This window comes from Anomaloglossus baeobatrachus, chromosome 9 (genome assembly GCF_048569485.1).
Source record: "Anomaloglossus baeobatrachus isolate aAnoBae1 chromosome 9, aAnoBae1.hap1, whole genome shotgun sequence".
NCBI classification, from domain to species: Eukaryota; Metazoa; Chordata; class Amphibia; order Anura; family Aromobatidae; genus Anomaloglossus; species Anomaloglossus baeobatrachus.
The window spans coordinates 156248849-156320937 of record NC_134361.1 but is presented as its reverse complement, the minus strand read 5'-3'; the positions used below and the strand labels follow the sequence as shown (position 1 = coordinate 156320937).

At 47.2% G+C, this 72089-nt stretch overlaps 3 long non-coding RNA genes across 3 annotated transcripts; 2 read left to right on the top strand and 1 right to left on the bottom strand.

The window, feature by feature from the left end:
* Positions 1-14609: 14609 nt before the first annotated feature.
* LOC142250587 (uncharacterized) lies at positions 14610-60446 on the bottom strand. The gene is made up of 3 exons (XR_012725229.1): positions 60363-60446; positions 50122-50227; positions 14610-14772 (listed from the first exon to the last, which is right to left on the bottom strand). It is a non-coding gene; the product is annotated as an uncharacterized LOC142250587 (long non-coding RNA).
* LOC142250586 (uncharacterized) lies at positions 19380-20534 on the top strand. The gene is made up of 7 exons (XR_012725228.1): positions 19380-19466; positions 19617-19687; positions 19772-19851; positions 19939-20007; positions 20080-20151; positions 20269-20394; positions 20500-20534. It is a non-coding gene; the product is annotated as an uncharacterized LOC142250586 (long non-coding RNA).
* Positions 35964-37527, top strand: LOC142250585 (uncharacterized). The gene is made up of 6 exons (XR_012725227.1): positions 35964-36035; positions 36120-36199; positions 36287-36355; positions 36428-36499; positions 36617-36742; positions 36848-37527. It is a non-coding gene; the product is annotated as an uncharacterized LOC142250585 (long non-coding RNA).
* Positions 60447-72089: the final 11643 nt, after the last annotated feature.

Sequence of the window (72089 nt, the reverse complement as noted above, 5' to 3'; positions counted from 1 at the left end):
ATGCTCACACACACACACATGCTCACACACATGCTCACTACACACACATGCTCACACACACACATGCTCACACACACACATGCTCACACACACACACTCGCTCACACACACACAACATGCTCACACACACACATGCTCACACACCACACAGCTCAACACACACTTTCTTCCCCTGGTTGTGCAGAGCTGGGAGCTGCTGCTGTCTGTGTGATTTCTCTCAGTGCATCCACACAGGGAAGAGGCAGGGAGGAAGGCTTTGGGTGGAGAGCTGAGGGGGGTGTTACACACAGTGGGTGTGTTAGATAAGCTAGACACCGCCCTAGAGCCACAAAGAATTCTGGGACATGTAGGAACTGAACACAGGAAGTCAGAGGAGAGATTAACCCCATCAGAGCTGGAGCCAGCAATGAGCATGTGCTGCTAGTGCACAATAAAAGGTAATTTTGCTGAAAAAACATAATAGGTCTCTGTGTAGGGCGGTGTTTTGTGGTTCCCAGTGTGTGTGTGGTGTGTTCTGCGGTGTGTGTGTTTTGGGGGGAGGTGTGGACCCCCCATTGTGCTCCTTCCCACATGCTGCGCATCCCCCATCGTGCTCCATCCCCCATGCTGCGCAACTCCCATCGTGCTCCATCCCCCCATTCTGGGCACCCCCCATCGTGGTCCACCCCCCATTCTGGGCACCCCCCATCGTGCTCCATCCCCCATGCTGCACCCCCCCATCGTGCTCCATCCCCCATGCTGCACCCCCCATCGTGCTCCATCCCCCATGCTGCGCACCCCCCATCGTGCTCCATCCCCCATGCTGCGCACCACCCCATCATGTTTCATCCCCCCATTCTGCGCACCCCCAATCGTGTTTCATCCCCCCATTCTGGGCACCCCCCATCATGGTCCACCCCCATGCTGCACCCCCATCGTGCTCCATCCCCCATGCTGCAACCCCCCATCGTGCTCCATCCCCCATGCTGCACCCCCCATCGTCGTGCTCCATCCCCCATCGTGCTCCATCCCCCATGCTGCACCCCCCGTCGTGCTCCATCCCCCATGCTGCACCCCCCCATCGTGCTCCATCCCCCATCGTGCTCCATTCCCCCATGCTGCACACCCCCCATCGTGCTCCATCCCCCATCGTGCTCCATCCCCATGCTGCACCCCCCATACGTGCTCCATCCCCCATGCTGCACCCACCCATCGTGCTCCATCCCCCCATGCTGCACCCCCTCATCGTGCTCCATCCCCCCATTCTGGGCACCCCCCATCGTGCTCCATCCCCCCATTCTGGGCACCCCCCATCGTGCTCCATCCCCCATGCTGCACACCCCCCAACGTGCTCCATCCCCCATGCTGCGCACCCCACATCGTGTTTCATCCCCCCATTCTGGGCACCACCCCATCGTGCTCCATCCCCCATGCTGCACTCCCCATCGTGCTCCATCCCCCAATGCTGCACTCACCCATCGTGCTCTATCAGTGTGAGGGGGGCGTGGCCTAGCAGGCATAGCGTGCGGGGGGCGGGGCCTAGCCAAACGGTTAATCCATGCGGGGGGCGGGGCCAGGCCGAGCGGTCAATATCATGTGGAGGGGCAGGGCCAGGCCAAGCCCAGCAGCCAATCCAACGGTTTGTCACTGTAAGGACACTGTCACGGTGACACAATGTCACGGTGACAATTTTGGAGCAAGACAGACAGACAGAATAAGGCAATTATAGATTATATTATATATATATATATATATATATATATATATATATATATATATATATATATATATATATATATATATATATACACACACACACAACACACACATATACACACACACACACTAGAAGGTGGCCCGATTATAATGCATCGGGTATTCTAGAATTTATTGTGTAGTTGCCAAGTGTTTTTGTAGGGCGCTGTAAATGTTTTGGGTGTTTCCTGGTGTGAGGGGTGTGTGAGAGCGGTGTTTGTGTGTTGCGTTGTTTGTGGAGCGCTGTGTGTCTGCAGCGTTGTGTGTGTGTGAGGTGCTGTGTGTATGTTGCGCGGTTTGTGTGGGTGTGTGTGTGTGTTTTGGGGGAGGTATGTTTTGTGCAGTGTATGTTGGAGGAGTAGTCCTGGGGCGAGAGGAGGATAATAGGAGGAGTAGTCCTGGGGGAGAGGAGGATAATAGGAGGAGTAGGCCTGGGGGGAGAGAGGAGGATAATAGGAGGAGAGTAGTCCTGGGAGGAGAGGAGTATAATAGGAGTAGTAGTCCTGGAGGTAAGAAGTATAAAATAGGAGGAGTCCTGGTATGGGGAGAGAGGAGGATAATAGGAGGAGTAGTCCTAGGGAGAGAGGAGGATAATAGGAGGAGTAGTCCTGGGGGGAGAGGATAATAGGAGGAGTAGTCCTGGGGGGAGAGGAGGATAATAGGAGGAGTAGTCCTGGAGAGAGAGGAGGATAATAGGAGGAGTAGTCCTGGGGAGAGGAGGATAATAGGAGTAGTCCTGGGGAGAGAGGAGGATAATAGGAGTAGTCCTGGGGAGAAGAGGAGGATAATAGGAGGAGTAGTCCTGGGGGAGAGGAGTCTAGTAGGAGTAGTCCTGGAGTAGGAGTCGTCCTGGGGAGGAGTCCAATAGGAGGAGTAGTCCTGGGGGGAAAGGAGTCCAATAGTAGTCCTGGGGGGGAGAAGAGTGCAATAGGAGTAGTAGTCCTGGAGGGAGGTATCTAATAGGTGGGAGTAGTCCTGGCTGGGGGGGGGAGAGGGGGGAAGGTGGGAGTAGTCCAGGGGGGAGATGTGTAATAGGTGGAGTAGCCCTGGGGGGGTGTATAGGTGCCCCAATGTGTGCGGGAGAGCGTGGACGAGCGGGAAGTGTGCGGGGGGGCGTGGCCGTGCGGGCACAGTGTGTGGGGGGCGTGGCCAAGCGGGTACAGTGTGAGGGGGCGTGGCCAAGTGGGTACAGTGTGAGGGGGCGTGGCCAAGCGGGTACAGTGTGAGGGGGGCGTGGCCAAGCGGGTACAGTGTGAGGGGCGTGGCCAAGCGGGTACAGTGTGAGGGGGCGTGGCCAAGCGGGTACAGTGTGAGGGGGCGTGGCCAAGCGGGTACAGTGTGAGGGGGCGTGGCCAGAGCGGGTACAGTGTGTGAGGGGGCGTGGCCGAGACGGGTACAGTGTGTGAGGGGCGTGGCCCGGTTAACTATGCAAAGCGGTTTCCATAGTTACCCAATGTGTACCATGGTTACCAGCGTACGCCGGCTCCAGCACACGTGTGCCGGGAGCCGGGGTAAGCTAGTAACCATGGTACACATCAGGTAACTATTCAAAGCGACAGTGCTGGTTCATTTTTTGTTTGTTGGTCTCCTGCTGTGCAGCACGCATCGGCGTGTTTAACAGCGGAGACCAACGATCTGAATGTGCAGGGAGCCGGCATACGGTGGTAACCATTGTACACAATCGGGTAATTAAGCAAAGTGGTTTCCATGGTTACCCGATGTGTACCATGGTTACCAGCATACGCCGGCTCCGGTGTGGGCTCCTGGGATTGCAGCAGTCACTTGTGAGTCGGAGTTGCGTGTGGGTTCGGGGAATGTGTGCAGGGGGCCGGGCCGAGAAGCCAATGCGACGGTTGTCACTGTAACAACGTCATTTTGGAGCAAGACAGACAGACAGAATAAGGCAATTAGAGATAGAGATAGTGCGAGAGAGAGATATTATAATATAATGAATGTGTGTATGTATGTGTTCTGTCCCCACTTAAAGGCGCATAGTGATGGAATGGCGTGAGAATCTTACCTTCGTTTTTCCTATAGGTAAGGCAGACATGACCAGAGCACTCCAGAGTTAAGCATGCACATGCCGAGATAAAACAATGGTGATTTATTTTCTCCAAAGGTTAAAGACATGCAGGAGTACAGCGGTCCAAGTACCTGGCATTGTGGTTCTCTTGTGATGCTTGTTTCTGGAGCCACTAAGGTCAGAAGACTTCGCTTCTAGCAGCTCAAATAAGGGATGTGATTCTCACACTCTCTGGATGGTAACTGAATATGCCAGGAAGTGATGTAAGAGGAGCAGCAGACACTCCCATGGGCTGGACAAAAGAAACAGAGGAGCCGAAAGGTCTGACCAGTAGATGGCAGCAGAGACGAGCATGAAAAACATTAAATAACAGTTTTAACTAAAACAAATAGGAACAGCACACTCCCCGTCTGAAATTCACTTTGGGGATTTCACTATTGAGTTCATAATACAACCTGAAAGGAAAGGCATGTTAAATGCAAAACAAACTCAATTGAGTCCAAAACAAGAAGGATGGCTCAAAGTTCAGGTCCGGTAGCATTCATCCCGGAGAGACGCTCTCTATGGGCAACAGCAGAACAAGTTAGTGGATTGGCCTTGCAAAGGTCTTTGTCTCACCTTTCCTGATGACCTTTAGCTCCACCTTCCGAACATTGCCGTCCTGGCTAGGCAGTATCCTAGTAATCAATCCCATAGGCCAGTCGATCCTTTCTGTGGTCTGGTCTTTCATGAGGACTAGGTCTCCATCTTTGAGGTTCGGCTTGGGATGTCGCCACTTCTTTCTTCCATGAAGAATGGTGAGGTATTCCTTCCTCCATCGGTTCCAGAAGTAGTCAGCCAAGTATTGAACCCGTTTCCAGTGTTTTTGATAAGTGTTCGCGTGGGTGAACTCTCCGCTGGGCATTACCGCGTTGTCAGTTTTTTGGGTAATAAGAATAGTAGGAGTCAATATGGTTGCTGTTTCTGGATCCATGGTCACCGGCACAAGGGGTCTTAAATTGATAATGGCTGAGACTTCATCTAAAAGAGTGACTAGAGTCTCATGTGTGAGTCTTGAGGAATTGACATCCATTAGCATGGAGTTCAAGATATTGCGTGAAATCCCGATCATCCTCTCCCAGGAGCCTCCCATGTGAGAACTGTGAGGGGGATTGAAGATCCAGGTGCAACCTTTCTCTGCCAGCTGATCTTGGATAGGCTTGGTGTCGATGTTCAGTTCTCTACATGCACCGACGAAGTTGATTCCACGGTCAGACCTCAGCTGTTTCACTGATCCTCTGATGGCAAGGAACCTTCTCAAGGCGTTGATTAGGCTGGAGGTGTCCATGGACTCTAACACCTCAATGTGAACGGCTCGAACACTCATGCAGGTGAATAACACAGCCCACCGCTTACCGTTTGCTTGGCCGCCGCGAGTTCTTCATGTGGAGACCATCCATGGTCCGAAAATATCTAGGCCCACGTAGGTGGAAGGTGGCTCTGTAGAAAGTCTGTCTGTAGGCAAGTCAGCCATTTGTTGGTACAGTTGTTTTCCTCTCTCTTTACGACAGTGCACACAATCGTGTAGTAATTGTGCTACACGTCTCTTCATCCCAATAATCCAGAGACCTGCAGACCGTAAAGCGCCCTCTGTAATTTGCCTGCCTTGGTGTTCAGTCTTTTCATGGTGGTGTCGGATCAGCAAGACTGAAACATGGTGTTTGTTGGGAATGATGAGAGGATTTTGTTCTGCAACGCCAAGATGAGCCTGGATCAAACAACCACCAACTCTCAGTAAGCCGAAACTGTCGATAACTCGGTTTAAATTGGCGAGAGGGCTTCTTAATGGAATCTGCTGTTTGTTGTATAAACACTTCCATTCTACGGCGAATTCACTCTGTTGGAGGTGGGGTATTATGAGGGACTCGCTATGGGAGATGTCCTCAGCAGAAAGGGGTTTGTGGCAGACATGCCAGCGATGACAGTCTTTGTTTTTAAGGTCCGTACGATAGCATCTGGCGATATGCACTAACCTAGCGACAGTCCTGACGAGCCTCATCCAGCTGGAGAAACGTTCAAAACGTTGGCAACCGAGGTTGGAAGTTTTTTCTGCACTGGTGGCCAGTTGACTTCAGCTCGGACATCTGGATCATTGTCTGGATCTAGGATGCTGAAGGCTTCCTGGACACCTTCTTCTGTCTCAGCAGGAACTCTGGACCTATAAGCCAAGAAGAGTTAGCAAAAGAACTTATAGACTTAGGTCTAGTTGCGCGATATGCTGGATTTAGTTCGGTTGGTACAGGTTCTGCTAGGTTGTTGCAGACTTCCTTTTCCATAAAGGCAACGCTGTGTTCTCTCATTTCAGGTTTGCTGTTCATAGAACGCTGAAGAGAGTTAAATCTGGTCTGAGCTTGATCTCGGTTGTTTAGGAGTCTTACCCTGGTAGATCGGAAGGGTAATTGAGAGACCCAGTTGTTGGTTTTGTCTTTAGAAAACTCACAGCCCATTATTTCGATGAATTCTCTGTCTTCTACTGACAAGGCTACTTTATCATTGTCCTTGGTTGTGAGAAAGACTGATCTTCCCAAGTTGTCGATATGCAGAGAGGAAGCGATGTCAGGTAGCTGTATGGTGTCTGGAGACTTCTTTTTCACTCCATAGTGATGAGCACATGGCTTTAGGCAGGTTGTGCGCCCATCTCCATGCACGTAAGTCTTGAAGAAATCAATTTCTGATCGATCAACACACACATTTCCTATGACAACCCATCCCAAGTCCAGTCTCTAGGCGTATGGTGCATAGTCAGGCCTATTACACTGTTGTCGCACCTTGTGTACCCTTAGATTGTCTCTGCCGAGCAGGAGTAGAATCTCTGCGTTATTGTCCAAAGGTGGGATAACACTAGCAAGGTGTCTCAGATGTGGTTGATGAAATGCAGCTTCTGGGGTAGGAATTTCATTCCTGTGGCTGGGTAGTTGGTCACATTCAAGGAGCGTTGGTAGAGGTATTTCAGTCTTCCCATTGATAGGAGAAGCAATGAATCCCTGGGCTCTTCTGCCGCTAGTCTCTATGCGACCCGAGCAGGTGTTCAAGGTGTAGGGTTCTGACGATCCATTAATTCTGAAGGCTTCAAAAGAATTTGGTTCCTGCCAGTGACCTGTTGCTTTGGTCGTCTATGATGGCATACACCTTCATTGCCTTTTCTGGATGTCCCTCGGGATAAACATTGATGAGGCATATTCGGGCACAACATTTCTGCATTTGGCCCTCTCCACATACCTCTGAGCATGAGCAGGAGACGGCTGTGGTGGTGTCAATCTGATTCTTGGACTTCCCGCCATGACTTGGAGTGGGAGCGGTGGTGACTGCAGCCGGTGTGTCTCTAGCTATCTGGGTTGGGTGCATGGCTGAAACGTGTTTTTCACTATGACACTCCTCACATTTGACGATGGATTTACAGTCCTTGGCCATGTGCTCAAGTGATGCGCAGCATTTGAAACAGATCCCAAGCTCTGTGAGGACTTTCTTGCGCTCCTGTAGGGTTTTGGATCTAAACCCTATGCACTTGTTCAGTGAGTGCGTTTTTTTTATGGATGGGACATTCTTGATTGAAAGACTTATCTCGTGATGAGATGGTGTACTGTTTATCTGTAGGTACTGCAGGTAGCTGGTAGCTCAGTCTTCCTAAAGCCTGCTTTACACAAGATGATAGATTGTGCGACAGCACAATCGATCGTACCCGCCCCCGTCGTTTTGCATCACGGGCAATTAGTTGCCCATGGCGCACAAACTCGTTTACCCTCCGTCACACATACTTAGCTTCCGGACGACCTCAATGTGGGCGACGAACGTCCACTTCCTGGAGTGGGCGGAACATTCGGCGTCACATGGCAGGTGGCCAATAGAAGCGGAGGGGCGGAGATGAGCGGGATGTAAACATCCCGCCCACCTCCTTCCTTCCATTAAGCCGTCGGGTGCCGCGGGAGGCAGGTAAAGCTGCTGTTCATCGTTCCTGTGGTGTCACACGGAGCAACGTGTGATGCCACGTCAACGATGAACAACCTCCGCCATTTTAATTAAACAATTGTATGAAACCTAGCGACGAGAACACGACTCACGATTTGTGAGCGTTACTGCGTCACTAGGAGGTGTCACACGAGACGATGTCGTGCGGTATGCCGGATGTGAGTCACGAAAACCGTGACCCCGACGACATATCGCACAATCTATCGCCTCGTGTAAAGCCCGCTTAACACTCAGTGTTCTTAATGTCTCTGCGTTTGTGTATGGCACCTTCATACCTTGATGATGATGTTATTGCAGCTTCCGAAGCGTTGAACTCTAGGAAGTCGAGGCTGGGGTCGTTCCCAAATAGGAACAGCACAGTATGTGTATGTATGTGTGTATGTCCGGGATTGGCATCTGCACCGTGGCAGCTACAGCCACAACATTTTGCACACTCACACTTCTGGACCCAGAGAGTGTCACAGGCTATGTTGTGACGCAAAATTTTAACCCCGCGCGTTCCAATTTACCAATCAATTTTGCCCCTATCTACATAATGGGGAAAAAGTGAAACGAAAAGTGTATCCGCACCGTCGCATTTACAATCACGAAATTTTGCACAGACACCTCATGTGACCCAGTGAACGTCGTAGACTATGTTTTGAAAGGAAAATTTAACCCCACGCTTTAAAGTTACTCTCCAAAAAACATGTCTCCATTAAAGTAAATAGAGCCTGGAACTACAGGTTATTAGTAGGAGCTGTGATTGGTTGCTATAGGAACAAAAGACATTCATAGTATAAGAAGCTTATATGTGAGGTAATAAGATGTTGGTGGGGAGACGGGCAAAGAGAGAGACAGACGGGCATAAGAGACAGACGGGCAAAGAGACAGACGGGCAAAGAGACAGACGGGCAAAGAGACAGACAGAGCACATTACTTGGCCAATTTAGTTAAATCTGTGTGTAATATCTGTGGTGTTGAAATATATGTCGTGAAATACTTCTATTAGCTTAGTTTTTGCCTTTTAATAATTTCATATATATATATATATATATATATATATATATATATATATATATATATATATATATATATATATATATATATATATATATATATATATATATATATATATATATATATATATATATACACAGTTAGGTCCAGAAATATTTGGACAGTGACACAATTATCGCGAGTTGGGCTCTGCATGCCACCACATTGGATTTGAAATGAAATCTCTACAACAGAATTCAAGTGCAGATTGTAATGTTTAATTTGAAGGTTTGAACAAAAATATCTGATAGAAATTGTAGGAATTGTACACATTTCTTTACAAACACTCCACATTTTAGGAGGTCAAAAGTAATTGGACAAATAAACCAAACCCAAACAAAATATTTTTATTTTCAATATTTTGTTGCGAATCCTTTGGAGGCAATCACTGCCTTAAGTCTGGAACCCATGGACATCACCAAACGCTGGGTTTCCTCCTTCTTAATGCTTTGCCAGGCTTTAACAGCCACAGCCTTCAGGTCTTGCTTGTTTGTGGGTCTTTCCGTCTTAAGTCTGGATTTGAGCAAGTGAAATGCATGCTCAATTGGGTTAAGATCTGGTGATTGACTTGGCCAATGCAGAATGTTCCACTTTTTTGCACTCATGAACTCCTGGGTAGCTTTGGCTGTATGCTTGGGGTCATTGTCCATCTGTACTATGAAGCGCCGTCCGATCAACTTTGCGGCATTTGGCTGAATCTGGGCTGAAAGTATATCCCGGTACACTTCAGAATTCATCCGGCTACTCTTGTCTGCTGTTATGTCATCAATAAACACAAGTGACCCAGTGCCATTGAAAGCCATGCATGCCCATGCCATCACGTTGCCTCCACCATGTTTTACAGAGGATGTGGTGTGCCTTGGATGATGTGCCGTTCCCTTTCTTCTCCAAACTTTTTTCTTCCCATCATTCTGGTACAGGTTGATCTTTGTCTCATCTGTCCATAGAATACTTTTCCAGAACTGAGCTGGCTTCATGAGGTGTTTTTCAGCAAATTTAACTCTGGCCTGTCTATTTTTGGAATTGATGAATGGTTTGCATCTAGATGTGAACCCTTTGTATTTACTTTCATGGAGTCTTCTCTTTACTGTTGACTTAGAGACAGATACACCTACTTCACTGAGAGTGTTCTGGACTTCAGTTGATGTTGTGAACGGGTTCTTCTTCACCAAAGAAAGTATGCGGCGATCACCCACCACTGTTGTCATCCGTGGACGCCCAGGCCTTTTTGAGTTCCCAAGCTCACCAGTCAATTCCTTTTTTCTCAGAATGTACCCGACTGTTGATTTTGCTACTCCAAGCATGTCTGCTATCTCTCTGATCGATTTTTTTTCTTTTTTTTCAGCCTCAGGATGTTCTGCTTCACCTCAATTGAGAGTTCCTTAGACCGCATGTTGTCTGCTCACAGCAACAGCTTCCAAATGCAAAACCACACACCTGTAATCAACCCCAGACCTTTTAACTACTTCATTGATTACAGGTTAACGAGGGAGACACCTTCAGAGTTAATTGCAGCCCTTAGAGTCCCTTGTCCAATTACTTTTGGTCCCTTGAAAAAGAGGAGGCTATGCATTACAGAGCTATGATTCCTAAACCCTTTCTCCGATTTGGATGTGAAAACTCTCATATTGCAGCTGGGAGTGTGCACTTTCAGCCCATATTATATATATAATTGTATTTCTGAACATGTTTTTGTAAACAGCTAAAATAACAAAACTTGTGTCACTGTCCAAATATTTCTGGACCTAACTGTGTATATATATATATATATATATATATATATATATATATATATATATATATATATATATATATATATATATATATATATATATATATATATATATATATATATATATATATATATATATATATATATATATATATATATATATATATATATATATATATATATACAGCTCTGGCAAAAATTAAGAGATTTTTCCCTATATATTTTTTTTAGTACAACGGAAATTGTTCTTTCATTCCATAAACTGCTGACATGTCTCTTAATTTCCAAGCAAACATTTTTGTATTTATTTTCTGACAATATTAGTTTATAAAATAAAACAACAATTTACATTTTACTCTAAAATATACCTATAGAGAAAAATCAGAAAAACTGAAAAAAAATTAAACAATGACGCAGCAATCCGCAGTATTTTTGATTTTCAGCGCAGATAAAGCGGAAAACTACGGGCTGCCAACCCCATCTGCCTGGCTTTACCTTGGCTGGTGAACGAAATACATGGAATCCCATTAATTTGTTTTTAAATTATTTTAAAAAAAAAAATGCGTGGGCTCTCGCCTTATTTTGATCATGAGTTAGGTAAAAAGAGGCAGCTAGAGGCTGGGATTTTCAGTGTGGTAAGGCCCAAGCGGTCTGGGCCACCTATGCTATAAACTGCAGCCACCACTGGAAATGGCGCATTGTTTCTTAGTGCCATTTCCAGGTGCTTTACCCGGCTCGTCCAGCGGCCCTGATGGCGGTGGCATGCTTGGTAATAAAGGGGTTAATACCAGCTTTGTATTCTCAGCTGGTACTAAGCCCGAAATTCATGATGTCACGCCAAATTAGACATGGCCACTATGAATTTCTAGTCAAATAAAAAAACACACCCCACAAAAAAAAAGTAGAATTTTTATTAGAAATAAAAAAAAATTGAGACTCCATCTTTATTATAAAAAAAAACTTAATCCCATGTAGTTCACAGGTAGAGCATTGTCAGCTCTGCTTCATCACTGTAAAGACAGGCGTCTCTACAGAGCGAGAAGCAGAGAGAGCAAGGTCAGCACTACTTCCACGATCTGCACAGAGCGAGAAGCATTCTGCCAGTGAGGGTATGATTCCACTTGTATTTCGCATTGGTATCAGCCGGAAAGGCCTGATGCTCTCCGGACACGAGCGCTTCAGCTGCATAGAAATACATGCATCCAACCTGTTCCTGTCAGGAGATTGTGCACCGTGCTGCCGAAGATACCGATGCGACACTCGCATACTGATAGTCAAGGTTCAATTGAGTCCATGGCAGCCATAGACTCAGGTGAACCCTGACTTCACCACAAACACAGCCGAAGACTGCCAAGTGACGAGCAGTGCAGAGAATACCCTCGGAGGTTAACAGGACCTTCCATGACATCATAGCCATTTGACCAGTCTGTAATCCAGTGTCTGTACAACATTCACACCAGACTGGTCACATGGCTATGATGTCATGGAAGGTCAGTGGTGGTTATCCGCGGGCCCAGCAATGATCGGACGCGGAAACAGAAGCGGCAGGGAGACAGAATCTGCAGGACGCGTCGTGGGACCTGTAAGCATAATGACAATGTTTATTATTAACTATATTCTTGTATAGACCCCCTGCCCCATCCCATAACTGTACAGTCCGAGCTCGGACGCAACTCGAACTTTACAAAACGTTCGGGCGAGTCTCCCGAACACGAGCATTGTGGGTGGTGGTGGGGGCGGGGGGGGGGGGGGTTCGCCCATCACTAGTCATTGCATTTTAAAAGAAAGGTGGTGACAAAAAAAAAAACCCTTAATTTTGGCATTTGGAATTTTTTTCTCGCCACGCCATGTACCGATCGGATTCACTGATTTTATATTTCGATAGATCGGGCATTTCTGAACACTGATACCAGCTGTTTTATTTCCAATTTGAACTTTTAGTTTTTATTTCCTTCTCCGGTATCCTGTAAAACATGCCCTTTTTTATTTAAAATATTGTGCTGCGACGCCATTGTTGCTGTTGGCGGTGCGTACGTATTCCCACAATAATGATGTCTTCAATAAAATGGCCCCCAAGTACGTGCATGCGCATACCGTGATCTCTGGGGCTATGTTATTGAAGACACTGAAGAGAAGACTATGAGCAGCAGGGGCGCGTGCACAAATGTAAAAAGAAAAAAAAAAATCTGAGCACTCACTGATGCCGCTCATAGTCTTCTCCACAGTGTCCTCAATAACCCCTTAACGACCGCGGGCCGTAAAATTACGTCCTAAATGACATAATCTTACTGTCCGCGGTCCTCCGGCGGCAGCATGCCGCGATCGGCACACATCTCAGCTGATTTTCACAGCTGAGATGTGTGCCTGCTAGGCACGAGCAGAATCGTTATCTGCTCGTGCCGATTAACCCCTTATATGGCGCTGTCAATACATGACAGCGCCATTATAAGCGCGATCGCGGTAAAGTTTTACTTACCGCCGAAACCGGAAGTCACGTGACGCGATCACGTGACTCCCGATAGTTGTCATGGTAGTACAGGGTCATGTGATGACTCCTGTACTACACATGAATTGGTTTCACTTTCGCTGTGCCCGGGGCACAGCAAAAGAGAAAGACAGCGTATCTGCTGTTTACAGCCTTCCAGCTGTGATCAGCAGATACTGCAGAGCGATCGGAATGCTGATCGCAATAGCCCCCTAGGGGGACTAGTAAAATAAAAAAAAAAAGTAAAAAAATAAGTTTTAAAAAATTAAAAAAAAACAAAAAAACCTAAAAGTTCAAATCACCCCCCATTCGCCCCATTGAAAATTAAAGGGTTAAAAAAATAAAAAATATACACACATTTGGTATCGCCGCGTTCAGAAACGCCCGATCTATCAAAATATAAAATCAATTAATCTGATCAGTAAACGGCGTAGCGGCAAAAAAATTCCAAACGCCAAAACAACGTTTTTTTGTCGCCACAACTTTTGCGCAAAATGCAATAAGAGGCGATCAAAACGTAGCATCTGCGCAAAAATGGTACCGTTAAAAACGTCAGCTCGAGACGCAAAAAATAAGCCGTCATTGAGCCTAAGATCCCGAAAAATGAGAACGCTACGGGTCACGGAATATGGCGTAAAACGTGCGCCACTTTTTTCGGACAAACGTCCGATTTTTTTTTAACCCCTTATATAAAAGTAAACCTATACATGTTTGGTGTCTACGAACTCGCACTGACCTGAGGCATCACACCCACACATCAGTTTTACCATATAGTGAACACAGTGAATAAAATATCTCAAAAACCATAGTGCTATCGCACTTTTTTTGCAATTTTTCAGCATTTGGAATTTTTTTGCCATTTTCTAGTACACAATATGGTAAAACTGATGGTTTCATTTAAAAGTACAGCTCGTTCCGCAAAAAATGAGCCCTCACATGACCATATTGACTGAAAAATAAAAAAGTTACGTCTCTCAGAAAAAGAATGGCGAAAAAAAAAAACGGAAAGCGAAAAATCGGCCGGTCGTGAAAGGGATAATATGGTGCTGGAAATCACAGTACGCACATGGGCGGACTCTGGTGCCATTTCAATGAAGACATCATCATTGTAGCAATGCTTACGCACCGCGAATAGCGATGTAGCACAAACGTCAAATAAAGAAAAGGTGGCATGCCATAGAGATCACAGGAGGAGGAATTTACTGCGAGGACCCGACTCACAAAGTACCGCCCTGCTGCACACATCAAAGGTGCAGTACATTTCTGGAACTTTGATTACAAATATTTCTGCAATCAAGCATCCCATCTTTCAATAAAGGCATGCTTGGATTCAGCATCCTAGTGCCAGTAAGGCACTGCTTTTACTTCATAAAGCAAAATTCTGGTGGTTGGTTCCCTTTAACATCTGCACCACTATATTCTTTCAATGCTCGAGTCGAAGTTCCACTTGGCTTCAAGAGTCATCAGAACAATGGAAACTTGTAATGAGGAAGACAACAAAACCTCGTTAAGGTATAAGGCAACCCCCCACATAAAACAATGGGGGTTTTTTTGGTGGGGGGAGGGGGGTGTAAATAAATACTTACAGTAATCAAAGTTTTCCTGCAGGTACTTCCAGGGGCTACATTTTTTAAGAGATTTTCTTGGACAGATGCATTAAGTTTTTCTTCAAGAACTGGAAGAGCTACCATACCATCAACAAATTTCTGTGCACAATAGCGACCATCTAGAATGCCTGCTTTCTCCAAATACTCTCTGTAATAAAAGCACAGAACAGAGCAAAATGTGTGACTCAGAATTAAGAAAATGAACAATATTAGCAGAATATAAGCTACTGTAGAAACAACAGTCACAAAATTGAAGTCCTGGTCATTGGCTGTGCTAAAAAGGGACACAGTACATGAAAACAAGAGATCAGGAATTGAAAATTCTTTTCCAAGCATAGCCAAGCTCTTGATATTGCAACGTATTGATAAAGATAAAGAAAAAAAGGGAGCCAGCACAATCTGAAATTGGCATGCATCATATAAAATGTGCAAATTCAGATTTATTCCAACTGTACTACAATAAAAAATGAGATTTTTACCAAATAATTGATCAATTCTTTGAGCCACCCCTGCCAACGTCACGGCAAATCTCAATAGGGGGGTCCTACACTATATTATGTATTTCATGTGCCATGCGGCCTCCTAGATAAAGTTAAAAGCAGAACCATAATGGAGTACACATACCTGTAACCTGTATATAACCGCTTCTATGTTGCAAAAGAGGCAATTATGGATAGAGGCCAGCCCAGGTCCCAGCATGTGGAGCAAGCTCTACACATACCAGGACTATATCAGAACTGACCCTCCCAGTGCCAGACAGCAACCATTGATAAAAGGCGGACCAGATCCAAGTATGGTGCTTAATTAGCAATGCCTGTGGAAAGGGGTGAGGCAACTGAATGTGAACAGCTACCAACAGAAGAACCAAAATCAGGCGTGTAATAGCATGGTGGAGGTCGGCCACCAGAAAATTGTAGCAGAACTACAGTCATAACAAAGAAAAAAAAAAGGAAGGGAGCCAGCACGATCTGAAATTGGCATGTATCATATAAAAGGTGCAAATTCACAGATTTATTCCAACTGTACTACAATAAAAAAATGAGATTTTTATCAAATAATTGATCAATTCTTTGAGCCACCCCTGCCAACGTTACGGCAAATCTCAATAGGGGGGTCCTACACTATATTATGTATTTCATGTGCCATGCGGCCTCCTTTCCACAGGCATGCTAATTAACCACCATACTTGGATCTGGTCCGCCTTTATCAATGGTTGCGGTCTGGCACTGGGAGGGTAAGTTCTGATATAGTCCTGGTATGTGTAGAGCTTGCTCCACATGCTGGGACCTGGGCTGGCCTCTATCCACAATTGCCTCTTTTGCAACATAGAAACGGTTATATACAGGTTACAGGTATGTGTGCTGCATTATGGTTCTGCTTTTAACTTTATCTAGGAGGCCGCATGTCACATGAAATACATAATATAGTGTAGGACCCCCCTATTGAGATTTGCCGTGACGTTGGCAGGGGTGGCTCAAAGAATTGATTAATACATACGAGATGAGGGAACTACTGCCCCCGCAAGATATCAATTCAACTCACTGCTGAGGAAAGAGAGATGTGCCCATGAATTTATTTGTGCCAATCTTGCAATATTTTGGTATGACCATCTTACCAGACATGCTCATTTCACTTGGCAGCCCCTTATTATGGGGTCATCTATCTATATACTAGATGATTGCTATCAGCACCTTGAACAATTTATACTATTAATCTGTATTACCAGATTATGTGCCATTATGTGTCTCCATTATAACATGGCCCGTATAACTGACTAAAAATGGCTTTACACACTGCAACATCGCAAACGACATCGCTGTAACGTCACCGGTTTTGTGACGTAATAGCGACCTCCCCAGCGACATTGCAGTGTGTGAAACACATCAGCGACCTGGCCCCTGCTGTGAAGTTGCTGATCGCTACAAATCGTTCAGGAACATTCTTTGGTCCATTGTTTCCCGCTGTGCAGCATGATCGCTAGAAAGTTTCAGTGTGTAAAGGGGACTTAAAACACTGGAAACGAGTGATGTGTCACAATATCTGTCAATCACTATTCTCTGTCAGTCGGTCTCTCCCTCTCGGTCTCTATTCTCTCTCTGCCGGTCCGTCACTATCTCTGTCCCTCTCTCACAGTCTGTCGGTCATTTTCCCCTCCTCTCTCATACTCACCGATCCCCGGCGCGGCGCTGCACGGCATTCACACTGCTGCGGCGGCTTTTACTATTTTGAAAAAGCCGGCCGCTCATTAAACAATTTCGTATTCCCTACTTTCCCCGCCCACAGGCGCCTATGATAGGTTGCAGTGAGACACGCCCCCACGCTGAGTGACAGGTGTCTCACTGCACCCAATAACAGCAGCCGGTGGGCAGGTCTATACTATGCAGTGAAATAAATAATTAAATAATTTAAAAAACCGGCGTGCGGTCCCCCCCAATTTTAAAACCAGCCAGATAAAGCCATACGGCTGAAGGCTGGTATTCTCAGGATGGGGAGCTCCACGTTATGGGGAGCCCCCCAGCCTAACAATATCAGTCAGCAACCGCCCAGAATTGCCGCATACATTAGATGCGACAGTTCTGGGACTGTACCCGGCTGTTCCCGATTTGCCCTGGTGCGTTGGCAAATCGGGGTAATAAGGAGTTATTGCCAGCCCATAGCTGCCCTAGATTAATCATGTCAGGTGTCTCCCCGAGAAACCTTCCATGATTAATCTGTAAATTACAATAAATAAACACACACCTGAAAAATCATTTATTAGAAATAAAAAAACACAAACAAATTCCCTCATCACCAATTTAATCAGCCCCAAAAAGCCCTCCATGTCCGGCGTAATCCACGGACCTCCAGTGTCGCTTCCAGCTCAGCTGCATGCAGGTGACAGGAGCAGCAGAAGACACCGCCGCTCCTGTCACCTCCACGCAGCTAATGAAGGGAATAGCGCGATCAGCTGAGCTGTCACTGAGGTTACCCGCTGTCACTGGATCCAGCGGTGGATGCAGCGGTGGCCGCGGGTAACAGTGACAGCTCAGCTGATCGCGCTACTCACCGCCACTCCGGTCAGCTCCACGCAGCAACTGAGGTGAGTAGCGCGATCAGCTGAGCTGTCACTGAGGTTACCCGCGGCCACCGCTGCATCCACCGCTGGATCCAGTGACAGCGGGTAACCTCAGTGACAGCTCAGCTGATCGCGCTATTCCCTTCATTAGCTGCGTGGAGGTGACAGGAGCGGCGGTGTCTTCTGCTGCTCCTATCACCTCCATGCAGCAGAGCTGGATGCGACGCTGGAGGTCCGTGGATTACGCCGGACATGGAAGGCTGTTTGGCGCTGATTAAATTTGTGATGAGGGAATTTGTTTGTGTTTTTTTATTTCTAATAAATGATTTTTCAGGTGTGTGTTTATTTACTGTAATTTACAGATTAATCATGGAAGGTATCTCGGGGAGACGCCTGACATGATTAATCTAGGACTTATTGGCAGCTATGGGCTGCCAATAACTCCTTATTACCCCGATTTGCCAACACACCAGGGCAAATCGGGAACAGCCGGGTACAGTCCCAGAACTGTTGCATCTAATGTATGCGGCAATTCTGGGCGGCTGCTGACTGATATTGTTAGGCTGGGGGGCTCCCCATAACGTGGAGCTACCCATCCTGAGAATACCAGCCTTCAGCCGTATGGCTTTATCTGGCTGGTTTTAAAATTGGGGGGGACCGCACGCCGGTTTTTTAAATTATTTAATTATTTATTTCACTGCACAGTATAGACCCGCCCACCGGCTGCTGTGATTGGGTGCAGTGAGACACCTGTCACTCAGCGTGGGGGCGTGTCTCACTGCAACCAATCATAGGCGCCTGTGGGCAGGGAAAGTAGGGAATACGAAATTGTTTAATGAGCGGCCGGCTTTTTCAAAATAGTAAAAGCCGCCGCAGCAGTGTGAATGCCGTGCAGTGCTGCGCCTGGGATCGGGGATCGGCGAGTATGAGAGAGGAGGGGAAAATGACCGACAGACTGTGAGAGAGGGACAGAGATAGTGATGGACCGACAGAGAGAGAATAGAGACCGAGAGGGAGAGACCGACTGACAGAGAATAGTGATTGACAGATATTGTGACACATCACTCGTTTCCAGTGTTTGACTAGCTAGGTCGTTCTGCAGGTCCAGATCGCTGTTGCGTCGTTGGCCAGGTTTGCCTGTTTGACAGCTCACCAGAGACTCACCAGAGACTTTGTAGCGATCCCGGCCAGGTTGGGATCGCTGGTGGGATCGCTGAAAGTCTCAGTGTGTAAGGGGCCTTAACACTGCCCCCTGCTGACTTCTGCTGGGACTCCTTTCCTCTGTACTATCTGATAAAGTTTCAGATCCACAGTGGCATAGGTTTACTTTGTAGTGCGGAGGTGCCGCAAATGAGCTTTTGATACATTCATTCAAGTGATATGCCGGCTTAGTGTCGCTCCTGTGGAGCGATACGTCACATCCGGACGGCAGATACGCCCCCCTTTTCCCTCTAATCTATACTGATAGGCTACTAATCCCTGTGAGCTAGTAAATCATATACACACTGGCCTCGGACATGTGACCCAGAAGGGCACCATCGCCGATTGGTCTCAGCATACTGTCAATCATACAGCCTTAGCAAGGAGGGCGGTACTGTGTACCTCACTTCCGCATGCGGGAGGTTTAAATAATCTCCCTTTGCTGACTTGGCATACGTGACACAGGGACGAAATTAGACTCTACATCTATCCACATAGGACATCCAGCTCCCTGCGGTATAGATGTGCTTCGGCGCTCGGGACCACTGCGTCCTTGCAGGTTGAGCTTTGCTCTGGAGCAGACTCTGGTAGGGCTTTACACCATTAGGTGTTCTTTTTCCCTTTCAGGGACTGCTATTGCCACCATCTATAGCTTCTCTTCCTTACCTGTCTAGGATTTGAAGTCTGGCAGGAAGATCACTACAGTGATCACGTCCATCCCTCTTTTTATCCCCTAGGCTACAGCAGTGTTTACTGCAACACTCTGCCATCAATCTGGATCGCATTTGAAAAGGACCTGTTTTTACAGGTACATATCAGATGGTCCTCCTATGTACCCCAGATACAATTATGTTCAATACTGGACTATGAATGTTTTTTTGTTTCCATGTAGGAATATATACTGAGTGTACACTGTTGCACTATTGTCAAATTTTTACTGCAAGAAATTGGAACCCTATGCATTTCTTACAGGTAATTTCTGTTTTTTAGAGCCTGCAGACCTCTGAGACCATATATTGAAGTATATATTCATTAATGAATTAGTTTTTATTCATGCAGGATTGTCTGCTGTTCTATTTCTGTCCCTGAATCGGATATCAACCCACTTGCAACTATTGCACAATAAGGGTAGGAATGCTTCTCTTTATTTGGAGATTAGATGTCCTGTATTTTGAATATTAAAAATTATCTATTCCATAGGTGGTTCATAATCTCATATTAACAACCTTCTGACTACAACAAAAGATCAACTAATGCTGTATGAATTATAAGGTACTTAATTTGTCCCTCTCACCCTCCCCCCTTCCCCTTCCCCCGCCAATACCCCCCACCCCCCACACACTGCTAGTGGCTGGTATTTCTACTAAATTTCCTGTCTGCTTCATTTAGAGGCAGATGTGTGATTTGGATGATCTGTTTCAAACTAACGAATCCAAACAAGTGAATATTACACGACTCATCAAAAATCTACCCTAGTGGTTTCAATATTGCCCCATTGACAACTATTATCGTCACGTGAGTCATTTATCCAAGAGTATTCAAATAATATAAAATTCTTTTCTATCTACCCATATCATTAACACTGATAGACACCTCGTTGTCTCTCTTCTCCACTTACAGGTGTCTTCCAGCTACCCCTGATGATCCCCCAGCATTGCGTTAGGTGGGGGAGAAACGCGTCGGGAGAGCCTAGGGCGACAGCTTATTTTAGCCGGTCCCCCTGAGCTCCACCTAACAATCACATCTAACCTTCTGACTGGAGACTCTAGTCTAGTCAGGAACCAACTAATAACGCTACTATTTGTTTTTTTGTTTGGTTCGTCCTTGCACTTATTCACCTGGTCTTCTTGGTGGTGGACAATTGTTGGTCAGAGATAGGGACAGAGAGGGTCAGCCAACTGGAACGGGGGGCGCTCTAAAAATTACAGCACCCTCCGTGGTCAGGAAGGGTGAGCAGAGGCTGCCAGATTTGTAACATTTACCTGTGGCAACCTGTCTATCGCTATGACCTCCTCACGCTGAGCTATCTCTTGCTAACATTCACTAGCACTGTCTTGTCTTCTATGTTGTTTTGGAGAGAGACACTTTGTGTCCTGTTTTAATTACCTAAATTAAAGATTATTATTTTAGAGGTATTGTTTTTGTGGTTTTTGCTGACACCATACCTCGCTACTTTATCTATAGTGGTTTCATCTAAATTTATGGCGGGCTTCCTGTCAGGACCCATCGACACTACCAGGTGGCTAGATGATGCAGATGAAGTCTTTTCTGACAAGCTAACCGATAGTCAAGGGACTGGGAAAGTTAGCCTTAGGAATTTATTCTCAGAGTTACTCGATACATATAAACTGAATATCAAATCATGGTGGGAGGTGCAGTCCTTAGAAGGCTATATTAAGCAAAGGATTGTACCACGGGGTCTTAGAATCAACCTGATCCCAGCGGAACGATCGAGAACCGAGAAACTCATTAAGAGATGGGAGGAAGAACTAATTCCTCCATCAGGTTTATGACCATCCTTCTTGAAGAAGAAAAAGTAACTCTAGAGAATAGATCCATAGCTTTACAAAACATTAGGAAAGAAGCACTTAAATTGAAGGGGGACCCGGAGTTCACCACTAAAGAGGCAGCGTTACAGCTAGCAGTTGATAAATATCAGCAAAATATCAAGACCAGAAAGCACAAACATTTCCTTAGTGATCTGGGAGACTTTTCCGACACTAAGGAGACAACCTCCCTGCATACTGCACCCCTGGTGGATGTTTCCTCGTCAGCTTGTTCAGATTCTGAATCTCAGGGTGTGATACCAATGTGATATGACTGAAAGAATGTGTGATTAGATAGGAATCATAAAAGATAGGAGTGATCCCAGATATTATTTGACCTATCAATAATTCAGTATCAAAGAGATGTCCTTTGGAAGGCAGATATGATGACCAAAGAATACATGTCACAGGTTTTTGAAGCAGTTTCAAGATAATGAGGACAGTTCCACTTACCGGAAACTTGTGGTTGGCTTAAAGACAGGTTTAAGGAAGCTTGCATATGAAATTTACGGCTCATTGCAATATTTCACTAACACTATGGTCAAACTGTGGTCGGCCAGTTGTCAACTGGCAGGATGTGCAGGAAATGTGCAGGAAGCTGCCGGTGCCCACTGTAGTTTGTGGTCAAGTTACATGAACATGACTCAGCTGTCACATGCTGGTGACCATTTACACCCAACCTACAACGTTTTCCTATAAAAATTACACCGGACTCGCTTAATGTTAGGGAAACCTTCCAGGACATTGAAGTGTACGTACGCACTGTTCCTGTGATGCAAGATGCCATGTTGATTCCTTATCATTAACTCGAGTTCCCTCCGATGTGAAAGGATTGCTACAACATAACGGTAATGTTGATGCATATTTCTGTTATTGTATAAGTTTCTATGACTATAGTTCTAAATGCCTATGTACCATTAACTATTCATGTGCTATTAAAATAAATAGTATCTTGCTATAAAGAATATTAGTATTCGTGCCTGATTAGGATATCAGTGAGCGCTTCGTAAGTACGGGCTTTCAGCCCCCTTTTTAGTAGAATTTAGCAAGACATAAATTGGCGTAGTCGGCAGGATTACTTCTATTAGAAGTAATTTAACGAATTTTTGTAATTTAGAAGTTAAAAACATATATTTGGCAAATTTCCAGATATTTTTCAATCTTTTTGCATAGTGTCAAAATGTTCAGAAAACGTAAGGATAATGTTAAGGAGGTTGTTGTGGAGATCCCCGGCTGGACTGAGGCTCCCTACAATCTTATAGCACATGAATTAGTCAATTGTGGATTGGCAGAACAATGGCAGAATAAGCTCAAGGGTAGTGAGATTACAGATGTTGTTAATGTACTCAGTAGTGTCCCTGTGAAAGCAGGTGATGTAGTGTCTTTAGGACGGCGCATCTGGATTTTGGCAAGTGCATATCGCGAGATGCATGAGCGTAATCTAAAGATGCAGAAGAAATGTTCCCAAATGGAACAAAAGATGATAGAATTAGGTGGCCAGAAAACAGTTCTGGAATGTAATACCAGACTGTTGAAGGATAAATTGGAACATTATCAGAATGTGGCAGAAAAAGCTGCCGTAAAAATTGCTCAAAATAAGTACAAGAAAAGAAGAGGAAAAGTACATAAAAGTATAACCTCAGCTTCTGTAAACTGGGATCCCGATACTTGGGATGGGGATGTGTGGGATTCATCTTCATCATCTGATGAGGAGGATTACCATAAAGGGAAGATTCAGGCTAATCCCGTGAGGAGGCGCTTAGAGAGGACAGAGAATGAGATCATCCGGGAACATGTCCGGGATGGTCAGGGGAATCTGCAATATGACGAAGATGGTAATGCCATCACAAATGAGAGAACGATCCCTCATGTAAAAAAATCGAGTAACCATTGAAGATTACTCTCAGGGAGAAGTTGATAGCATTTTAACACAGTTTAGACAAAAACCAGGAGAAGGAGAAATTCCCTGGTTGGTCAGGGTGCACGATCTCGGAGGAGGTGGAGTGCACTTTGACGCCGGAGACGTGGCAAAATTTGTCACCATGTCTCGGGACCCAGAGATTCAGAGGTCAATAAATTATTCTTATATTATAATTATTCAGAGATCAATAAAAAATTATTTTGTTGATCATAATGAGCATGGTACTCAAAACTTAATCATGATCTTAGCCCATGCTTTTCTGGACAAATACCCATCAGAAGCAGACTTTCCTATCAATGATAAACCTTGGTATACCTTAAAAGATGGTATGGAAAGGCTGAAGGAAGAAGCAATGAGGAATGCTCTTCCTCTTTTGGGAATGGATGATGATTATCTTCAGTACCCATTAACAGCCAGCATAAGAAATAGGCTGGTTAAACATGCTCCTCCAGCATACAAAACAGTTATTTTAACCTTAACTGTAGCGCTGACTGGAGAATCAATCGGTGTAGTTCTAGGGAGGATGAGGGAGTTACAGGATATGGGACAGTGGGATAAATCATCCCCTGGAGGCCATGTTGGTAACAGTAAGCCAAACAATCCTGATTGGAAAAAGAAATCAGTAGGCGAGGCCCCACGGGTGTCTCGCAAAGACATGTTCCAGGCTTTGCTTAAAGCCGGGATCAATAAGGAAAGGATTGATGGAAAGGAGACAGGAGAATTATGGAAGTTGTACAAACAGAAAGTTCTATCTGCAAAGAAAGTGACCACTACAAATATGGAAGGGGGTTCAAAAAACCCCAAGGTAAAGAAATCAGAGGAAAAAGGGGAAAAAACCCCAAAGAAAGTGTCTTGGGAAGATTTTCAGTCAGTTTATCCATGGGAAGAACTGGCTGCAGCCGTGGCCACAAAGGTTACGGAAGGAAGGGCTAATACACAGACTGAAGTCTGTGTAAATGAAAGTTCAGAAGGAAGTGATTTACCATAGGTAGCCAGCCAAGCCCCCCTATTGATAAAAAGGGATGAACGTCCCTACGTCAATCTTAGCATACATTGGAAAGGGGGAAATGTTCAAAGAGTCCCAGCTTTGATTGACACGGGGGCGGAGGCTACTTTAATTCAGGGAAACCCAGAAAAAATAAAAGGACCTAGAGTAAAAATTGCTGGACTAGGTGGTCAAGTGATCACCGGGGTTCAGACACAGGTAGCTTTGAAGATAGGTAATTTACCTATCAAGAAGTATACGGTGCTGGTAGTTCCTATACCAGAATATATTTTGGGAATTGATGTCCTAGAAGGGATGACTCTTAATCTAACAGAAGGAAAATTCTCCTTTGGGATTAAGTCTTGTCATAAGGAAATGCGACCAGTGGTGGTGGGCAAAGTCAAAATGCCCCCTGTACATGTGCCTCCAGCTACAAAAATGGTAGCTATGAAACAATATCGAATACCAGGAGGTCACAGAGAGAGATAGGAGAAACCATTAAAGAATTGGTAGAAACTGGGGTAATGCGCCCTACTACTACCGCATGGAATAATCCTGTCTGGCCAGTTAAAAAGAGTGATGGCTCCTGGCGCATGACAGTTGATTATAGGGAGTTAAACAAGAATACTCCTCCCTTGACAGCTGCAGTTCCGGATACAATAATGATTGTGGAAAATATTCAGACTCACTCTGGAACTTGGTATGCAGTAATTGATTTGGCAAATGCTTTCTTTACTATACCTATAGAAGAGAAGGTTCAAGATCAATTTGCATTCACTTGGTTAGGAAGACAATATACCTTTACCAGGTTACCCCAAGGATGGCTACATAGCCCCACAATCTGTCACCGGACGGTGGCAGAGCATTTGGATGGATTTGATCTACCATCAGAAATGCAGATCTCACATTATATCGATGATATAATGATACAAGGACAAGATGAACAAAGTGTGAAAGATCAATTGACAAAACTGATTGCTCATATGAGAAGTAAAGGATGGGAAATCAATGATGCCAAGGTTCAAGGACCGTCTCAGATGGTAAAATTTCTAGGGATTCAGTGGAACAAGGGGCACAGAGAGATCTTGCCCAATGCCAGACAGAAAATTATTAATTTCCCGGTCCCTAAATCCAAACAAGAGACTCAGTCTTATATTGGATTGTTTGGTTTTTGGAGACAACATATCCCTCATTTGGGACAAATGTTGGCTCCTTTGTACAAAGTAACGAGGAAAAAATATGAGTTCCACTGGGGAGAGGAACAACAAAATGCGTTTGAGATGGTCAAGGAAGCGATACAACAAGCCGTGGATCTATGGCCAATGTTGTCAGGACCCGTGGAGCTGCATGTGTCAGTTCAACATATGTATGCCAATTGGTCACTTTGGCAAAAACAAGGGGGAAAAAAAAGAGTTCCTCTTAGATTTTGGAATAGAAAATTACCAGATGCAGGAGAAAAATACACTCCTTTTGAACAGCAATTGTTAGCTTGTTATTGGGCTCTGGTAGAGACCGAACAATTAGCCATTGAACATGAGGTATTGCTGAGACCAGCAATACCCATAATGCAGTGGGTGTTGTCCAATCCTAAAACTAATAGGGTGGGGCATGCCCAGGAGCAAAGTATCATTAAATGGAAATGGTACATTTCGGAAAGGGCCAAGAAGGGAGAAGGCGGGATCGCCACTCTACATGAGAAAGTGGCAGAGGTAGCTGAGGAAACATCTTTTCCCAGCAAAGCTGCCATGCTAGAAGTATCCCCGGTGAAGTGGGGGAAAGCATATGAAGATTTAACTGAACCACAACAAACACATGCATGGTTCACAGACGGATCGGCCCGTTATGTGAGTGGGAAAAGGTTGTGGAAAAGTGTTGCATATAATCCCAGATTGGAAAAAATGTCTATCAGTAGAAGGGGAAGGCAAAAGCAGCCAATATGCAGAACTCTATGCCATATTCTTGGCATTATCTTTTGAACAAGGAAAAGAGTGTCATCTTTTTACTGATTCCTGGTCAGTAGCAAATGGATTAGCCACATGGATGATGGGATGGAAAAAACACAATTGGTTAATTCATGGAAAAGAGATTTGGGGCAAGGAAGTGTGGCAAGAGATTGAAGAGATTATTCAATTTACCAAGACCACTGTATTTCATGTCGATGCTCATGTCCCTACTAACTCACTTGAACGTTTGTTTAATTCAGAAGCAGATAAAGCAGCAGCCATCAGACAAGTCAGTCCAACAGGTGACAAGGAAAAAGAGGCATGGTTGCAAGGTACAGCTGTTTGGGCACACCAGAAAAGTGGACATTTGGGAGAAAAAGCCACTTACAGGTGGGCTCAGGAAAGGGGTGTGCCTCTTACTCTTGATATCATTAAAGAAACCATTCTACACTGTCCAGTGTGCCAACATTCACAAAAGAGGGAGGTTCCACATACAGTAATGGGACACATAGGTCGAGGACAATTACCTGCACAAATTTGGCAGATGGATTTCATTGGCCCATTGCCAGAGAGTAGAGGGTGTAAATACGTCTGCACTGCAGTAGACACATACTCAGGTTTGATGGTGGGTTTTCCCTGTAAGGCAGCAACCCAGTGGAGTACTGAGAGAACTTTAGAAATCATCACTTAATACTATGGAGTTCCATTGCAGGTACAATCAGATAATGGTTCTCATTTTACTGGCCAGAAGATAAAAGATTATGCCCAAGAGCATAACATTCAATGGGTGTATCATATGCCATACTATCCCCAGGCTGCTGGTCTGGTGGAAAGAATGAATGGGTTGTTGAAATCCACCTTGAAAAAAGTAAATCAATCAGACAAACAGTATGGACAATGGAGAGACAATCTCAGTGAAGCCCTACAGATAATAAACAATAGACCTATCACAGATTCTATGACTCCTCTCATGAGGATGTTGACACCAAATCTTACTATTCATGAGGCACACGTAGTGAGTACAATCATTTATTGGAAAGTGGAAGAAGAGGCAAAACTCCCAGAAAGAGTGACACCTTATTCAGCAGGTTTAGACCTCAGTACATTGGAAACTGTCGTGGTACCCCCAGGTAAGGTAAAACCAATTTCAACAGGATTGGGTTGCCAGATGCCAAAGGATCATTATGGTCAAATAGCCACTCGTTCTAGTTTAGCGTTAAAAGGAGCCATAGTGGTGGGAGGGGTAATAGATGCAGATTATCAGGGAGAAATCAAGGTACTGATGTTAAATTTGGGAAATGAACCTTTGATCTTGGTGAAACACCAGAAGGTGGCTCAGATGTTGATAATTCCAATAAACTTGTCTGAGATAAGAGAAGGAACTGCCCCAGCAGAATTAACAATACGGGGTATTAAAGGTTTTGGATCCTCTAATATTACAAATGTAGGAGCAAAAATATGGATTCAAAACCTCCAAGGCCCGCCCTCAGAGGCAGAGGTAATAGCGGTCGGAAAAGATCGTACTCTCCTGATAATGAGACCAGGAGTGGGGAAGTGGGAATATGTCCCACAAGAAAAATGTTATTTACGAGAATAATAGTGTATCTTTATTTGCAGAGGGTGTTGTAAATAAGCGGAATCCATGGTATCGGTTACTGGGAAGAGCTCGATAGTGATGAGATGGAGAAATTCCTGTGTTTGATGTTTGCCTCTTTGGTCGTTGGATGGACAAGTCTACATCAGGAGGATCCTGTGGCGAATGAATTTCTGATGCACCATCACATTTTCAACACACAGATTGCTGGATCTGTGCACATTCTTCGGTTACAGCCACCCGTATCCCTTATCTGGATGTCCCGGTATCGATGGAGGAAATTTTAAAGTAGAAAAGTTATTCTGATCATCTTGCTGATAAAGACACTCGAAGTGTTCGTCTATAGAATACTACAGTACCCATTTCCATAGTGGGATGGATCAATCTTCCATGGTGGCAAGGCAATTTGAATGCAACAGTCACCAATTTGCAATATCTGGCTTTTAAGGGAGGAATTTGGGTACTAAGAAATAAGACTGGACTGACTAACCTGGGATTCATCCCTATGGGGAATATAAAAATAAGTTTTGGGACAGCTATAAATACTGTAGATGCTTTTAAACCCAGCTTAGTGGAAAGGACAATTCATGATATGTATGGCCTTATGCCAATATGTTACTAGTGAAACTTGTAGAAACATATCGGGAAATGTAATGTGTACTGATTCCTTTGAATATCGAGCAAATGCCAAAACACATGATATTCAAGGGAGCTTTTCAGATAATATTGCTTTTAGTTTTAATATACATAGTAGTGAAAGTGATTATATTTGTGATTCAACGTTTATCCAAACAAACCAAGAAATCAAAATTTGTGGCAAACAATATTTCTTGGTCATGGTATTGAATATGAAGGACTGGAGAAAACGGGTTTATTGCCGCGCTAAAAACCACGAGCATGTATAAGTCAAAATATTCTCTTTATTTAGATCATTCCTACGCGTTTCTGAGGCTCATCTGCCTCCTTCCTCAGGGAAAAAGAGTCAGATTCTTTTTCCCTGAGGAAGGAGGCAGATGAGCCTCAGAAACGCGTAGGAATGATCTAAATAAAGAGAATATTTTGACTTATACATGCTCGTGGTTTTTAGCGCGGCAATAAACCAGTTTTCTCCAGTCCTTCATATTCAAAATCTGCTCTATAACGGGGCCGCTGCAGAACCACCCAAGCGCTCATCCATGCTAATAAAGGGGTTGTGACTGGCACAACCCGGCCAGGTGAGTGCACTGTTTTTATCCTCTTTCACTCTGTAAACCGGGTAAAACCCTATTGCGCCTTTCTTGTTTTCCCCACTACAGCACTTGGTCATGGTATGGTATATTCCGAGTGATCTTCTTCTAGTGGAATACTGATGATGGAAAATAATCCCTGGGATCAAGGACCGATTGTGATACCAATGTGATATGACTGAAAGAATGTGTGATTAGATAGGAATCATAAAAGATAGGAGTGATCCCAGATATTATTTGACCTATCAATAATTCAGTATCAAAGAGATGTCCTTTGGAAGGCCGATATGATGACCAAAGAATACATGTCACAGGTTTTTGAAGCAGTTTCAAGATAATGAGGACAGTTCCACTTACCGGAAACTTGTGGTTGGCTTAAAGACAGGTTTAAGGAAGCTTGCATATGAAATTTACGGCTCATTGCAATATTTCACTAACACTATGGTCAAACTGTGGTCGGCCAGTTGTCAACTGGCAGGATGTGCAGGAAATGTGCAGGAAGCTGCCGGTGCCCACAGTAGTTTGTGGTCAAATTACATGAACATGACTCAGCTGTCACATGCTGGTGACCATTTAAACCCAACCTACAAAGTTTTCCTATAAAAATTACACCGGACTCGCTTAATGTTAGGGAAACCTTCCAGGACATTGAAGTGTACGTACGCACTGTTCCTGTGATGCAAGCTGCCATGTTGATTCCTTATCATTAACTCGAGTTCCCTCCGATGTGAAAGGATTGCTACAACATAACGGTAATGTTGATGCATATTTCTGTTATTGTATAAGTTTCTATGACTATAGTTCTAAATGCCTATGTACCATTAACTATTCATGTGCTATTAAAATAAATAGTATCTTGCTATAAAGAATATTAGTATTCGTGCCTGATTAGGATATCAGTGAGCGCTTCGTAAGTACGGGCTTTCAGCCCCCTTTTTAGTAGAATTTAGCAAGACACAGGGGCGACCAGAATGGAATAGAGGGAGGAGAAATTACCAAGGGAAACAAAATAACTGGGACAGACAGAGCAACAAGAACAAACAACGGGGTCGGGCACATGGAAGATTTGTGTCACCCTCGTCCTCTGGGGCATTCTATCAATTTGGTGGACAACAAAGGACCCCAGACAACACTGCCCCCGCCACCACCCCTCTCCCTCCCTGGCCCCTTACCTTTTGGCCCGTATCAACCACCACAGACGTCTTTTTTAGGACGAGACCCATAGAACCTGAGAAATCAGATGCAAAGAAACCCTCGGAAAAAATAGATCCCTCTAGACTCACAGACAATCAGATTGTCAACCTGTCTAGTTACTGCCTCTCTGATGTTGAAAAACGAGTTTTGAGCTTTGGATTGTCGGTCGTTCCTGCAACTAGGTATGACCCCTTCAACTGGGTAAAGGACATCGAATTATTTTTGAGAAAACTTAAATGGAAAAAATTCTTTGCACACAATGACGAATTAGAATGCGCACCGGCTTGGCATCCCTAGGAACATGCTGGTGGATGTCAGAATACTCTCTACTTTGAGTGATGTTAATGGGGAACATACGGGAATAGGACCATTCACTAACCTGAAACCCAAAAATAAGAAAATGCCACCCAACTCAGAATCAAGTAGTCTTGACATCTTTTCCAAATTAGTCACCAATGATCTTCGAGCCATTCAACCAAAAATACAGTCAGACAAGTCCAACTTGACATTTGAGGAATGGCAGGCACTGACTAACCTTGAGAGTAACACACAAATCACCATTAAACCTTCCGACAAAGGAGGTAATATAGTAATTATGGACACAGTGACTACCCAGCAATGTGCAATAGAATTTTGTCGGACAGGACCACCTGTGAGGTGCTTTCCAGGGACCCTACTCAAAGTTACCTGGAGGAACTACAATTACTGCTTAATAAAGCTTTGGAATCCAAAGTGATTTCAGGTAGAGAATTTGAATTCCTATACCCGAAATTCCCTGTAACAGCAACTTTTTATGCCACCCCCAAAGTGCACAAGGGACTTAATCCACTTAGGGGCCGTCCTATTTTATCAGGGATAGACGCCATGTGCCAGAACTCTAGTATCTATTTAGATATGATCCTATGCCCCTTCGTCACAAGTCTGCCCTCATACATAAGGGGACACCAATGACCTTATGTCCAAGCTGGATGGCATTCTCGAACCAGGTACCCTTCTTGCATCAATAGATGTAGAACAGCTCTATAGTAGCATCCCGCATGATGGGGGCCTGCAGGCAGTTAATTCATTTCTTTCCACACGGAGGACACAGTGTCTTGAACATAGTAGGTTCATTGGGGACCTACTACGATTCATACTTAGACACAATTTTTTTCTTTTTGGAGGCAAATTTTTCCACCAGCTCAGGGGCACGGCAATGGGGAGCCCCTGTGCCTCGACCTACGCCAACATGTTCCTAGGCTGGTGGGAGGATACCCATGTTTTCGAAAACGAGGATGTCATCTTTTCCCCCCATATACAATTTTGGGGGCGCTATATTGATGACATCCACGTACTCTGGACAGGAGAGGAATCCCTGTTCGTACAGTTTCTGGGGAAGCTGAATACCAACAACCTTGGTCTAAGGTTTACCTATGAGATAAATAGGGACTGTTTGGCCTTCCTGGACCTTAAAATCTCAAGGGATACAGGTGGCAACTTGGCTACCACCATATATAGAAAGCCAACAGCAACTAACAGCCTCCTCAGGTGGGAAAGTTACCATCCAGCCCCCCTGAGGAGAGGTATCCCCAAAGGGCAATTCCTCCGCCTGAGAAGAAACTGCTCGTCACTCCACGATTTCGAGTCTAAATCTCTAGATATGAAGAACAGATTTCGGAAGAGGGGTTACCCCCTGCAGATTCTGGAACCTGCGTATAAACATGCTCAGGCAACACAGAGAAGTGAATTACTTAAACCAGTTAAAAGACGGGCAGACAATCAGATGATTAGACTTATAGCCACCTACAATGACCAAAATCCTAAGGTCATGGAGATCCTAAGGCGATACTGGCCTATCTTGAGAGCAGACACTGACATTGGCAAATATATTTCCCCACACCAGAGTGTGACCTTTAGAAGAGGTAGATCTATCAAGGATCACCTCACTTATAGTCACTTTATACCCCCGAAAGGACAAAATACATGGCTAGATCGTAAACCACAGGTAACATTTAAATGTGGGAGATGTACTTACTGCCCCTTTATCAACCAGAGTAAGGAGTTCTCTAATTTTAGTACAGGTAGAACATAGAGAATTAGAGACTTTTCAAACTGTAGAACAGAGGGAGTTGTCTACCTCTGTACCTGCAGTTGCCCCTTGGGTTATATTGGCAAGACCAAGAGGCAGCTGCGGGTAAGGATAGGGGGAGCACTTGGGGGATGTTAGTCACAAAAGGGACACCGCCATTGCCAGACACGTGAACCAGTGCCATCAGGGAAACATCAGGGCCATGTCCTTCCAGGCCATTGAAGTTATTAACAAACCAGCACGTGGAGGTGACTGGGATAAAATAATCCTACAACGTGAGGCAAGGTGGATTTTCCTCCTTGACTCGGTCTCCCCAGGGGGACTCAATGAAAATTTAAGCTACGTCAGCTTCATCTAGTTTTTCCTGGTAGAGTAGACTGGACAGGAGTTTCCTGGTATCCAATCTAATCCCCGCTCTCTCCACCCCCCCTTTTTTCTTCATGTATGCCTCACTAAGGTCATTCATACCTGGGCATTATCTAAAGCTTCAGAGCTTTTAAAAAAAAAAAAAATTTTTGGCTGATGGCTCACATCAATTTTAGGGGAACCACCCTTCTTATTTACTTCCTCCCCCCCCTCTCCTCTACCTCCCCTCCCTCACTAAAGTCTATTAACTGTGGGATACTAAATGAATGAAAATAAATTAATTACATAACATGGCTGCCCCATAACTATACCTGGCAGACCGCCATTCCGTTTAGCACTTCTGGATAGATTTTATATATATATATATATATATATATATATATATATATATATATAAATAAATAATGATTTTACCCTATTCTATCTGGTTACATACGAGATGAGGGAACTACTGCCCCCGCAAGATATAAATTCAACTCACTGCTGAGGAAAGAGGGATGTGCCCATGCATTTATTTGTGCCAATCTTGCAATATTTTGGTATAACCATCTTACCAGACATGTTCATTTCACTTGGCAGCCCCTTATTATGGGGTCATCTATGTATCTATATACTAGATGATTGCTATCAGCACCTTGAACAATTTATACTATTAATCTGTATTACCAGACTATGTGCCATTATGTGTCTCCATTATAACATGGCCCGTATAACTGACTAACACTGCCTCCTGCTGACTTATGCTGGGACTCTTTTCCTCTGTACTATCTGATACAGTTTCAGATCCACAGTGGCATAGGTTTACTTTGTAGTGCGGAGGTGCCGCAAATGAGCTTTTGATACATTCATTCAAGTGATATGCCGGCTTAGTGTCGCTCCTGTGGAGCGATATGTCACATCCGGACGGCAGACACGTCCCCCTTTTCCCTCTAATCTATACTGATAGGCTACTAATCCCTGTCAGCTAGTAAATCATATACACACTGGCCTCGGACATGTGACCCAGAAGGGCACCATCGCCGATTGGTCTCAGCATACTGTCAATCATACAGCCTTAGCAAGGACGGCAGTACTGTGTACCTCACTTCCGGATGCGGGAGGTTTAAATAACTCCCTTTGCTGACTTGGCATACGTGACACAGGGACGAAATTAGTAGTGATGGGCAGTCCGGCTCTTTTTGATGAGCCGGTTCATTCGGCTCGGCTCACCAAAAAGAATCGTCTCTTTCGGCTCAAAAAACGGCTCTTTTTTTTTTAAAAAAAAAACCTCTGCTACACCTTGTGATGATACAGAACCTCCCCTGTACATTGGGAACCTCATTCTACACCCTTGTATGTATCTAGTGAAGCAGTAAAAACAGTCTTTAGAATTATTGTTTCCGTTTCCTCAGATTGTCAGCTCTTCTGGACAGGGCCCGCGCTCCTCTTACCATGGTGGTAACTGCCTGCGTTCCATGGTGAATCGCATTCAGCAGGCTGGTGCCGCCTTCTCCACAATAGGAGTAGGTGGCACTTCATGCTTTATGCGTTCCAAAGTGGAACACAAGCAGTCACTACCTTCTCCTGTGTTTCAGTTTTGGCAAGAACGGAGCTGCGGGGAAACCAGGAGAGGTAAGTACAGATTTATTTTTTAATGAGTACACGCTCGCCAGAGGTTTATGGGGGAGGAGGGGGGTGCATTATAGTCCTATGGCGAGTTGTGAGGCTGCATTATGCTATAGGGAAGGCTGTGAGGCTGCATTATACTATATGGAGGGCTGTGAGGCAGTATTATACTATATGGAGGATAATGGGGGTGCATTATTATAATTGGATGACTATGGGGGACTATGGGATGCATTATAATATATAAATGACTATGAGGGTACATTGTGATATATGGAGGAATATGGGGATGCGTTATAATAATTGGATGACTATGGTGGTGGGAGGGGAACACCATATATACCAGGATAAGGGACATATATACACGGGGCCCATACATATGATCTGACCAACATGTGTGCGCGCGGAGTGTGACAGGTGGGGGAGTGCCCAGGTCTACATTTCACACTGTGGCTCACCAGACTCTAGTTACGCCACTGATAATTACGAAGCGATACAAAATTAAGTGTTTTATAGATGTGTGCAGATGTCAGATCTATTTACATCTAAAAATACCAGGATTTGTTAACAGAAATAGAAAAAAAGTCTTAACTGCGAGAATTGTGACACCACAACACCACAGACACATGCATATAGAGGCTAATGAATATGTTGTATGTAGTCAAACTAGTAAAAAAATATCAATTGTGGTCACAAAAAAAAAAAATCACACACACACACACATGCACACACAGCAGCTTCCACTAAACATTGAAGGAATGGAGACATGGCTTATTAGCAATGATTTTCTCTTTTTTATGTCAGAAAGAAAACTTACAGGGTTAAATGAACAGGTCAGGGGTCATCTGTTCTGTGCACTACACTGGACACTAAGTGCTGACTCTATTACTAACTCTATACAATGATTGAAGCTGTATACACTTCTTTACATATGTTTGGTCTAAAATGCTATTACTTACCCAACAACTGGTCAGGTCTTTACTGTAGTGGTCCTGAACCCTGACTATAATACCTAGAGAAGATGATCATTGTTATCAGCAAACAAGCTGAGGCCCTCTCCTCCTACACATTACCATATGTGCCAGTCGAGGTCAGAAAAACTTAACCCTAGCACATCATTCCCTGGTACTCAATTGTGCCCACTGAACTAAGGAAGAACCACTATGTGTGTATAGCTTTAAGTGTCAGCTCCTGCCCAGAGCTTGTGTTTACTTTACTCTTCTCCTATCTCCTGCTTCCCCCTGAAGCAGAGAGAAAAAAAAAAAAAAAGCGGCTCTTTATGGCTTGTTCACTTTGATGATTCGGCTCATATCGTTCACTTCAAAGAGCCGGCTCAAAGAATCGGCTCGTTCGCGAACGACATCACTAGAAATTAGACTCTACATCTATCCACATAGGACATCCAGCTCCCTGCGGTATAGATGTGCTTCGGTGCTCGGGACCACTGCGTCCTTGCAGGTTGAGCTTTGCTCTGGGAGCAGACTCTGGTAGGTCTTTACACCATTAGGTGTTCTTTTTCCCTTTCAGGGACTGCTATTGCCACCATCTATAGCTTCTCTTCCTTACCTGTCTAGGATTTGAAGTCTGGCAGGAAGATCACTACAGTGATCACGTCCATCCCTCTTTTTATCCCCTAGGCTACAGCAGTGTTTACTGCAACACTCTGCCATCAATCTGGATCGCATTTGAAAAGGACCTGTTTTTACAGGTACATATCAGATGGTCCTCCTATGTACCCCAGATACAATTATGTTCAATACTGGACTATGAATGTTTTTTTGTTTCCATGTAGGAATATATACTGAGTGTACACTGTTGCACTATTGTCAAATTTTTACTGCAAGAAATTGGAACCCTATGCATTTCTTACAGGTAATTTCTGTTTTTTAGAGCCTGCAGACCTCTGAGACCATATATTGAAGTATATATTCATTAATGAATTAGTTTTTATTCATGCAGGATTGTCTGCTGTTCTATTTCTGTCCCTGAATCGGATATCAACCCACTTGCAACTATTGCACAATAAGGGTAGGAATGCTTCTCTTTATTTGGAGATTAGATGTCCTGTATTTTGAATATTAAAAATTATCTATTCCATAGGTGGTTCATAATCTCATATTAACAACCTTCTGACTACAACAAAAGATCAACTAATGCTGTATGAATTATAAGGTACTTAATTTGTCCCTCTCACCCTCCCCCCTTCCCCTTCCCCCGCCAATACCCCCCACCCCCCACACACTGCTAGTGGCTGGTATTTCTACTAAATTTCCTGTCTGCTTCATTTAGAGGCAGATGTGTGATTTGGATGATCTGTTTCAAACTAACGAATCCAAACAAGTGAATATTACACGACTCATCAAAAATCTACCCTAGTGGTTTCAATATTGCCCCATTGACAACTATTATCGTCACGTGAGTCATTTATCCAAGAGTATTCAAATAATATAAAATTCTTTTCTATCTACCCATATCATTAACACTGATAGACACCTCGTTGTCTCTCTTCTCCACTTACAGGTGTCTTCCAGCTACCCCTGATGATCCCCCAGCATTGCGCTAGGTGGGAGAGAAACGCATCGGGAGAGCCTAGGGTGACAGCTTATTTTAGCCGGTCCCCCTGAGCTCCACCTAACAATCACATCTAACCTTCTGACTGGAGACTCTAGTCTAGTCAGGAACCAACTAATAACGCTACTATTTGTTTTTTTGTTTGGTTCGTCCTTGCACTTATTCACCTGGTCTTCTTGGTGGTGGACAATTGTTGGTCAGAGATAGGGACAGAGAGGGTCAGCCAACTGGAACGGGGGGGCGCTCTAAAAATTACAGCACCCTCCGTGGTCAGGAAGGGTGAGCAGAGGCTGCCAGATTAGTAACATTTACCTGTGGCAACCTGTCTATCGCTATGACCTCCTCACGCTGAGCTATCTCTTGCTAACATTCACTAGCACTGTCTTTTCTTCTATGTTGTTTTGGAGAGAGACACTTGGTGTCCTGTTTTAATTACCTAAATTAAAGATTATTATTTTAGAGGTAGTTTTTGTGGTTTTTGCTGACACCATACCTCGCTACTTTATCTATAGTGGTTTCATGTATATTATAAAAAGAAAGAAAACAAGGGTGTAATCAATCATGTGATAATTAATAAAATTGATCAATGTATGTTGGAATACACTGGCTTATATCTTAAAGCTCTTCAATAAATATGACCCCTGAGCCCTTGCTCAGCTGGGGAACCAAAGCACTCAAGGCTGATTCTGTGACTTCCTCCCGTTAACGAAGCATTCACTGGGCACGTGGCATTTACACACAAAATGTACATATTCAGCAGTTTCAGTAACTCAATTCAGTCATGCACCTCGGCACAGTTGCGCAGGCGCAATTCGAACACACACGTTACCGAAGCTTCGGGGCACGAACTGCGTATGTGAAAGTAGCGGAAGCTGCGGTCGGTGTCCCGTTGTCATGGCAGTGAGTCATACTTCCCATCTCGCTTTCTCTCCCTGTCCCTCCTATCCACGTGAGCAGAGCTGAGCTGAGCGCGCTACTTAAAACGGTTCTGACTCTGTGCTGCTGCTAACGTATGGGTCAGCGGCAGCCGCGCTTCACTGGCTGCTGGCACTTTAAACCCGGCACCTGCAGCCCAGTGTGCACTGCTGACTGCTTCTGTGCGGAAGTTCATCTGTGAACGGAGCTACCATGCGACATGCTGAGCTCCTGTCCCACAGATGAAGAGACTGGAGGAAGAGGAGCCACAGCACCAAGGAACGTCACCGGGTCCAGCGCTGTATGTGGGGCCCCCCCCCTCTTCCCGATCTGCATGCCCCCAACCACCCCCACCAGATCTGCATGCCCCCAGCCCCCCCCCACCAGATCTGCATGCCCCCAGCCCACCCCCCCCCACCAGATCTGCATGCCCCCAGCACCCCCCCACCAGATCTGTATGCCTCCAGCCCCCCCCACCAGATCTGCATGCCCCCAGCCCCCCCCACCAGATCTGCATGCCCCCCCCCACCAGATCTGCATGCCCCCATTCCCCCCCCACCAGATCTGCACGCCCCCAGCCCCCCCCTCACCAGATCTGCACGCCCCCAGCCTCCTCCCCACCAGATCTGCAAGCCCCCAGCCCTCCCCCACCAGATCTGCAAGCCCCCAGCCCCCCCCCCACCAGATCTGCAAGCCCCCAGCCCCCCCCCCACCAGATCTGCAAGCCCCCAGCCCCCCCCCCCACCAGATCTGCATGCCCCCAGCCCCCCCCCCAGATCTGTATGCCCCCAGCCCCCCCCCCCCACCAGATCTGCATGCCCCCAGCCCCCCCCCCACCAGATCTGCATGCCCCCAGCCCCCCCCCCCACCAGATCTGCATGCCCCCAGCCCACTAGATCTGCATGCCCCCAGCCCCCCCCCCACCAGATCTGTATGCCCCCAGCCCACCACCACCGGATCTGTATGCCCATCCCACCAGATTTGTATGCCCCCAGCCCCCTCCCCACCAGATCTGCATGCCCCCAGCCCCCCCCACCAGATCTGCATGCCCCCAGCCCCCCCCCCACCAGATCTGTATGCCCCCAGCCCACCACCACCGGATCTGTATGCCCATCCCACCAGATTTGTATGCCCCCAGCCCCCCCCCCCCACCAGATCTGCAGAGAGGTAAGTAAAGACACGTGTTTTCTCGGAGGTGAAGAGCCACAGCGAGAATACACACACACATATAGACGCCACCTACACACAGCGTACAGCCATATACACGCACATTAAAAACTGACCTTGATAGTACAATATTATAAAACGATCTGGAAAAGAGGTCAGAATGGGCAGATACTTGGCAAATAAATTTAATGTTGATAAATGTAAAGCAATGCACCTAGGACGGAGTAAACCTATTGCTGCGTATACATTAAATGGAAGTAAACTAGGGACAACAGAACAGGAGAAGGACTTGGGTATTCTCATTACAAATAAGCTGACCAGCAGCACTCAATGCCAGACAGCAGCTGCTAAAGCAGGGGTCAGGAACCTTTTTGGCTAAGAGAGTCGTAAACGCCACATAGTTTGAAATATAATTCCGCGAGAGCCGTACAATATGTTTAAAGGGCCATTGACAGATCAATCGCTCCAATGTTCACTTAGTACAGCAAGGAATGCTCCTCCCTGCTGTATAAAGCCACAACTGGACTGAAACAATGGTACTACACTCTGCTACAAACAGACACACATAACTCTGCTACAAACAGACAAACACACACAACTCTGCTACAAACAGACAAACACACACAACTCTGCTACAAACAGACAAACACACACAACTCTGCTACAAACAGACAAACACACACAACTCTGCTACATACAGACAAACACACACAACTCTGCTACATACAGACAAACACACACAACTCTGCTACATACAGACAAACACACACAACTCTGCTACAAACAGACACACAACTCTGCTACAATCAGACAAACACACACAACTCTGCTACAAACAGACACACACAACTCTGCTACATACAAACACACACAACTCTGCAACATACAGACAAACACACACAACTCTGCTACATACAGACAAACACACACAACTCTGCTACATACAGACAAACACATACAACTCTGCTACATACAGACAAATACACACAACTCTGCTGCTCTGTGGGGCCTGCACCCGCAGCATCGGCGGGGCCTGCACCCGCGGCATCGGCGGGGCCAGCACCCGCGGCATCGGCGGGGCCAGCACCCGCGGCATCGGCGGGGCCAGCACCCGAGGCATTGGTGGGGGGGGGATTGGCAGGGCATACATCTGGGGGGTTAGAAGCAGCTCACCGGGGCCCATAATGGGGAGGCGGGGAGGGCATTTACCCGATTAGGTCACGGTGGAGAGGGGGCCCACACAGCGCCGGACAGAAGCTCGCCTCCTTCATCTGTGGGACTGAGAAGGCGGTAGCTCCGCCCACAGATGAAATTCAAAACAGGATGTCTGCGCGCCTTAAAGTGACGGCGCCGCAGATTGCTGCCGAGGACTGCGGTCCCCGGAACTCGGCCGGGGGCAGCAGAACTATAAGAACTATATATGCGCGGTGCATGCATCCTTCCCATAGACAGGTAGGAGCCCTGTCTGCGAGCCAGATACGGCCATCAAAAGAGCCATATCTGCCTCGCGAGCCATAGGTTCCCGACCCCTGTGCTAAAGCAAACAAGATTTTAGAGTGTATAAAAAGAGAGATTAGATCCCGTGATCCCAACGTATTGTTACCCCTCTATAAATCACTTGTAAGGCCACATCTGGAATATGGGATCCAGTTTTGGGCTCCGCATTTTAAGAAGGACTTTCAGAAGTTAGAATCAGTTAGGCGGCTAACTAGACTACTACAAGGAATGGAAGGCCTCAAATACGACGAGAGGTTGAAAAAGTTAGATATGTTTAGCTTAGTAAAAAGACATCTCAGAGGAGATCTCATTTATATGTATAAATACATGTGTGGTTAATATAAAGGACTGGCACATGACTTATTTCTTCCAAAGACAGTACTAAAGGACCAGGAGACATACACTGAGAATGGAAGAAAAGCGATTCCGACAGCTAAATAGGAAAGGGTTATTTACAGTTAGAGCAGTCAGACTGTGGAATGCCCTACCACAAGAAGTAGTAATGGCAGACCCTATAACAGCTTTTAAAAAAGGGGTGGATGATTTCCCCAGTATACACAACATTGTTGGTTATTAGTGACTTAGGGAAAAAATGTAGAATTGGTGGAGGAAGGTTGAACAAGATGGATTTAGGTCTTTTTTCAACCTATGTAACTATATACATAGACGCCACCTACACACAGCGTACAGCCATATACGCACACATACACAGACGCCACCTACACATAGCAAACAGCCATATACACAGACGTCACCTACCTACAGCGTACAGCCATATACACATATACACACGCCACCTACACACAGCATAAAGCCATACACACATACAGACGCCACCTACATACAGCGTACGCCATATACACACACCTACACAGCGTACAGCCATTTATACACATATATACAATCGCCACCTACACACAGCCATATACACACACACACATACAGATGCCACCTACACACAGCATACAGGCATATACACATACACAGATGCCACCTACACAGCGTACAGCCATATATACAGATGTCACCTACCTACAGCCATATACACACATGCCACCTACACACAGCATATAGCCATACACACATGCAGACGCCACTTACATACAGCGTACAGCCATATACACACACGCCACCTACACAGCCATATACACACACAGATGCCATCTACACACAGCATACAGCTATAAACACACACAAATACACAAATGCCACCTACACACAGCCATATATACACAGATACACAGACGCCACCTACACACAGCGCACAGCCATAGACAAGTACACAGCGTACAGCCATACACACATACAGACACGTACACACAGCGTACAGCCATACACAGACGCCACCTACACACAGTGCACAGCAATATACACAGACGCCACCTACACACAGCGTACAGTCATATACAAACAAAGACGCCACCGACACACAGTGCAGCCATATAGACAGACGCCACCTACACACAGCCATATACACACATACACAGATGCCACATACACACAGCGTAAAGCCATATACACACACACACACACACAGACGCCATATACATACAGCGTACAGCCATATACACAGATGCCACCTACACACAGCACACAGCCATATACACACACACATATGCCACCTACACAGCGTACAGCCAAATACATACACACATACAGACGCCACCTACACAGCATACAGCCATATACAAGAAGACTCCACCTACACAGCGCACAGCCATATACACACATACACACACCACCTACAGACAGCGTACAGACACACACACACACACACACACACACACACACACATGCCACCTACGGTACAGACAGCGTATAGCCACACACACACACACACACACACACACACACACACACGACACCTACAGACAGCGTACAGCCACACACACACACACACACACACACATCTACATATTTATTTGCCAGTTGCGGATGTAAACATATCCCACAGTGCACTGCGGCACTGTCAGCTGCACTGCCGAAGTTGACGCCCACATCGTAGCCATGGTAACCAGTGACAACAGTGTAGGCGGAACCCAAATTGTGGGCTAAGCACAATTCTATTCCCAGTATAACATAGTGCTACCCATACCACATCTAGGTATAATGAGGTGTTGGTGTTTTAAATTACATATTTGCAATGTCACGGAGCAGTAAGGAGGCGTTGCCTGACATCGCCATGCCTCGAGCGATGTTGCAGCGAGCGACGAGACATAGCGGCACTGACGAGAAACAGAGAGAAAGAAAAAAAAATACATACACATTTCTATTTACAATAAAAATACACAGCCTTTAACACATTTAATTAGCCTCAAAAGCGCAAACGGTGTGACACATGTCCACTGCTCTTGGTAGTACTACTAAGCATAGACAGATGTTCCTTTCACCGCACTCTCGATGCGATAGCATCAAGCCTATTTATAGTTAATACTTTGGAGACGTGGCCTAAACAATCAGGGAAGAAAACATGAGACCTCCAAATCTTCACTTTTGCTACAAATTGCTCCCAAAAGCTTTTCTTCAACTGTACCCACAGGTGTTTGCTTAGGTTGAGGTCTGGGGACTGTGGGGGCCAAACAAGCCCCTCTACTTCATTGTCATTGAACAAATTTCTTCACCAATCTCGATATATGCTTCAGGTCATTGAACTGCTGGAACACGGTCAGCCTTTTCATACCCATAGAACTCGAGTGAACAAAGTAGGATGCACAGATATAGCTCAGCATTGAGACCACCATTGATCCTGTTCAAGTATCCAATGCCTTTGGCTGTGAAACAACCGCATAATATCAGGCTTCCTCCACTGAACCTGACAGTTCCTGCAATTTCTGAAACTGTTAGCCCCTTTTTCCCTTGTTTCTTCTATACCCATTTGCACCCAGTGCCTAATGTATTCACTATCATCTCATTGCTCCCAATCATGGATTTCCAATCTTCTGCTGTCCCCTTTTCGCACTTCTTTACAAACTCGAGCCAACGCTTCTTACGATGATATTGAAGTCGAGGCTTCTTCATTTTTATTTTCGGGCCACCATTCCAGCCTCGTGTAACGTGTATTGCATGGTGCTTGCATGGGCATCTGTGATCTCACTATAATGAAGCATATGAGCAACTTCCACTGTAGTTTGCGGCTCCAGAACCGATAGACCTTGTGATGGGTCGACTTGTAGTTTCCGATATTTTGCCTGGACGTCCACCTTTTTTCTTTTGAATGGATGGACGGACTTTTCATATTCTTCTAATGGTTATGTCACTCACATGATACAGTTTGTCAATTTTCTTGGCTGAGAGGCCGCTATCGATGAGCTGGATGATGCAGTTTTTCTTTTCTTGGGAAATTTTCTACATGGCTGCTCCTCGATTAGAACCAGTGACCCCTTGCTTGGGAATCAACCTAATAAAACCTGAGCTATTAGAGAATGGGAGAAAAGGTTGTAATTTGTGGTGGTAAATAGGAAGAAAAAAAAAAAACCAAAAAACTAGAAGCAAAATATTAATAATGAAGTGGCATGACAAATCTGCATAGCTAATCATATGCTAAATAGTGATGGGCAAACCCCCCGATGTCCGGTGTTCGGGAGACTCGCCCGAACGTTTTGTAAAGTTCGCGTTCGAATTCTGATATAACGACCTTGCGTCCGAACACCGAACTTGGACTTTACAGTTATGTGATGGGCGGGGAGGGGAGGCTGTAAAATAAAGAATACAGTTAATAATAAACATTGTCATTATACTTAAAAGGTCCCACGACGCGTCCTGCAGACTCAGTCTCCCGCCACTTCTCCTTCCGACTCAGATCATCGCTGTGCCGCCCGGTAACCAAAGGACCTTCGGTGACATGATAGCATGTGACCAGTCACATGTGAATGTTGTATTATCTCATTGGCTACAGACTGGTCACATGGCTATGATGTCATGCTAGGTCCTTTCAGTGCATCTTGCCGGTACGCGGTGCTCGCCCAGCACCTCAGTACTCGGTATACTCGGCGAGCGCCGTGTATCGGCGAGATGCTCGGCTCCCCGTCCCTGCATGTTGGCGCTATTTACAGAGTCATCCCACATGCAGGGATTGGCTGCCACAGACTGTGATGAATAGCGGCCCCAGGAATCAGGTGATTGGAGATCACCGTTGCTATAGTAACCTGCCCGTTATGTTACTATGGCAACGGTGGCAGCGGTGATGTCCCCACTTACCAACTCGCAGCTTCTGCTCACTCATTGACTGATTAGACTGCACGGGGAGGAGCAGGGTTCTTCCTCCCATCCTATGCTGTCTGATATAGCAGAGATGCATGGGTTGAAGGAGAAAGAAGACAGAAGACCAGGATCGTGGAGGGGTGAGAGGGAGTAATAAACATGGAATCTCTAAGTGTGTCTGTGTATTTATTTCTAATAAAGTATTTTTTCTGTGTGATGTCTTTTTTTAACCCTTTATTGGAGATTCCTAATGGCCAGGTCAAACTTGGCCTGACATTAAGAATCTCTGGCTTAATACTAGCTGGTAAAACAAAGCTGATATTAACCCCTTATTACCCAGCGTGCCAGGACCAGGGCCGCTGGAAGAGTTGGGTAGAGCGCCAGAAGATGGCACTTCTATGAAAGTGCCATTTTCTGTGGCGGCTGCGGACTGCAATTCGCAGCGGGGGGTCCAGAAAGCTTGGGCCGACCTGCGCTACGGATTCCAATCCCCAGCTGCCTAGTTGTACCTGGCCGGACACAAAAATTGGGCGAAGCCCATGTCGTTTTTTTTAATTATTTCATAAAATTCATGAAATAATTAAAAAAAGGGCTTCCCTATACTTTTTGGTTTCCAGTTGGGTACAAATAGGCAGCTGGGGGCAGACTGTACCTGCCTGCGGTACCTGGCTAGCATACAAAAATATGGCGAAGCCCATGTCATTTTTTTTTTAGTTTTTGGCAAAAAAAAAAAAAAAGGCTTCCCTGGATTTTCCATTGCCGGTGAAGTTAATACCAAGCAGTGGGGGTTAGCAGCCAGTAGCTGCTTGGATTACACTTAGCTAGCAATAGAAAATGCGTTCTTTAGAGCGGCCTGAGTTCTTATATACAGTATTCTGGATTACTGTATATAAGGCCTCACTGGTGCTGGCTGTAGCTCATAAGGAAAAAACCTTATACACGATCACCTACTGGACTTAATTTTCGATTAAAAAAAAAAAGTTATATAAATTTATGTACTGTTTTAACATACCGGTAATCATCTATATTTGTTTAGTATATAGTTAAATTTTATTAGTTATCAAACAAAATCTGCCTAAGCAGTGGCGTAGCTACTGCTTTTGCCGCCCGGGGCAGTCGTCAAATTTGCCGCCCCCCTCCGTTGGCCGTCGATAATCCAGAAACTTTCAAAAATCCGGAAAGTCATCAAAATATTTATTTTTCATGGAACTACAATCAAAGATCTAATTGTAGACTGCTGCTATTAGTCGTAGACTTTCACCTTTTTACACACATGTAGGCCTATTATACACACACAGCACTGCTGCATACAGACAGACGCAGCTCTGCTGCATACAGACACACACACGCAGCTCTGCTGCATACAGACACACACACGCAGCTCTGCTGCATACAGACACACACACGCAGCTCTGCTGCATACAGACACACGCAGCTCTGCTGCATACAGACACACACAGCTCTGCTGCATACAGACACACACAGCTCTGCTGCATACAGACACACACAGCTCTGCTGCATACAGACACACACAGCTCTGCTGCATACAGACACACACAGCTCTGCTGCATACAGACACACACAGCTCTGCTGCATACAGACACACACAGCTCTGCTGCATACAGACACACACAGCTCTGCTGCATACAGACACACACAGCTCTGCTGCATACAGACACACACAGCTCTGCTGCATACAGACACACACAGCTCTGCTGCATACAGACACACACAGCTCTGCTGCATACAGACACACACAGCTCTGCTGCATACAGACACACACAGCTCTGCTGCATACAGACAGACACACACAACTCTGTAGCTGCTGCATACATGCAGACACACACAACTCTGCTTCACATATACACACACAAGCGGCTCTTGGGGGCCCACACACGCGGCTCTTGGGGGCCCACACACGCGGCTCTTGGGGGCCCACACACGCGGCTCTTGGGGGCCCACACACGTGGCTCTTGGGGGCCCACACACGTGGCTCTTGGGGGCCCACACACGTGGCTCTTGGGGGGGGGTGGAGCCCATGCAGCTCACTGGGGCCCATAAACCGGGTAGCTGGGAGTATACAGGTCAAGGGGGGGAGGGGGGGTAGCACTTACCGCTCGGTCACAGAGGAGAGGGGGCCCAAACAGCGCCGGTGGTCGCTGGCTGGCACTGCGCCTCCTTCATCTGTGGGACTGAGCAGGCCACGCGGTAGCTCCGCCCACAGGAAGGAGAGAGAATACAAAGCATATAGGTCACCTGTATGAAGTATACAAGCGGTGTATAAGGAATGTGCCATGGATAATGATAACATGCACATACTTTATGGATAAATTAATCAATATATTTTAATCATGCACATGTGACATCTGTATATCATTTATATATACACAATAAATTAATATATAGTATAGAATATGCATATACAATACATCTACAGTGGAACCTTGGATTACGAGCATAATTCGTTCCGGGAATGTGCTCTTAAACCAAGTTACTCTTATATCAAAGCAAATTTTCCCATAGGAAATAATTGAAACACAGACAATTTGTTCCACAACCTAAGAATATTAATGTATTTATACAAACTTATCACAGTAATACAAAATAATGTACTGTATTCATATAAAATTTACAGTACACTAATGCAACAAACTGTACAGTAAAAACATAAAATAAATTAAACTGCACTTTAGCTTACCATAGAATTGTTGGTGTGCGGGAGGAACAGTATAAGCAATGTGCTGTACTGGTTAGCAGAAAGAAAGTACAGTACTATATCCACAAATGCAAATTTATAGACAAATTTATAGACATGCTATATAGCATATACTGTACTGTATAATGGTATACTGTATACAGTACATAGGTACAGAAAGTTACCTCCAGAGCGGGTCATAGCGTGGTGAAAGGACAGAACCGGAAGTGTGCGTGGTGAGTATTTGCTCTTCTTGCAAAGCATGGCTCTTAAACCAAGTTACAAATTTGTAAAAATCTTTGCTTGTCTTGCAAAATGCTCTCAAACCAAGTTACTCTTAAACCAAGGTTCCACTGTATATTTAATTCTATAGTATATAGCATCATATCTATATTCAGCATAAACATATTATATATATATTATATATATACACATACACACACATACTGATAGGGACTTTAGATTGTGAGCCCCAATGGGGACAGATGTGGCAATGTATGTAAAGCCCTGCAGAATTAATGGTACTATATATGTGAATAAATATTGTTATTATTATTCACATATATCATTCTTGGATTTTACACCACTCATATATAATGTGCAATCAGTGTATCTTTGTATAATACATGCATGTAATGTGCATTATATATCGTAGTACATGCATATAGAGAGTACAACTGTAGAGTAAACATATTAACTATCACTTTATAGCACACACATACTGTATCTCTAATCAATTATAGTACATGGCAAACATGTATATTCCAGTACAGTATGGAAATGTATAGTGTATTCCAGTGTGTAATACATATATATACACATATATATATATATATATACACACATACATACACACACACACACAGACACACACACACAGTATGTGTGTGTGTCCCTGTCTAGTACAACATGCATATACACTATATTCCTATACAGTGCATATACTATATAGTGTGATCCTGCAGTATAATATATATGTAGTTAAACTTTATAAAGTAAGCGTCTATGTAGTTTAGTCTTGTACAGTTTATAAATATATAGCATATTCTTGTTTAGTGCATTCATATACCTTAAATTATATATTTATATAAATAAGTAAATAAACATACACACATACATACATACATACATACATACATACATATCTCCCCTCACTCTCTGGTCTCCATATATAATGTATGTATATAAGTTTAGTTCACCACCAATACACAGTGCATGTGTGGATATAATAACTGTGACCCCCCTCACCTGCTGTCACCTTTCCAGTGGTTCCATACTAACAGTAATAGTGACTCGTACCTGTGCACAAGGTGGCTGCTCCCAGCAGCAGGAGTAGCACCGTTGCCCGGGGCAGGGGGGAGAGCTCGGAGGTCGGCATGGTGTCCCCACATTTGCAGGTAGTCGCCTTCCCGGCGGGGTCTGTGAAGTGTTCGAGCTGTGGAGCAGGACGCCGGGCAGCAGGTCTACAGCTGCGGCTACTCTCCGCTCCTGCACAGCTCCGCCTCCTGCAGTCAGGGCCAGCACTTGTCACCCGCAGCCCCTGCCTGTCACTCACAGGCTGGAGGTGGACTCGTATACCGTATACCGCTTCAGACCCGCAACACACATCCGTTTTTTTTGTACGTGTGCGGTACGTATTTGCACGTACCGGAGACACGTACACAGGGAGACCCATGTTATACAATGGTAGATGGCACACGCACGTAAAATCACACGGAACGTGTGTCCGTGTCGTAAGTACGTGTGTGCGCTTTTCTACACGGACGACATGTCCGTTTTTGGCCGGCAGCACGCAGGCACAGACCTGCTTTAGTCTATGGGTCCGTGCCTGCACGGACCGCACACGGATTATGTCCGTGTTCAGCACGTATCGTCCGTGTCTGTTTTTCATCACAAAATCTGAAACACTTGTTTCCAATCTATCAGATCAATTAAAAGCAAACAACAACATCAGGATCTCATGATGAATGATTAAAATCGTTAATTGGGTAAGAATGCGGGCCTTTAAAAACGGACAGCACACGTATGTATTTTATGTCAATACGGACATTCCACACGCACACGGTTCGCATACGCCATCACACGGATGCCATATGTACCGGAGAAACGCCCCAAAAAAACGGACCCGAAAAACGGACCGTGTCACACGGACGTTTTTTTTGCGGAAGTGTGTTTTAGGCCTCAGATGAAGCTCAAACCAGGAGGACGCTGTGGTCTGCGCGCCTTAAAGGGACAGCAGCCACAGTTTCCTGCCGAGGACTGCGGTCCCCGGAACTCGGCCCGGGGGCAGCAGAACTGAAGGCGAGTGGCCAAAATGCCGCCCCCCTGACACGTGCCGCCTGGGGCGGACCGCCCCCTCCGCCCCCCCTTTGCTACGCCACTGTGCCTAAGCAATCTATATGTACCACAAATGGTTAATATAACACACTGCAAAACAATACACAGCTATGCTTTTAATTGTTTAAAGGGATTATCCACTACTTAGATAGCCCCTTTTTTGAAATAAGTAGTCCAGCTCTTAACATAAAAATAATACATACTCACCGGGTCTCTTGGGGTTTACATATTGTCATGCAACAATCTCCCTGCACTCAGTGGCCACTGTGTTCCCACCACTTCTACTTGTCAGAGGGAAGCGAGGGCACCATTGCTCTATAGCGGCTGCCAGCCGGGCTCTCATGGCATAACCATATGGTAGAGGAGTGTTTTGGGGGGGGGGTTTCTCCATGTTTTTAATTTTGTTTCGTACCTGTATCTTTGTGAAAAAGCAGACTCTGTAAGAACGGCAGGAACTTCAGAACCACGACTTCCGCCCAACTCCATGAGTAGTCTTCAGTCACGGCCAGTGCAGGGGTCTAAAAGGTGATCAGAGATACAGAACGCTGCGCTGTGAGTGGCCAGATCTCCACCTATTCAGTCATTTTCATTATATTCTATATACGTTCTATAGGATTCCCAAAAATAGGGAATAAGGCTGCTTTCACAAATCCGGTTTTAGCAGTGTGGCTAAATCCGGCTCTAAAACCTATGCAACGGATGCGGCGAAAAAAAACGCATCCTTTGCATAAGTTTTGAACATGCGGCCCGTCTGGTTTTTGCCGGTTGCAGCACGCTACTGAGCATGGGCAATGCAAAAAACCGCAAGCGGCGGCCGGATGCGTTTTTTGCCGCATCCGGCGTCCATAGGCATGCATTGGAAAAAGCGCCGCATCGGCCGGATGCGGCGCAATGCGGTTTTTTTTGCCGGACAAAAAAAAAAAAACGTGCCAGGCAACGTTCCATCCAGCCGCCGCATGGGCTAAATATGCCGTATTGTCAAAAAACGGACTGAACGCAAGGCCCTGCGGCACAATCCGGCACTAATGAAAGTCTATGAGGAAAAAACGCAACCGGCGGCAAAAAAAATAAAACGGTTGCGTTTTTTCTGCAAAGAGCCGGATTGTGCCGCACAGCCAAAAACAGATGTGTGAAAGCAGCCTAAACGGTGTTAGGCTATTTTCACACATCAGGTTTTTTCCATCAGGCACAATCCGGAAAAAAAACGGGTAAAACGGATCCGGTACCGCATCCGTTTTATCCCCATAGATTTGCATTGTTACCGGATTGTGCCTGATGGCTTTGCGTTGCATCAGTTTTTTTCCGGATGCGGCAAAATTAATTAAAGCGGTGGCCGGAGGCAACGTATCTTGTAACTTTTTTGTCCAGCAAAAAAAAAAAAAAAAAAACGCATTGCGCCGGATCCGGCGCGATACGGCGTGTTTTACAATAGAAGCCTATGGACGCCGGTGTAAAGCAGCAAAAAACGGATGCGGCTGCCGGATCCGTTTTTGTAAACTGAGCATGCTCCAATGTTTTGAAAAAACGTATCCAGTAAAAAAAAAAAAAAAAAAAAAAAAGACAAAACAGGTGCAAAAACGGATGCAAAACGGATCCGTTTTTTACGCATCCGGCATAACGGATCCGTTAAAAAATGGATCCGGTGGATGCGGTTTTTACATTTTTTGCCGGATCCGTTGGATCAGGAAAAAAAAAGGATTGTGCCTGAATGCAGAAAACTGATGTGTGAAAGTAGCCTTAGGCTATGTGCGCACGTTGCGTACTAGCCCTGCAGAAATTTCTGCAGCGATCTGAAGAGCACATGTGCGCTTCAAATCGCTGCAGAAAATGTCCGTAGAGAAAAAAAAAAAAGCCGATTCCATGCGCTCTGCATGCAGCTCCTGCCATAGACAGAGCGGGAGCTGCCGGCAAAGCGCACGGAAGAAGTGACATGTCACTTCCTAGAACGCAGCGCTTCGGGCAGCAGCCGAAGCGCTGCGCTCTAAGACGCCACGTGCGCACGGCCCCTGCACAATCTCCATAGACTGTGCAGGGGACGCAGGACGCATGCAGTTACGCTGCGCTACAAAGCGCAGCGTAACTGCATGTATTTACGCAACGTGTGCACATAGCCTTAAGGCTATGTTCACACTAGAAAAATGATTTTTCTTAAGAAATTTCTTGAGAGTGAAGGATTAGCGCACCTGCGTTATAAAACGCACCAATAACGCAGGTGCGTTTTCGGTGCGTTTTTTGTGCGTTTTCTTTCATGTTGGTCCCTGCATTTTTTAATGCCTTTACAGCAATAAGGCTATGTGCGCACGTGTGCGCTCTGCACCGCACCTAAAAGGTGCGCTTCAGAGCGCAGCTGAAAAGCTGCGTTCTGAAGCGCATGGTGCCGGCGAGAACGTGCACTCTGCCTGCAGCTCCTGCCATAGACAGAGCAGGGGCTGCCGGCAAAGCGCACGGAAGAAGTGACATGTCACTTCTTAGAACGCAGCGATTCGGGCAGAAGCCGAAGCGCTGCGTTCTAATATGCCACGTGCGCACGGCCCCTGCACAATCTCCATAGATTGTGCAGGGGACGCAGGACGCATGCAGTTACGCTGCGCTACAAAGCGCAGCGTAACTGCATGAATTACGCACACATGCGCACATAGCCTTAAGCACAATGAAAATAAAAAAAAAAAAAATAGATAATACAGAGATAGATATATGATAGATAGAGGGATAGATAGATATAGATATTTAGGGGAATAGATAGGGGAATAAATAGATAATAGATAGATAATAGATAGATATTTAGGGGTATAGATAGATAGATAAGATAGATAGACAGATAGATAATAGATAGATAATATAGAAGGATAGATAATAGATAGATAATATAGAAGGATAGATAATAGATAGATAATATAGAAAGATAGATAATATAGAAAGATAGATAATATAGAAAGATAGATAATATAGAAAGATAGATAATAGATAGATAATATAGAAAGATAGATAATAGATAGATAATATAGAAAGATAGATAATAGATAGATAATATAGAAAGATAGATAATAGATAGATAATATAGAAAGATAGATAATAGATAGATAATATAGAAAGATAGATAATAGATAGATAATATAGAAAGATAGATAATAGATAGATAATATAGAAAGATAGATAATAGATAGATAATATAGAAAGATAGATAATAGATAGATAATATAGAAAGATAGATAATAGATAGATAATATAGAAAGATAGATAATAGATAGATAATATAGAAAGATAGATAATATAGAAAGATAGATAATATAGAAAGATAGATAATAGATAGATAATATAGAAAGATAGATAATAGATAATATAGAAAGATAGATAATAGATAGATAATATAGAAAGATAGATAATAGATAGATAATATAGAAAGATAATAGATAGATAATATAGAAAGATAGATAATAGATAGATAATATAGAAAGATAGATAATAGATAGATAATATAGAAAGATAGATAATAGATAATATAGAAAGATAGATAATAGATAGATAATATAGAAAGATAGATAATAGATAGATAATATAGAAAGATAATAGATAGATAATATAGAAAGATAGATAATAGATAGATAATATAGAAAGATAGATAATAGATAGATAATATAGAAAGATAGATAATAGATAGATAATATAGAAAGATAGATAATATAGAAAGATAGATAATAGATAGATAATATAGAAAGATAGATAATAGATAGATAATATAGAAAGATAGATAATACCGTATTTTTCGGACCATAAGACGCACTTTTTTCCCCCCAAATGTTGGGAGAAAGTGGGGGGTGCGTCTTATGGTCTGACTATAGGGCTGCGGCCGGGAATGTGGGTGCTGGGGTGGAGCGGGTCATCGGGGGCAAGAGCAGGCTGCAGCAGCGCCTGCCGTGACCACGTGGGCCCGCTCATTACATATGCACGCCCATCCTCCCGCCCATCATCTCTCAGCGAACACGGCGCTGACAGGTGGGCGGGGTGATGGGCGGGGGGGTGCGCGCATAATTAACAGCCGGCCATGATCACCCCTGGCAACTACAGCCTGGAGTGATCATGTGCGGCTGTATTCACTGCCCCCCGTGCATCATTATCAGCGCGGGGAGCAGTGAATCAGTACACTCACCCGTCACCGCGTGTGGAGCCGCCCCCCTGCAGCATCGCGCGATGTCTTCCTGTCTGTGCCGGTCAGCTGATCTGGTCACTAGCGGCGCGCACAGCGATGACGTCATCGCTGTGCGCGCCGCTAGTGTCCACCAGCTCAGCTGACCGGCACAGACAGGAAGACATCGATTCGCGATGCTGCAGACGGTGACGGCTCCACACGCGGTGACGGCTCCACACGCGGTGACGGCTCCACACGCGGTGACGGCTCCACACGCGGTGACGGCTCCACACGCGGTGACGGCTCCACACGCGGTGACGGCTCCACACAGCGGTGACGGCTCCACACAGCGGTGACGGCTCCACACAGCGGCGCTGCAGCTGAGACAGAGATCGGTGCTTCAGGGAGTGAGGAAAGGTGAGTATAAACGTTTATTTTTTTTTTCTGTGCCACAGGCCATATACCAGGATGGGGGAATAACATGAGCAGGATGGATGGGGGCATAACATGAGCAGGATGGATGGGGGAATAACATGAGCAGGATGGAAGGGGGCATATCCTGAGCAGGATGGATGGGGGCATATCCTGAGCAGGATGGATGGGGGCATATCCTGAGCAGGATGGATGGGGGCATATCCTGAGCAGGATGGATGGGGGCATATCCTGAGCAGGATGGATGGGGGCATATCCTGAGCAGGATGGATGGGGGCATATCCTGAGCAGGATGGATGGGGGCATATCCTGAGCAGGATGGATGGGGGCATATCCTGAGCAGGATGGATGGGGGCATATCCTGAGCAGGATGGATGGGGGCATTTCCTGAGCAGGATGGATGGGGGCATATCCTGAGCAGGATGGATGGGGGCATATCCTGAGCAGGATGGATGGGGGCATATCCTGAGCAGGATGGATGGGGGCATTTCATGAGCAGGATGGATGGGGGCATTTCATGAGCAGGATGGATGGGGGCATTTCATGAGCAGGATGGATGGGGGCATTTCATGAGCAGGATGGATGGGGGCATTTCATGAGCAGGATGGATGGGGGCATTTCATGAGCAGGATGGATGGGGGCATTTCATGAGCAGGATGGATGGGGGCATTTCATGAGCAGGATGGATGGGGGCATATCATGAGCAGGATGGATGGGGGCATATCATGAGCAGGATGGATGGGGGAATAACATGAGCAGGATGGATGGGGGCATTTCATGAGCAGGATGGATGGGGGCATTTCATGAGCAGGATGGATGGGGGCATTTCATGAGCAGGATGGATGGGGGCATATCTTGAGCAGGATGGATGGGGGCATATCTTGAGCAGGATGGATGGGGGGCATATCTTGAGCAGGATGGATGGGGGGCATATCATGAGCAGGATGGATGGGGGCATTTCATGAGCAGGATGGATGGGGGCATTTCATGAGCAGGATGGATGGGGGCATTTCATGAGCAGGATGGATGGGGGCATTTCATGAGCAGGATGGATGGGGGCATATCATGAGCAGGATGGATGGGGGGTATATTATGAGCAGGATGGGGGTATATGAGCAGGATCATATACAAGGCAGGAGGATCCTTACCAGAATGGGGTACCTTAGTAGAGAATTTGGGGACATTACCCCATAAGTGTCAGCAGCAGATCCTCGCCCCATAACAGTGTGTCATGACCATATTTTTTGGTTAAAATTTTATTTTCCTATTTTCCTCCTCTAAAACCAGGGTGCGTCTTATGGTCAGGTGCGTCTTAGAGTCCGAAAAATACGGTAGATAGATAATATAGAAAGATAGATAATAGATAGATAGTATAGAAAGATAGATAATAGATAGATAGTATAGAAAGATAGATAATAGATAGATAATATAGAAAGATAGATAATATAGAAAGATAGATAATAGATAGATAGTATAGAAAGATAGATAATAGATAGATAATATAGAAAGATAGATAATAGATAGATATTTAGGGGTATAGATAGATAGGATAATAGAGGGATAGAGGGATCGATCGATAGAGGGATCGATCGATAGAGGGATCGATCGATAGAGGGATCGATCGATAGAGGGATCGATCGATAGAGGGATCGATCGATAGAGGGATCGATCGATAGAGGGATCGATCGATAGAGGGATCGATCACACACAGCTCTCCCAAACCCAACTGGACAAAATAACCAATCACAGCAGCCTGACAAGAACCAGAATCAGGAAGATGGTAGATGAGGGCCAGGAGAGGTATGTCAATGACTGGAGGAGCGACATCAACACCTCACAGAAACTGACCACGTACCAGAGACTACAGAGAGACTACAGACTGGCCCCATATCTGGAAAAACTCCCGGACCCCAGGGACCGCAGAACCCTGAGCCGATATAGACTCAGTGCCCACAGTCTAGCCATCGAATCCGGCCGTCACAAGCAGAGCTACAAGCCCAGGGAGGACAGACTGTGCCAACACTGTGACCTGGAGGCCCTGGAGGATGAAACCCACTTCCTGCTACACTGCACCAAGTACTCAGCAGTGAGGGACACTCACTTCAGGAGACTCTCCCATCTCTTCCCGGATTTCAGCTGCATGACGGAGGAAGAGAAAATATATATCCTGCTGGGGGAAGAAGAGAGCGCAGTGGAGATAGCAGCGCAGTATGTGAGCGAATGTCATAGACCGAGAAAGAGAACCATGATAAGCCATGGACTTCCATAGCCCCCCATCCCAGATGTGGCCCCCCAATCCCCACCCTGGATATGCCCCATCCACTGTTACTACAGTCCCCACCCTGGATATGCCCCATCATAAGCCATGGACTTCCATACCCCCCCCACCCTAGAAGTGCCCCCACAGTCCCCACCCTGGATGTGCCCCCATCCATCCTTCCTACAATCCCCACCCACCATCCCCACAGCCCCAGTCCCTAATGTACACTTGCTTTGGCAAAACTAATTTGTATTTGGTCCTGCCAATAAAGCTGATTTGATTTGATAGAGGGATCGATAGAGGGATCGATAGAGGGATCGATAGAGGGATCGATAGAGGGATCGATAGAGGGATCGATAGAGGGATCGATAGAGGGATCGATAATATAGATAGATGGAGGGAGAGATAGATAAATAAGATAGATAATAGAGGGATGGATAGATAGATACATAGATAGATAATAGAGGGATAGATATTCCAGCTTTATTTATCATGTTTCCCCCCACACACTGCACTTCTCGCGGCCGGTAATGTGTTCACATCAGCGGCCGTGAGAAATGTCCTGTAGTTACCCGCAGCCTCGCTCAGGAGCTGCATTCAGCACTCGCTCCCTGACCCGTGGAGAACTGTCACACGCGGCTGGAGCAGGGCTGGAAGCGCCGGGGGACATCGCTGTGGATTACGTCGGAGCTGTGTCTGGGAGGGGTTAATACACTGGAGAAAGAGGGGGCTTTTTGTCTTTTATTCAAAATAAAGGATTTTTCAGTGTGTGAGTGTTTCTTTACTTTTACTTTCAGATTAGTGACCTCGTGTCAGACGCTGCCATCACTAATCTTTAGCAGCAGCTATTAGTTGCCGTTAACTCCATATTACCTGGATTGCCCCAGCATCACGGCATCTGGAAGAGCCGGTAACACGCCGGGACTGCCGCATAATGGATGCGACAGTCCCGGGACAGCTGCGGCTGATATTCTCGGCTGCGGGAGGGGGAGGGGGCATTAACCCTATCCCTCGCTCTCCCCAGCCTGAGAATAGAATACCGGGCCGCCGCTGTGTGTTTACCCGGCTGGAAGGTAAAAACACAGCGGAGCACACGCTTTTATTTTTCTCTTCTCCTTCCTCTTCCTGTCCTAGTGACATCACTTCCCTGCAAAACGCAGTGCAGGGAAGTACACTATGTCCCGAAAACGCGAAATAACGCAGGAATAACGCAGGAATAACGCAGGAATAACGCAGGAATAACGCAGGAATAACGCAGGAATAACGCAGGAATAACGCACATCACTTGCTACCTGCATTATACCTGCGCTATTTCATGATTACATTACAGTCAATGGAGTGAAATAACGCAGTTAGCTGCAGAAAAGTAGTGACATGCTCATTCTTTTTCTTAAGAAAATCTACTGAAAGAATTTTCTTAAGAAAAAAACGAAGTGTGCGCACAGCTAATTTTTTTCCCCATAGGTTTTGCTGGGGAATGTCTGCAGAAAGGTTACAAGAATTTCTCAAGAAATTTCTGCAGCAAAAACGGACCAAAAACGCAGGTAAAAAACGCAGTGTGTGAACATAGCCTAAGGCTACTTTCACACATCCGGTTTGAGCAGTGCGGCTCAATCCGGCTGTGAAACCTATGCAACGGATGCGGAGAAAACACCGCATCCTTTGCATAAGTTTTTACATGCAGCCCGTCCGTTTTTTTCTGGTTGCGGCACGCTACTGAGCATGCGCAGTGGAAGAAACCGCATGCGGCGGCTGGATGCTTTTTTTCCGCATCGCACCGCATCCGGCGTCCATAGGCATGCATTGAAAAATGCGCCGCAGCGGCCGGATGCGGCGAGATGCGATTTTTTTTGCCGCAGCAAAAAACGTGCCAGGGAACGTTCTATCCGGCCGCGGCATCGGCTAAATCTGTGCCCCAGAGCAAAAACCGGATGTGTGAAAGTAGCCTTATGCAAAGGATGCGGTGTTTTCGCCACATCGGTTGCATAGGTTTCACAGCCGGATTGAGCCGCACTGCTCAAACCGGATGTGTGAAAGTAGCGTGCGGCTCAATCCGGCTGTGCAAGCTATGTAACGGATGCGGTGAAAACACCGCATCCTTTGCATAAGTTTTTCCCATGCGGCCCGTCCGGTTTTTGCCGCTTGCGGCATGCTACTGAGCATGCGCAGTGGCAAAAACCGAATGCGGCGGCCGGATGCGGGTTTTGCCGCATCGCGCCGCATCCGGCCGCCATAGGCATGCATTGAAAAATGCGCCGCATCGGCCGAATGCGGCGTGATGCGTTTTTTTTTTTGCCACATGAAAAAACGTGCCAGGCAACGTTCCATCCGGCCGCCGCATCGGCTAAATCTGCCGCATGCGGCAAAAAACGGCTGGAACGCAAGGCCATGCGGCACAATGCGGCACAAATTAAAGTCTATGTAGAAAAAACGCAACCGGCAGCAAAAAAAAAAAAAAACGGTTGCGATTTTCCTGCAAAGTGCCGGATTGTGCCGCATTGCAGAAACCGGAGGTGTGAAAGCAGCCTTGCCCCACAGCACTATTTCTCAGAGGGAAAACCCATTAGGCTACTTTCACACATCCGTTTTTTGCTCTGCGGCACAATACGGCGCTCTGCAGAAAAACCGCAACCGTTTTTTTTTGCCGCCGGTTGCGGGTTTTTTTGCATAGACTTACATTAGTGCCGTATTGTGCCGCATGGGCCTGCGTTCGGTCCGGTTTTTGCCGCATGCGGCAGATTTAGCCGATGCCGCAGCCGGATGGAACGTTGCCTGCAACGTTTTTTGCTCCGGCAAAAAAACCACATTGCGCCGTATCCGGCCGCTGCAGCACATTTTTCAATGCATGCCTATGGACGCCAGATGCAGCGTGATGCGGCAAAAAAACGCATCCGGCCGCCGCATGCGGTTTCTTCCACTGCGCATGCTCAGTAGCGTGCCGCAACCGGAAAAAAACGGACCGGCCGCATGTAAAAACTTATGCAAAGGATGCGGTGTTTTCACCTATCCGTTGCATAGGTTTCACAGCCGGATTGAGGCTACTTTCACACATCCGGTTTGAGCCGTGCGGCTCAATCCGGCTGTGAAACCTATGCAACGGATGCGGTGAAAACACCGCATCCTTTGCATACGTTTTTACATGCGGCCTGTCCGTTTTTTTCCGGTTGCGGCACGCTACTGAGCATGCGCAGTGGAAGAAACCGCATGCGGCGGCCGGATGCTTTTTTTTCCGCATCACGCCGCATCCGTCGTCCATAGGCATGCATTGAAAAATGCGCCGCAGCGGCCGGATGCAGCGCAATGCGTTTTTTTTCCGGAGCAAAAAACGTTGCAGGCAACGTTCCATCCGGACGCGGCATCGGCTAAATCTGCCGCATGCGGCAAAAACCGGACCGAACGCAGGCCCATGCGGCACAATACGGCACTAATGTAAGTCTATGCAAAAAAAATGCAACCAGCGGCAAAACAAAAAACGGTTGCAGTTTTTCTGCAGAACGCTGTATTGTGCCGCAGAGCAAAAACCGGATGTGTGAAAGTAGCCTGAGCCGCACAGCTCAAACCGGATGTGTGAAAGTAGCACCTCCGCAGACAGCGGTGCACTCCAGACAGCGGACGCAGTAGCAGCGCAGCACACACAGCACAGCACAGCACAGCACAGCACAGCACAGCACAGCACAGCAGCGGTGCACCCAGACAGCGGACCGCAGTAGCAGCACAGCAGACAGCGGTGCAGTACAAAGTAACAGCAGAGCACTACAAACAGTGGTGCACTACAGACTGCGCAGCCCAGCCCCACGAACGCGACCAACGCCGCACAGCAGTCAATCAGACATACCTGAAGCGCGGTGTGCTGAATGAACGAGTCCTGCGAGGACAGCCCGTCCTGTCTACAGTGGAGTAATTACTGTGAGGGATTAGGTCACCGGAAAAGGCGCGGCCTGCTCAGTTCAGTGCTAGACTGATCACTGTGAGCGGCGTTGTGCTGGGGGTTGCCGGAGTTGCACAAGGCTCTCCGTAGCTGTGATTACAGTCATCGTGTCGGTTTTTCTTTTTACATAGTATGGGTGATCTGAGTCATAGTGTGTTTGGTGTTTTGGGGGAGAAGATAGTATTCCAATATGGGGGTTTGCACAGGGAAGGAACTGCTACTACTATGGGCTGCATTTAGGAGGTCCTGTAAGGGGTAGGCTGATATTACGGTTGAGCCTAAAGAATACAGGCTCTTGCAGGTTCTGACTGCAGCCTATACACATACCTCCCAACTGTTAAAGGGAACCTGTCAGCAGAAATGTCCCCTAAAACCTAACAGATTCCCCCTCTGCAGCTCCTGGGCTGCATTCTATAAAGGTCCCTGTTATGATTGTGCCCACTTTCTGACCGAAAAAAAGTGTTTATAAAGTTGTACCTTTTTGGCTTCTGATTCTGTAAATCTGTCACGGGGGCGGGCAGCCTGATGGCCGTTATTCTGCCCCCTGGTCCTGTATGCCGCCCCCATCGCTGATTTCAATACTTCTGGACGCCGCCCACTGCTCCAGCCATCCCCGCGCATGCCCAATGCCCATCTCTCGGGGATGAGCACTGTGCCCAGCGTCACCGCTGGTGACGTGCACGCAGGGTTAAGATTATGGGCGGTGCTGTGATGTTTATTCCTAAGCAACCGCCCATAATCGCGGGACCGCGCTTTCCCCCTCGGCCTGCTTCTTTCTGCGCAAGCGCGCTGCTGCTGACCTCACTTCGCCTCCTTCCCATCTTGCCCCGAGGCAGGAAATAGATGGGAAGAGCGCGGAGCAGTGACTACACCGAAAGCGCGGTCCCGCGATTATGGGCGGTTGCTTAGGAATAAACATCACAGCACCGCCCATAATCTTAACCCTGCGTGCACGTCACCAGCGGTGATGCTGGGCACAGTGCTCATCCCCGAGAGATGGGCACTGGGCATGCGCGGGGATGGCTGGAGCAGTGGGCGGCGTCCAGAAGTATTGAAATCAGCGATGGGGGCGGCATACAGGACCAGGGGGCAGAATAACGGCCATCAGGCTGCCCGCCCCCGTGACAGATTTACAGAATCAGAAGCCAAAAAGGTACAACTTTATAAACACTTTTTTTCGGTCAGAAAGTGGGCACAATCATAACAGGGACCTTTATAGAATGCAGCCCAGGAGCTGCAGAGGGGGAATCTGTTAGGTTTTAGGGGACATTTCTGCTGACAGGTTCCCTTTAAAAGGTTAAGAGGGACAAAGTTTGCGGCACGCAGAGCGCGCCCTCGCAATTTTTTAGGCCATGCCCATGGCCATGCCTCTAACCACACCCAGTCAGCAACGACAATCATTGTTTTAGAAACAATAATTAAAAAAATATACATAGATTTATTTCTAAGTAGTAAATTAAAATATAAATGCAAACTTGGCCGTGCTACTTTTAAACTAGAATATTTTAAACCACAAAATTCTGTTTTAAAGCAGATCTTTCCCCTAAATCTACCCCATGTACAAAACTGCAGACTTCATGACAGATCCGCTCTTTTAGACAAAATATCTGTAATAATACTGTGCTTTTGGTTAATGGGAGGAATTAGTGAATACGGGCAACTTACTATTCTGATTGTTCCAATTGTGGAGACACGGGGGTCAGTGGGTGCTCTCGTCCGCTGATCCGGCCAACTTTAAAAAGACAGCAAGGCCCAGGGCTCATCCCAACTGAACGCCCGACCTCCTTAATCCCTCCCTCTCCTCCTCAGCTGTGATCCGCAGGATCAGATCACAGTGTAATGGCTCACGCACACAGCACAGCAGTAGCCGAGGGTCATTAGCATATCGCATCACATGTGATATGCCAGTGTGACCTCAGCTTGGTATGTGCGCACTGCGGAAAAGAACGCATCCTCTGGCAGACTGGACAAATGTAAACACTGTGTTTGTCAAAAAAAATGCATCCAAAACGCATGCATTTTGGATGCTTTTTCCATGCATTTTGCATGCGTTTTGGATGCATTTTTGGCAGTGCGTCCCCCTGTCAATTCAGCTCTGCTACATGCCCGCTGACAGCAGACACAGACAGAGTCGTGTGATGAGAATGAACTCGGATGAACTTCACCCGACTTCATTGTCATCCTGGGCTCTGTCTGTGTGTCGCGTCCTGGTTAGCGGTCACCCGTGAAGGACTTACCGGTGACCACAAATCCTCTGAGTGACTGAAGTGAGCAGCGCGATCAGCGGTGCCGTCACTCAGGTTACCCACGGTCAGCTGTAGTCCTCCACCTGAGACCGCAACTCACCTGTGATGTCATCACTGATCGCGCAGCTCACTTCAGTCACTCGGGCGACTTGCTGTCACAGTTGGAGAATCCAGCGGTGGCCGCGGGTAACCTGAGTGACGTCATTGCTGATCGTGCAGCTCACTTCAGTTGCTGCGTGGAGCTGACAGAAAGCAATCGTGGTCTGTGGTCTTCCGGCTGCCCTGATGCCGGGTGGCTAGCCAGGTAATAATGGAGTTAGGGCTAGCTGTATATTATCAGCTAGCCCTAAGCCCGAAATTCATGGTGTCACGCCAATATTAGACATGGCCACCATGAATTTCTAGTAAAGATAAAAAAAAAACACAACACACAGAAAAATATTTTTATTAGAAATAAAACACAACACAATTAGTGACTCCATCTTTATTGAAATAAAGAACCCCCCTCCGCAGTAATCCTGGGTCAGGGTCCCGCGCCGTCCAATCAGGATCCAATATCATCTGATCGGTTTGCTGGAAGGCAAAGTGATCAGATGATGTGTCAGGATCAAGTGCCTGAATCACATCACACATCAGCTGATTGTATAAAAGCCGATTATACAATCAGCAGATGCATCAGTAGAAAAAAAAAAAAAATAATACTCACTTATGTGCTGAATTACCGGCAGCTCCCGGAGCGATGGGGCAGGAGTCTGATCCCGTCCGATCGCTGCAGCAGCTGCCGGTAATCAGGGATGAAGTCTCCTGACGCATCCGCTGATACCGGCCGGGTGCCCGCGTCAGCCCGAGACTCGATCAGCTGATGCGTCAGGTGACTGCATCAGGTGATCCATCGCCAGGTCCTGCAAGCAAGGTCCTGCCCCGGGGAGACTGCACACAGCCGGAGCGGGAGCGGCGATACCGTGACAGGAGCTGGGAGCGGGCATGGCACCGGGAGGCTGCAGACAGGTGAGTATAACTTTTTTTTTTTTTATTCTACTGTTAACTTTTGTTTTCGCAGCCGCTTCCACCTCCTGCCTGTACATGGCGTCGCACGGCAGCATACATGCACAGGACGGGAGATGGACGCGGCGGTGACGGTACCGGGAGGATTCATGCTTCTGTCTATACTGACAGAAGGAATCCTCTTCCTGTACACGTCACTTTACTACCCACCTCCTGCGCTTATAGCTGTGTTTTTGGTCTTAGAAACGCACCAAAACGCAGCTATTTGCGTTTCTCATTGCGTCTTTCAACATCCCATTGAACTCAATGGATGAAAAGCGCAGTGAAAAACGCGGGAATAATTGACATGCTGCGTTTTTGTGGTCACCACAAAAACGCAGCTGAAAAAAAACGCTGTGTGGGGACAGCAAAAATGAAAACTCATAGACTTTGCTGGGGAAGCAAAGTCATGCAGTTTTGAGGCCAAAAACGCACCCGAAAAACGCGCAAAAACGCCGAGAAAAACGCACCGTGTGCACATAGCCTTAAAGTCAGACTTTTGAATCCTCCCAGTGCCAGCACTATGCGCTATGCCTGCTGGACATGTGACCATAATGGTGCGACACAATCAGGACTCTACAGTCTGCAGGCAGATAGTGGCCTCAAGCCTGGACAATCCCTTTAACCTCTCTATAGCCGGGCTATTTTACCATACCATAACTTTTTTTATTTTTCCATCAATATAGGCATAGGAGGGCTGTGCGAGACGATTTGTACTTTAGAATAACATTTATTGTGCCCCATATTGTACTGGAAAATGGGGAAAAATTCAAAGTGAGTTAAAATTGCAAAAAAGCGCAATTCCACAATGTTGGGGTTTTTTTTTTAATGTGCACTATATGGTAAAACTGAGCTGGCAGTATTATTCTCCACTTCAGTACGAGTACGCAGCTACCAATCCTACAGAAAAAAAGGAAATTTGTAGAGAAGAAGTTGCTTTTGTTGCTAATTTCTGTGACCCGTAACGGTTTCATTTTTGGGTTCTGGGGCTCAGTGAGGGATGATTTGTTGTGCACAGAGCTGAACTGGGAGTGCAGCCATGACCCAGCAGCTCTGCAAGGCTGGACGCAGCAGGGCTACGAGTGCTCTCCATAGTAGACCACAGCTGCCCATGCCCATGATCAGGGTCCTGGACGCAGCATGTCCCCTCCTGCAGGGCTACGAGTGCTCTCCACAGGAGACCACAGCTGCCCGTGCCCATGATCAGGGTCCTGGACGCAGCATGTCCCCTCCTGCAGGGCTACGAGTGCTCTCCACAGGAGACCACAGCTGCCCGTGCCCATGATCAGGGTCCTGGACGCAGCATGTCCCCTCCTGCAGGGCAGAGAGTGTTCTCTACAGTAGACCGCAGCGGTCTGTGTCTATGATCCGGGTTCGGGCTGTTGTGGGACTTTTGCTCTGTTCTCTTCGTGGAGGACACTCGCATCTCTGCAGCATAAATTGACATCCTGCAGCTCAGATACCAGTGCCACATTTGTCAAATTATGCTGCGGAGAAAAGATGCACAGTCTGCATAGATTTCTATAAATCAATCCACTGTGATCATACTGTTTGATGCAGTGAAAACATGCTGCATCCAAACCGCTGTTAACCCAGAAGGTGTGCATGGGTCCTTAGAAGCATCAGGCCACGTTTTCTACTCCTCTATGTCACTAACACCCAGCAGCAGGGCCGGCCCCAGGTTTTTGTGGGCCCCGGGCGAAAGAGTCTCAGTGGGCCCCAGCCATACACAAATACGTACACGTACAGGGGTATATATATATATATATTACACCTCGTGGCTCTCCGGTTGCAAGGAATGAGGTAGTCTCCCATTCCTTGTCTGCCACGAGCCCTTCTGTTCAACAGCGCCAAAGGTCTAGGAGACTGCGCGGTCTGCAGGATATACCTGCTCGCAGACACAGCAGAATTGTGACACCTAGTGGTTCTCCCTTTGGAAGGAATGAAGCGGTCTCCCATCCCTTGCCTGCCACGTGCCCTCCTGCTCAGCATCACAGAGGGTCTGAGAGGTTGCGCAGTGTGCAAAGGATGGATGCTCAGGGAAGCAGCAGGACTTCCCTTATCTCTGCACATTGTGAAACCGAGGATCCCGCCTTTATGACCCAGAGGCAGGAAGATGAGCATGTGCCCCACGTGACGTCTTCTGATTCGCTCACTGATATCACACGGCCTGACGACGAGGCTGGTGATGTGCTGAATCCTGACTGGCCGGGCCAGGACGTCACGAATCCTGATTGTGTCACGTCCGTCTTGCGCCCGCCCTTGGGTGGAGCTACACCTCCTTAAAAGCTCCCCCTGCCTTCATGGCGGTGCATGACTGGCCTTCTATGTTTGGATGTCTGGCAGCATTCTGCCACGCCACTGTACAGATGTCATTGTCTTTTGTGGGCTTTGCCCTTGCTGCTCAGGCAGCACCTGGTTTGCAGGTCTTGCCCCTGCCTTGCTGCTCTGGCAGTATCTCATTCAACAGGCCGTGTTCCTGTCCCAGGTGAGCTCCTCGAGTCTCCACCGGACTCACCTGATTCTTGAAAGCACACGTGCATGGGCACCTCTGTGCTACCCTCGTGCCATATTCCTGTGACTCACGCTGGCACACGTGCGTAGGCACCTCTGTGCGTCCCCGTGCAACAAGTACACCGAACGAGGAGCCCCGAGCCATACAACCCTCACGGGTTAGGGCGGACTGGTGTACATAGATCGTCTGTGACATTCCAGACGATCACTAGTAGCAACCCGCTCACTCTTTCCTGACCATAGCAGCGGTCCGCGCAGTGGACCTTGACCGGTGGAAGCTGTCCATTTCCCATCTTGGCACGCTTTCCCGGGTCCCCCTCGTAAAATATATATAATTTTGTGAATATTTCTTCAAATATATATATATACTAGCTGTAGTAGAAACTGTCTCTCTGTCTCTCTCCCAGTCTCTGTCTGTGTGTCGCTGTCTGTCTGTCTCGCTGTCTGTCTCTTTCCTTGTCTGTCTCTCTCTGTCTGTATTTGCATCAGTCTCTGTCTCAATCTCTATCTGTCTTTTCCCGCCCTGTCTCTTTTCCCGCCCTGTCTCTTTTCCCGCCCTGTCTCTTTTCCCGCCCACCACCGACATCTTTTTACCTCACACATAAGTTTCGTATACTAACAGTTTATTTTGTTCCTATAGCAACCACTGACAGTTGCTATTTATAGCCTGGAGTTCCCAGCTCCATTCAGTTTAATAGCTGCAGGATTTTTGTAGAGTAACTGGAAAGTACGGGGTTAAATTTTCCCGCCCAAACATAGTCTATGACGTTCCCTGAGTCACATGGAGTCTCTGTGGAAAATTTCGTGATTGTACATGCGACGGTGCGGATTCCTTTAGCGGACACACACACACACACACACACACACACACACACACACACACACACACACACACACACACACACACACACACACCTTTATATATTAGATGTGTGTGTATATATAATATATTTGAAGAAAAATTCACAAAATTCACATAAACAGACATAAATCTATACAGTCATACACACATCATACATACAGACACATTAGGGGTATTAATATGGGGAAGCCGGCAAGCACCTTACTCACCTCCCCCACTTGTCTTCGTCCAGCTCCTCCAGGGTATGTGGCTGTGCAGGCCGTACTGTGTGATGGCTGGGGGAAAATACAGCACAGCGGGCATAGACAGCACTGGGTGGGGCATATATGTTGCAGGGGTCACCAGGTGGTATACACGTTACTGGGGGTGCATAGACATCACTGGGGGCATCCATGTTACTTGGGTGGCATACACATTACTGAGGTAAGTGGCATAGACATTACTGGGGTCAGTAGGCGGCATACACATTACTAGGGCCTGTGGAGCCTACATACTGACAGTGGTGGCCTGTGGGGCATACATACTGGCCCTAGGGATGCTTAGCGCACAGGACGGCAGCGCTGGAAGACGCTGAGGGCCCAAGCTGGCAGCACTGGAGGGTGCTGAGGGCATAAGCTGGCAGCACCGTGGGGGGGCGCTGAGGGCACAGGCTGGCAGCAATGCGGGGGGGCACTGAGGGCACAGGCTGGCAGCACTGCAGGGGGTTACTGAGGGCACAGGCTGGTGGGGTGCTGAGGGCACAAGCTAGCAGCACTGGGGGGTACTTAGGACACAGGCTGGCAGCACGGGGGGCGCTGAGGGCACAGGATGGCAACACTGGGGGGCACTGAGGGCATAGGCTGGCGTGATGCTGGGTGGCGCTGAGGGTACAGGCTAGCAGTACTGGGGGGCACTTAGGGCACAGGCTGGCAGCACGGGGGGCGCTGAGGGCACAGGCTGGCAGCACTGGGAGGCACTGAGGGCACAGGCTGGCCAGGTGCTGAGGGCACAGGCTGGCGAGGCACTGAGGGCACAGGCTGGCAGCACTGGGGGGCACTAAGGCACAGGCTGGCAGCACAGGGGGCGCTGAGGGCACAGGCTGGCAGGGTGCTGAGGGCACAGGCTGGCATGGTGCTGAGGACGTTCAGGGCACAGGCTGGCAGCACTGGGGGGCACTGAGGGCACAGGCTGGCGGGGCACTGAGGGCACAGGTTGATGTGGTGCTGGGGGGCGCTGAGGGCACAGGCTGGTGGGGTGCTGAGGGTACAGTCTGGCGTGGTGCTGGGGGGCGCTGAGGACACATGCTGGTGGGGCACTGAGGGCACAGGCTTGCAGCACTGGGGGGGCATTGAGCGCACAGGATGGCAGCACTGGGGGGCACTGAGGGCTCCTCTGGCTGCTTTCTCTGAGTCCCTTCTGTGTCTGCTTTTTCTATTGCAGGCACAGGAGGACCTGAGAAGACACAAGTGCTGGACTCTCTCCTCCTCTCCATTCATGCAGGCACACTGTTCTCTCCCTGCTGCTGGTGTGCTTACCTCAGTTGCAGAACAAACGCTTTTGAAGCAGCCGCTGTGCAGATGAGCCGCCGGTCACATCTGAGGATCCTGGATAGAAGGGGCAGGCAAAGGGGGCGTGGCCAGCATTGAGCGAGCAGCAGGAGGGGACAAGGGAGGCATCCGAGAAGTGTGTGTGTGTCCACATTGAAAGGGGGCGTGGACGACAGCAAAGGGGCGTGGCCAGCATCATAGGCATGGAAGGCATCCAGAGATTGTGGCCAGCATCCGGAGGGGGCGTGGTCGGCAGAGTGCGGGGGCGTGGCAGCTGCTTCTCACTGCACTGCTGGATACAGAGCTCCCTGGTGTGAGAACGGGACTGAGATATAAAATCGGGACTGTCCCGCTATATCCGGGACGGTTGGGAGGTATGCTATACAGTCTAGCACTTTCACCACTAAAGATGCTAGAGAATACAGGCTCCTTGCAGGTATATATTATTGGCTAAATCAGATTGTACAGGCACCTTCCAGGGCCTGACTGCCGCCTATACAGTCTAGCTGCTGCACTAATGAAGACGCTAGAGCATACAGGCTGCTTCCAGGTATATATTGGTGCCTGTACATTCTGATGTAGCTAGTAATGTATACCTGCAAGGAGCCTGTATTCTCTAGTGTCTTCAATGGTGAAGCTGCTAGACTGTAAGAGCTGCAGTCAGGACCTGCAAGGAGCCCGTATTGTCTGTACAGGCACTCATTTATACCTGGAAGGAGCCTGTATTCTCTGTACAGGAAGTCATTTATACCTGGAAGGAGCCTGTATTCTCTATACAGGCACTAATGCATACCTGGAAGGAGCCTGTATTCTCTGTACAGGCACTCATTTATACCTGCAAGGAGCCTGTATTCTCTGTACAGGCACTCATTTATACCTGCAAGGAGCCTGTATTCTCTGTACAGGCACTCATTTATACTTGCAAGGAGCCTGTATTCTCTGTATAGGCACTCATTTATACCTGCAAGCAGGGCCGTATTTGCCATTAGGCACCCGTGGTCCCGTGCCTAGGGCGGCACGTTGCGGGGGGCGGCACTTTTTTTCTGGCAGCAAAAAAAAATTTTTTTTTTTACATCCCCCGCCCCACGCCCCTCCCTCCGTTACACAGTTTAGTGAATCCACTGTGTTCTCGGGGGGGGGGGGGGGTTGAGAGGGAGGAGAGACTCACTTCTATTTATTTGTTGTTACAAAAACACGGCAGGTGCAGCAGGCACAGTGAGCTGATTGACCCGGAAGTTCCAGCGCGTGCACTTCCGGGTCAGAGGCACGCGGGCACGTCAATCACCTCACTGCACCGTACTGCAGCGTCCAATGCTGCAGACGACACACGCCGCGGAGGAGGATGCGACTGAAGCTGGAGCCAGCCAGAAGAGGATAATCACCAGAGCAGGGCAGCCGGCAGCGGAGCAGGTAAGTGCTAAGGCAAAGCCTAGAATGTATGGGCACCTTACAGGTTAGTTGGTGATTGTTGCGATGCCTTTTTCCACTATAATCATGCAAGGAGGGCCCTGTACCCGCCCCTTCTTGGCGCTAAAGCTACAGACAGGGCATGAGGGGGAGGGGAAGACTAATGCTACGGGGGGGGAGGTAAATAAGCTAATACTGGAGGTGGGATGTAGAGAGGTTGACACTGGGGGAGGCTGAGGGGAGGGAGGCTGATACTGGGGGGAGAGAGGTTGATACTGGGGGAGGCTGAGGAGAGGGAGGCTGATACTGGGGGAGGCTGAGGAGAGAGAGGCTGATACTGGGGGAGGCTGAGGAGAGAGGCTGATACTGGGGGAGGCTGAGGAGAGAGAGGTTGATACTGGGGGAGGCTGAGGAGAGAGAGGCTGATACTGGGGGAGGCTGAGGAGAGAGAGGCTGATACTGGGGGAGGCTGAGGAGAGAGAGGCTGATGCTGGGGGAAGGCTGAGGAGAGAGAGGCTGATGGAGAGAGAGGCTGAGGAGAGAGAGGCTGATGCTGTGGGAGGCTGAGGAGAGAGAAGCTGATGCTGGGAGAGGCTGAGGCTGGGGGAGGCTGAGGAGAGAGGCTGAGGCTGGGGGAGGCTGAGGAGAGAGAGGCTGAGGCTGGGGGAGGCTGAGGAGAGAGAGGCTGAGGCTGAGGAGAGGGAGGCTGAGGAGAGGGAGGCTGAGGAGAGGGAGGCTGAGGCTGAGGAGAGGGAGGCTGAGGCTGAGGAAGGCTGAGGAGAGAGAGGCTGAGGCTGGGGGAGGCTGAGGAGAGAGGCTGGGGGAGGCTGAGGAGAGAGGCTGAGGCTGGGGGAGGCTGAGGAGAGAGAGGCTGGGGGAGGCTGATACTGGGTGAGGCTGAGGAGAGAGAGGCTGATACTGGGGGAGGCTGAGGAGAGAGAGGCTGGAAGGCTGGGGGGGAGAGAGGCTGGAAGGCTGGGGGGGGAAGAGGCTGGAAGGCTGGGGGGGGAAGAGGCTGGAAGGCTGGGGGGGAAGAGGCTGGAAGGCTGGGGGGAGAGAGGCTGGAAGGCTGGGGGGAGAGAGGCTGGAAGGCTGGGGGGAGAGAGGCTGGAAGGCTGGGGGGAGAGAGGCTGGAAGGCTGGGGGGAGAGGCTGAGGCTGGGGGGAGGCTGGGGGGAGAGAGGCTGATACTCGGGGAGGCTGGGGGGAGAGAGGCTGATACTGGGGGAGGCTGGGGGGAGAGAGGCTGATACTCGGGGAGGCTGGGGGGAGGGAGGCTGAGGCTGGGGGGAGGGAGGTTGAGGCTGGGGGTAGGGAGGCTGGGGGGAGAGAGGCTGAGGCTGGGGGGAGAGAGGCTGAGGCTGGGGGGAGAGAGGCTGAGGCTGGGGGGAGAGAGGCTGAGGCTGGGGGGAGGGAGGCTGGGGGGAGAGAGGCTGAGGCTGGGGGGAGGGAGGCTGGGGGGAGAGAGGCTGGGGGGAGGGAGGCTGAGGCTGGGGGGAGAGAGGCTGAGGCTGGGTGGAGAGAGGCTGGGGGGAAGGAGGCTGAGGCTGGGGGGGAAGGAGGCTGAGGCTGGGGGGGAGAGGCTGGGGGGAGGGAGGCTGAGGCTGGGGGAGAGAGGCTATGGCTGGGGGGAAGGGCTGGGGGGAGAGAGGCGGGATAAGGGGGCCTATTGCTGTAGAGGGGGTTTAGGGTTTACAGAGTGAGTGCAAGGGACAGAATCTCTGGGAGAAGTAAGGACTCAGTATGAAGAGGGGGGAGGCTGGGGGGAGAGAGGCTGAGGCTGGGGGGAGAGGCTGAGGCTCGGGGAGAGAGGCTGAGGCTGGTGGAAGGCTGGGGGGAGAGGCTGAGGCTGGGGGGAGAGGCTGAGGCTGGGGGGAGAGAGGCTGAGGCTGGTGGGAGGCTGGGGGGAGAGGCTGAGAGGCTGAGGCTGGTGGGAGGCTGGGGGCTGAGGCTGGGGGGAGAGAGGCTGAGGCTGGGGGGAGAGAGGCTGGGGGGGGAGAGGCGGGATAAGGGGGCCTTTTACTGTAGACGGGGGG